Source organism: Vitis vinifera, chromosome 1, assembly GCF_030704535.1.
Source record: "Vitis vinifera cultivar Pinot Noir 40024 chromosome 1, ASM3070453v1".
Classification (NCBI taxonomy): Eukaryota; Viridiplantae; Streptophyta; class Magnoliopsida; order Vitales; family Vitaceae; genus Vitis; species Vitis vinifera.
In genome coordinates, this window is record NC_081805.1 from 5,598,760 (window position 1) to 5,669,168 (window position 70,409).

At 33.3% G+C, this 70,409-nt stretch overlaps 8 protein-coding genes and 1 pseudogene across 8 annotated transcripts; 3 read left to right on the top strand and 6 right to left on the bottom strand.

Moving 5' to 3' along the window:
• Nucleotides 1-3,116: 3,116 nt before the first annotated feature.
• LOC100262811 (probable RNA-dependent RNA polymerase 1) lies at nucleotides 3,117-11,696 on the top strand. The gene is made up of 5 exons (XM_002284878.4): nucleotides 3,117-3,360; nucleotides 4,871-5,405; nucleotides 7,158-9,022; nucleotides 9,628-9,778; nucleotides 10,556-11,696. Exons 2-5 carry the CDS (start codon nucleotides 4,890-4,892, stop codon nucleotides 11,387-11,389), a joined length of 3,366 nt encoding a protein of 1,121 aa, XP_002284914.1. The 5' UTR covers nucleotides 3,117-3,360; nucleotides 4,871-4,889; the 3' UTR covers nucleotides 11,390-11,696.
• Nucleotides 11,697-12,897: 1,201 nt separating this feature from the next.
• On the bottom strand, nucleotides 12,898-15,468 carry LOC100264640 (loganic acid O-methyltransferase). Its single transcript, XM_002281330.4, has 3 exons — nucleotides 14,652-15,468; nucleotides 13,739-14,392; nucleotides 12,898-13,368 (listed from the first exon to the last, which is right to left on the bottom strand). Exons 1-3 carry the CDS (start codon nucleotides 14,742-14,744, stop codon nucleotides 13,033-13,035), a joined length of 1,083 nt encoding a protein of 360 aa, XP_002281366.1. The 5' UTR covers nucleotides 14,745-15,468; the 3' UTR covers nucleotides 12,898-13,032.
• An 848-nt stretch (nucleotides 15,469-16,316) lies between these two features.
• On the bottom strand, nucleotides 16,317-18,234 carry LOC100259463 (loganic acid O-methyltransferase). The gene is made up of 3 exons (XM_002281342.5): nucleotides 18,105-18,234; nucleotides 17,272-17,925; nucleotides 16,317-16,829 (listed from the first exon to the last, which is right to left on the bottom strand). The coding sequence occupies exons 1-3, from the start codon at nucleotides 18,171-18,173 to the stop codon at nucleotides 16,491-16,493; spliced, it is 1,062 nt and encodes a 353-aa protein (XP_002281378.1). The 5' UTR covers nucleotides 18,174-18,234; the 3' UTR covers nucleotides 16,317-16,490.
• Nucleotides 18,235-23,737: 5,503 nt separating this feature from the next.
• LOC109123409 (uncharacterized mitochondrial protein AtMg00810-like) lies at nucleotides 23,738-24,730 on the top strand. Its single transcript, XM_019223022.1, has 2 exons — nucleotides 23,738-24,386; nucleotides 24,450-24,730. Exons 1-2 carry the CDS (start codon nucleotides 23,738-23,740, stop codon nucleotides 24,728-24,730), a joined length of 930 nt encoding a protein of 309 aa, XP_019078567.1.
• Nucleotides 24,731-25,195: 465 nt separating this feature from the next.
• LOC100265597 (loganic acid O-methyltransferase) lies at nucleotides 25,196-27,081 on the bottom strand. Its single transcript, XM_002276623.5, has 3 exons — nucleotides 26,947-27,081; nucleotides 26,114-26,767; nucleotides 25,196-25,672 (listed from the first exon to the last, which is right to left on the bottom strand). Exons 1-3 carry the CDS (start codon nucleotides 27,013-27,015, stop codon nucleotides 25,334-25,336), a joined length of 1,062 nt encoding a protein of 353 aa, XP_002276659.1. The 5' UTR covers nucleotides 27,016-27,081; the 3' UTR covers nucleotides 25,196-25,333.
• Nucleotides 27,082-33,957: 6,876 nt separating this feature from the next.
• Nucleotides 33,958-35,903, bottom strand: LOC100249254 (loganic acid O-methyltransferase). The gene is made up of 3 exons (XM_002281370.4): nucleotides 35,742-35,903; nucleotides 34,909-35,562; nucleotides 33,958-34,466 (listed from the first exon to the last, which is right to left on the bottom strand). Exons 1-3 carry the CDS (start codon nucleotides 35,808-35,810, stop codon nucleotides 34,128-34,130), a joined length of 1,062 nt encoding a protein of 353 aa, XP_002281406.1. The 5' UTR covers nucleotides 35,811-35,903; the 3' UTR covers nucleotides 33,958-34,127.
• Nucleotides 35,904-39,280: 3,377 nt separating this feature from the next.
• Nucleotides 39,281-41,214, top strand: LOC100257690 (loganic acid O-methyltransferase). Its single transcript, XM_002284862.4, has 3 exons — nucleotides 39,281-39,461; nucleotides 39,709-40,362; nucleotides 40,707-41,214. Exons 1-3 carry the CDS (start codon nucleotides 39,369-39,371, stop codon nucleotides 41,043-41,045), a joined length of 1,086 nt encoding a protein of 361 aa, XP_002284898.1. The 5' UTR covers nucleotides 39,281-39,368; the 3' UTR covers nucleotides 41,046-41,214.
• A 5,596-nt stretch (nucleotides 41,215-46,810) lies between these two features.
• Nucleotides 46,811-48,512, bottom strand: LOC100266424 (loganic acid O-methyltransferase-like; annotated as a pseudogene).
• A 5,332-nt stretch (nucleotides 48,513-53,844) lies between these two features.
• Nucleotides 53,845-58,828, bottom strand: LOC100261217 (MACPF domain-containing protein At1g14780). The gene is made up of 7 exons (XM_002281400.4): nucleotides 58,440-58,828; nucleotides 58,110-58,351; nucleotides 56,155-56,359; nucleotides 55,957-56,031; nucleotides 55,218-55,401; nucleotides 54,857-55,091; nucleotides 53,845-54,774 (listed from the first exon to the last, which is right to left on the bottom strand). The coding sequence occupies exons 1-7, from the start codon at nucleotides 58,674-58,676 to the stop codon at nucleotides 54,144-54,146; spliced, it is 1,809 nt and encodes a 602-aa protein (XP_002281436.1). The 5' UTR covers nucleotides 58,677-58,828; the 3' UTR covers nucleotides 53,845-54,143.
• Nucleotides 58,829-70,409: the final 11,581 nt, after the last annotated feature.

Below are 70,409 nucleotides of genomic sequence, written 5' to 3' on the forward strand. Positions count from 1 at the left end.
AATCTGAAAACAAATTATTTAAAAATAAAAAATAAAAAACAAAAAAAGGAACAACATAATTAGCAATTTGCTTCTTTTGCTTCAGTTGTAATGCATTTGAATGATCCATCATTGGAGGTAGGTGGAATCTTTGGTGCCCGTCCTTTCCTCTCTTTTACCTTACCACTTGCTATTAATTTATAGTTTTGAAGGTGCATCAACTAGCCTCTTGGCTTCTTTACACATGTTTAGCCCCTAACTTTATAAAGAATCCTATGATATTTAAAAAAAAAAAAAAAAAAATCTTCTAATACCTTAAGTTGGATCTATTCTTAAAAACAAAAAATTGTTTTTTAAAAAAGAAAAATATTTTCTAAATTGAAAATGTGTAACAAACTTTTAACAATTTTTTTTTCTTTGAATTTTTTTTTCATATTATTTTAAGAACCAAATTTTAGATATTTTTCGATTGTTTATTTATAAACTGTTTGCAGACATAATTGAAAATATGGATGATTGCATTACATATAATTGCAGTATATCTTTAGGTAAAATAAGCTAAAAAACTATAAAAACTTGTTTTGAAAAACTATTTTTTAACAACGTTTTGAAACAAATCCTAAAATGTTTTTATTCTTTATAATTTATTGAGTTGTTTGGTTGGTAGTTTGCTTTTGGTTCTTTTTAACCATGAAAGGTTTAACTTTTATGATCAATAGAGTTGAATCTTGTTGCTTGTTTTCTAAGCAAGGATAAAGATAAAAGAAAAAAAGCAATAATAAAGACGGTAAAATGATATTAATTATGAGGTTTTATTATTTTAAAATTTGTGGAAAATATTTAAAGAGTATTGACAATTATTTTTAAGATTTATTATTAAATTTTACAGTTAAAAATAAAAATAATTTATTAAACATTAAATGGTAACTAAATAATATTTTAATAATATATTTTTAAAAACTAAGACTTGAATTATTTTTTCACATAACTTATTTATTTAGAATGTCAAAAATATAAGCTTTGAAAAACATAAATGTTTTAATAACTAATGATGAAAATATTAGTGAACACAAATTTATGGTTACTTAGATTTTACAAATATATAAAAAATATAAATAAATATTTTGATAAAAAAAATGGCAAATTATTAAAAATTTATTAAAATATCTAAATTTAAAAAAAAAATGATAAAATAAACAAAAATATATATATTTTATAAGTGTAACTAATATATATATATATATATATATATATATATATATATATATATATATATATATATATATATAATCAATAATAATCTTTATCAATTTTTTTTAAAATAAAACATTTAAACCATCTGAATTACTAAAAAGGATTTCAAAATAATTCATTTGTTTTCTTCCTTTGGAAAGTTATTTGGAGATAATGATGAAATGGGTGTTGAATTCAACGAACTTTAAGGCATGTGCTGCTGTACGTACAATCCTAAAAAAAAGACCAATTTAAAATTGAAGACCAATCCGCTTCCAAAACTTGCGAGGGATGTTGTGCTTTTTAATTTTTATATTAGAAATTTTATTATTCTTGTTTACGAACTTAGCGAGCAAGTTTCCACACCTGGGGAGTGAGGTCCTCTCACAAAAATGTGTAGGACATTAGGACGAGGGCCCTTTAGCCTTTAGGAGGCCCCCACCGGGGCCTAAAAGTCGGATGAATGAACCATCCGCGTGGGTGCGAGTGGGGCCACTGCTATTTTGGAGTCTTCCTCCATTCTCTGTTTCCCAGGCTACTTTGATTGCCTTCAAATGCCATTACGCCCTTGGCCTCATTGGCTGGGCAAATGGACCGGGGTGGCTCACGGTTTATTTTTATTTTTCAATTTAATTTCGTCTCATTTTTTAATTTCTTTTTTTATATTTGATTAGATGTAGAATAACACTCACATTTGAGAAAATAATTTTACACGTGTCATCTCCTTTTTGATATTTGTACTTTTAGATTTTTTATTATCAAAAAAATATTCCATGTGAGATAAAAATTAAAAATATAATTTAAGGATATTTTTGTTGAGAAAAATATTATATTTCTTTCTTTCGGATTCGGGTTTTTAACGTCCGAACAGAGTAAATAATTCTTTGTTTTTAGTGCAAGGGTGGAATCACCGGCATGAATGGAATCGGAAGGCACGCGTTTGCGCGATCCCACCATTGAGGGAAAGGGGGAGAGACTTGCGGTTGACTAGATCAATGTACGAGTGCGAACGCTTCCACGCTTCCACGCCTACACACTCACTCACCAGTCACCACGTCAGAAATATCACCGATAAATTTAGCTGACGCGGCGACCAATTATTGGATGATGTGGCGTGGTCTTTCTGTTCCCCATGTGATCTCTTCCTGTGGATAGATGAAGCGGCAAACAAACTAGGAGGGACTAGGGAGGTGAACCTACAGGGTCATTGCCACATCACTTGCATACGTCAGCAAAAGTAATTTTAAAAAAGGGAGAATTATGTTTTGGGGTAGATGGACCCTCAAATTAACAAAAGGTCCATGTAACTCTTCAAATTGAGCCCAAGACCTAATGAAAGTATGGAAATTGAGTTGAAGGATATCATTCTTCAGTATTTCCAAAAATGCCCTTTGTTGATTTTGAGAAAAAAAAATAATATTTTTGAAAAATACTTTTATTTAATTTAATATTTTTAAAAAATACTTTTATGTAATTTAATATTTTTTAAAATACTTTTATTTAATTTAATATTTTTAAAAAATAAATTTATTTAATTTAATATAATATTTTTTTTAAAATAAATTTATTTAATTTAATATTTAAAAAAATTTTAATTTAATATTTTTTTTAAAATACTTTAATTTAATTTAATATTTTTGAAAAAAAATTATTTAATTTAATATTTTTGAAAACTACTTTTATTTAATTTAGTATTTTTTTTAAAAAAAATTATTGAAAAAAAATTATTTAACTTAATTTTATAAAATATTTTATATGTGTTCTTAAAGGATATATTTTTCCGTTACTATTTTATATCCTTCAACTCAATTTAAAGAGTTATATGCATCTTTTGTTAATTTGGGTCCATCTACCCAAAAGATGATTCTCCCTTTAAAAAAAGTGCCGCAATGCAAGGAATCTATTCCTCCGTCTTCTATACATAGCTTTGCAAGCTACAAACTGGTCTGACAAGTGAGAAGGAGTATGATCGGATGGCCCTTCGTGGTGGTTTGAGTTTAATTCTTTGAGTGAAAAAATCGCATCTCAAGTTTCTTCAATTTCTGGTTTCTTTTCTTCTGGGGTTTTTATTTGATTTCTACTCTCTAACTTTCTCTCTGCGACTCGCTGTTTCGGTTACTTGTCGGAGACAAAGAGGGAAAATTCCTGGTAATTTTTCTTTCTCGTTTCCGGCAGATTTTCGCTAGAACGTAAAGGAAGCTATGCTATAATATCATGTGGATGTTTCATACATATTCTTCTACCTTTTGTTATTTGTTGTGCTCGACTCGCCATTTTCTGTTTTGCAGATCGTTTTAAAGCTTTGATTTGGTTGAGAGGGTGAATTTTGATTATAATGTCCTGTTGTTTGCATTTTTAAGGGTGGAAATTCTTGTCAACTGTGGCCATGTATTTGTATTAGGTTCAGTCGTGTCTTCCAACGTCTGAAACAAGAAAAAAAATAAAAATAGAATCTGAGATTCGAAATTTTGATTATGGTTTATTTTTTTGCATTTTCTTTAGTGTTTTGATCTAGTAATGAGTATCTTTTATCCGGTGACTGACCTGTGCCACTTTCTTCTGGATGGGCATGGAGTTTCTTGTATTAATATGGCTATATAACACCATTTGACACTCTATGTATGGTTTTTAATCCTCTGCATAGTAATTTAAGAAGGGCATTATGAAGAGATGGATCTTTGAGGAGATTGTATTGCTAAAGGTGTTATGGTTCCTCCACAGTTTTGAGGAGCGTTTTATATATATAAATAGGCATAATTACATATTCGTATAGATTTTCAGATTTATATTTCTGTTCTCATCTGGTCATTATCTTCTACAATTTTTTGACTCTGAGCACTTCCATTTCTTTAACAGTGGCTAGTGTGGAGATTCATATTGACATTACTTTCTTGATACTGAAATGTGGTAATTACTAGAATTCTAGTAATAGATCAACCAACTATTTTTTGCGGTTGCTGGATTATAGGACTCTGCCTATAGGAATTGTATTTAGATGCTTGCCCTTCGTAGATTAAGGAAACATGGTTCTATACTTTCAAGAAATAATAGAAACTTAAATCTCACACGGAGCATGCTTTCACATACACATTTGGACAGTAATTTTTGTTTAAGTTCCATAAAATTGCTTAAATTAATTCCAAGGGTATTAATCACTAGGTACCTTAAAACGTTGTCAGGGTTCATATATGGCCACATGTCATCCTATTTAAATTGAACTGAAATGGAGGAGAGTGTCAAATGATTAAGATATGTATGGCAAGGTTGGGTTCTCTCTCTACATTTGTTCATGTTGTCTATTTTCTTTGCACATGTTCCATATTGTCTATTTTCTAGTGCTTGCTGTCCTAATTTCTGAAGTTTGAAACCATGTACAGGACAAGCATACGATAAAACATTTCATGAGTCTTGCAATTTAATCTATATTTTTCCTATAGTAGTATTATTTATTACCAAAACAGCTTAAAATATTTGATATCATAATTCAACAATGCTTAATCATTGAACTTCATGACATTGCCATGAAGATTTCTCTAGCAAGCAAAGTATTCAAATTATGAGTGTGATGTTTTTTCTTATTTATAGCATGCTATGTATTCAACATGAAATATTCATATTTTTACAATCTCTGATTTTGGGTTATACAATGAAATTGCAGTTAAACTCGGTCTTACTAGATGAGTAAGACAATTCAGGTGTATGGATTCCCTTCTATTGTGTCTGCAGATGAAATTAAGGAATTTCTGGAGAAATATACTGGTGAAGGAACTATTGAGGCCTTAGAGATTAAGCAGCCTAGAAGTGGAGCATCAATGACGCATGCTAAAGTCCAGTTTACATCCTTTGAACTTGCAGAGTTTATTATCACATTATGTAAAAAAAAAGTATGGTATGGGCGCAATTATTTGAAGGCTCGAGAAATGGATCTTGATATTATTCCAAAGCCAAGGGCCTTTTTGCATAGTATGGATCGGATAACATTACATTTTGGCTGTCAGATGTCAGATGAACGATTTTGTGTGCTCTGGAAAGCAATAAATGTTTCTGTCAAATTTGGGTCTGGATTGAGAAAATTTTACTTTTTTCTTTCTCATGGCTCTGAGGAGTACAAGCTTGAGCTTTCCTATGAGAACATTTGGCAAATTCAACTACAGCATCCACGTGGTCAAATTACAAAATTTCTCCTAATTCAGGTTTGCTTGACAAAATTTTGATTGTTAAATTTCTATTATTCGCTTTCACTTCGTACTTCTTTTTACCATGGCTGTGTCCATTACAAATATTGAATAATTTGCATGTCTAGGTTGTATTGTTACTTTTTCCTCTTTTGTGAACTCTTTATGGTTTGCCCATCTACAAGCAAATTAAATTGCATTACCAATTCAATGTCTCTTCAATTATTTTCTTAGAAAGGTTAGAGCTCAGAGATGAAATCTTGCCAAAGTGGTTAACTTAGATCAATGGATTAATTGTTATGTTTGTTGCTTGATTTATTACTTTTTGTGTTTTAAGAGACCTGAAAGGTGAAACAAGGTAATTTTTGTGGATGTTACATACTTGGGAGAAGGCAATGTAGCTTGGATATGGGAAATGGACACTATAACATGAGATGCATACACTGAAGTGATAAGTAATAAGTTAAAAGTAATTGATATCATTGAAAATCAAATCTGATAAATGTTTGTTTTGTTATCTCTGTTGCATGTACTCTCCAAATAAGGGTGGCTTTTTGAATAATCAATTACCTCATTTTGTACATGCTTAAATAACTGGCTTTTGAATCTCAAAATTTATAAGATGCCTGATTTATACGTTTCTCTAAATGGGCAACATGTTAAGGATTTTACAAGAACTTTAGCTTTTTTGAATATATTGTTTTGACTCCTGCTGTTTCCTAAATATACCAGGCTGCATTCTATCTACATCCTAAGTATGTCCAAGCTTTGAGAAAGTAATTTTTAATTAATGGTACATATGGTGAGCATCCATATGTATCTGATGAGCCTCCATTTTAGTGTATGTTGGCTACAAACATGTCTTCCTTACAGAAGTGTCTAGATTTAGAGGAGAGGTATAGTGCTATGGGAAAGAGCAATCTGTATTCCATCCTTTTACATTTGTATTGGCATCATTGTTATATCATTTTAAAGCAACCATAGATCCTGATTGTACATAATCCTTCTAAAATGGTTCTAATGGTAATCTATGGAAGATGAATAAATTAAAAAACAAATCAATATAGAAAGAATTGATAATTTATACAAGTAGAAATTTTATTTATGATATTCCGAAATTTAGAAGGATCATTTTCTAAACTAAAAGGTACTATACTCCTTCCATAATGTCAAAATAGTACAATACTTCAGTTTTACATCTTTATTCTTCAGTTATTTGAATGTGCCCAAACCTTGACTTTTATGTCAAAATTTGAAAATACTGAAGCATTGTCCAATCTTAATCCAGATGATCTTCCAATTGAGTATAATATTAGTCTTACTGTCAAATTGGGTATAGTATTCGTTGTTCAAACCTCTCCTGTTTTCCCTGCATCAAGAAGTATGTCAATTACCATATGGAGTAAAAATAATTTATCATATCACATCTTTATCTTCCGTATGAACTGGTAGTTTTTGGCTTTACATTGATATAAGGATTCCTTGGACTAAATATGCATATGGACTTTCACTGATATATGTTCTTGGAGAGTGGTAGGTCTTGTGTAATGCTGCGCGGCTTGACCTGTTTCTATTATAAGTTTGAAGTTTTGACATCTTTTATGAATATTTGTGTTAAATGTTTGGTGTTATATGTCAACAGTCACTTGTATTTTAGAGAATTTGTGTTAATGATGCATAATGAGAATTTGCGTTAATGGTTCAATTGCTTTATTCGTGTGTTTACATGTCCACCATGTTACTAACATGTTTTTCCTCTTTGGTTACTAGTTACTTGGTGCTCCACAGATTTATGAGAAAGATGTACCTGTCCTCAGCTATTATTTTAAGGAAGCTCCTGATGACCAGTGGGTCAGGGAAATTGATTTTACTCCATCATGCTTTATTGGGCAATCTTTTGCGTTATGTTTGGAGCTTCCATATGGCAGTCAACTACCAAATTTTCGTGAAAATTTTGCTTATTATAAAGAAAATGATGGCAAATTCATTTTGGAGAGTGGCTCAAGTTATTCTCACAATTTGCATCTAGTTCCCATCTTGGGTCCACCTCAAGGATCTAGCTTGCCATTTCAAATATTGTTTAAGATAAATACTTTGGTTCAGAATGGGTGTTTATCAGGGCCTACTCTTGATACCAGTTTTTTCCGGTTGGTTGATCCAGAGAGGTTTCCTATTTCTTTTATAGAGCATGCCCTTGAGAAACTGTATCATTTGAAAGAGTGCTGTTATGAGCCTGTAAGGTGGCTTAGTGAGCAGTACAGAACCTACGTGAAGAAGCCAGTTGCTGGATCTCCTGCTATTTCCTTGGATACTGGATTGGTGTATGTCCGGAGGGTTCAGATTACCCCATGTAAAGTATACTTTTGTGGCCCAGAGGTTAATGTCTCCAATCGGGTTTTACGCAATTATCCTGAAGATATTGATAACTTTCTCCGTGTTTCTTTTCTAGATGAGAACTTGGAGAAAATTCATTCAACAGTTATATCTCCTCGTATGTCAAAAGAAGGAAGGCGAACTGGAGTATACAGAAGGATACTATCAATTCTTCAAAATGGCATAGTTATTGGTGATAAGAAGTTCGATTTTCTTGCCTTTTCATCAAGTCAGTTGCGGGATAATTCTGCCTGGATGTTTGCTTCAAGACCTGGGCTTACTGCTGCGGAAATCAGAAGCTGGATGGGTGATTTTTCTCAGATAAGAAATGTAGCAAAATATGCTGCCAGACTGGGTCAGTCTTTCAGCTCGTCCAAGGAAACATTGAAAGTTGCTAAGGATGAAATTGAAAATATTCCTGACATTGAAATCCATAAGGGTCGAACAACATATGTCTTCTCCGATGGAATTGGGAAAATATCTCCTCAATTGGCTCACAGAGTGGCCATAAAATGTGGTTGTAAAAGTTCTACTCCATCCGCTTTCCAGATTCGATATGGTGGGTACAAGGGTGTAGTTGCTGTTGATCCAACATCATCTAGGAAATTATCATTGAGAAAGAGCATGTTCAAGTATGAATCAGATAACACAAACCTAGATGTTTTAGCATGGAGCAAATATCAGCCTTCTTTTCTCAATCGTCAATTGATCACCCTTTTATCTACTCTCGGAGTTAAGGATCATGTTTTTGAAAAGAAGCAAAGAGCAGCTGTGGATCAACTGGACACCATCTTAAAAGATCCAGTAGCGGCACAGGAGGCACTGGAGTTGATGTCTCCAGGAGAGAACACTAATGTTCTCAAAGAAATGCTCATGTGTGGTTATAAGCCAGATGCTGAACCATTTCTTTCAATGATGCTGCAAACTTTCCGGGCTGCAAAGTTGCTGGAACTGCGCACTAAAACAAGAATATTTGTTCCAAATGGAAGGTCTATGATGGGATGTCTAGATGAAACTAGAACCTTGGAATATGGTGAAGTGTTTGTACAAATTTCTGGCACTGGAGGAAGGCAATCCTTTGGTGATTCCCTCATGTTCCGTGGAAGTGGATCACACCATGATAATTTTATTCTTGAGGGAAAGATTGTTGTTGCTAAAAATCCTTGTCTACACCCTGGTGATGTGCGGGTCCTGTGGGCTGTTAATGTGCCTACTTTGCATCATATGGTGGATTGTGTTGTTTTTCCACAAAAAGGAAAGAGGTAAAGATGCTATAATATCTCCAAATTGATATTTTGAGGCAATAAATCCTATATTGATTTGGTAATAGGCTGTTGTTTTAGTGTCGAACTTTGACTTGCAAACAATCAATCTGAGATTATGCGCATAAAAACATGTTTGTCATATATACTAAATCTACTTGATGTGTTGTATATGTGCCATTTACTATGATTAAATATGCATGCACACAAATATGCACACACATTCTTCTTCAGTTTTAAACTTTTTTAAATGCTTTGGAGCTCCATGTGTACATGTATACACGCATAAATGAATACATAAGCATCCAGCATGCTCAGGCATATACTGGCTTTATATGTATGTAGATATTAGTTTATTTCTAGGCACATATTGGCTTTATATGTGCATATTAGTTTGTTTCTGACTAGTAAAATTAATTATGTGTCTTCTGATTTTTTTGACTGATAAGTTTCTATTTGTTGCTTGTAGAATTATCATATAATGATTTTATTTTTTCAAATAAAGTGCTGCTTTGTCTTAGTTAATCTTCTGCTGTTGATTATAGTTATTTGTACTTTTCTTTATGCCAAGTTGTTTACTGACAATTGCTGAATTATAAGATCAGACCTCACCCAAACGAATGTTCGGGGAGTGATTTGGATGGAGATATCTACTTTGTTTGTTGGGATCGTGATCTAATTCCACCTCAACAAATCAATCCCATGGATTATACCCCAGCTCCAACTAAGGTCTTGGATCATGATGTCATGATTGAGGTATTTACTCTTTCAGTTGTTCATTGTGTTCAAGTGATTTGGAATAGATTGCTTATTTATTTACTGATTTCCCCTGTGCACATTTCTCTCTCTCCTGGCCATTGTTTGTTAATTGATTTTTCTTTCTGAAACAACGTTGTGTAGTCACCAATGTTTACATTGTTGACTGGGTTTTTTTTTTTTTTTTTTTAACTTTTGGTCATTGGCCATGTAGCAATGCAATTTAACAGGATTATGGTCTCATAATTAAACATCCATTATATATCTCAGTAATTGTTTATGCAATTAAATAAGCAAATAAATCATCTTTCCCTTATCTAGTCATCATCACTCTGCATCTTATATTTGCTAAAAGCATTTGTGCATATTTTTCTTTGTATGTGACTGCATACATGTGCCTCATTCATCAGCATTCCATAAGAATATGAAAATAGATATTCACTTGTATTTAATTCTTTAGGTAATTGTTTTCACTTTTCACACACTCACACCTTAAAGTACACAGGGCAACAGTTTCAAGTGACAGTATGAATCATCATCACATATGTAAACTGTATATAAAGGCTAGAAAGCTAGTTAACTTTGGGCATTAGAACAACGAAATATTGGCCTAAGAAGTCTTCAAAGCATTTAATTGTTGGATTGCATTTATGGGCACATTAAGATGTATTTGTAACTTTGTGAAGCTTGATGTTCACTTAAAGCTCCTTTGTCCTTTCCATCCTTTTTCTTTCTTCTGTCTTTGCTTAAAATAATGTGATTGTATTTATGGAGCAGGAAGTTGAGGAGTATTTCACCAACTACATAGTGAATGACAGCTTAGGAATCATTGCAAATGCCCACACCGTCTTTGCAGATAAGGAGTACGACAAAGCATATTGTGATCCTTGCACAGAGCTCGCAAAGTTATTTTCAATTGCTGTTGACTTCCCAAAAACTGGCGTGCCTGCTGAAATACCACGTAATCTACGTGTGAAGGAATATCCAGATTTCATGGAAAAGGCTGACAAACCAACCTATGAATCACAATCTGTGATTGGAAAGCTTTTTCGAGAAGTGAAAGACATTGCACCACACAACTGTAATATAAGATCCTTCACCAGGGATGTGGCAAGGCAGTCTTATGACCCTGACATGGAAGTGGTTGGTTTTGAAGACTATGTCAGTGATGCTTTCTATTACAAAAGTGAGTATGATTATAAGTTGGGGAACCTGATGGATTATTATGGGATTAAAACAGAGAGTGAAATACTCAGTGGGAGTATCATGAGAATGTCAAAATCTTTTGATAGGAGGAAGGATGCAGAAGCCATTGGTTTGGCTGTAAAGTCCTTGAGAAAGGAAGCTAGGACATGGTTCAACAAAATGGGAAGTGAGACAGATTCTGAAGCTGACGATGTATATGCAAAAGCATCTGCTTGGTACCATGTTACTTATCATCCTGATTATTGGGGTTGTTACAATGAGGGAATGGATCGAGATCATTTCCTCAGTTTTCCATGGTGTGTTTATGACAAACTGATCCACACCAAGAGGAAGAAAATGAGTGGTAGGTCTCTACATCTGTCATCGCTGGAACGAAGACTCAGCCAAGGGTTGCGTTTGGGTTGAGGAATTTGCCATGGTATGTGTTCCTTATATCTTCTCCCCGCAACACGTACCCCTACACCCATCTCTGAAGTATTGGAGAAGATATTTAGTTCTTTCTTTCTAGTGAATTATGGCTATATGTTCATAGGAACATTCAGACATGACTTAACCCCTGCACCCTAGTACTTTACTGGTTTGTGTTTGTCTATATTATCTGATGTAAATTTGGTATATGTTTGCCTATGTACTGAATGCAAATGCTGTATTGTGATCATTGGAACTAGAATATTAATTCCTACTGATAAATTTATCTATGCTTTTCCTTTTATTGCTTATCTTGACTCTGGCTCAAGCAGTGTGTCTGAAGACGTCCCACACATTACATACATGGATGAAATTAGTTCTCTGACACACCGTGAACCTTCCCTGAGCTTGAGGAGAAAAATGGACTAACAATAAAGGTCTAACAGTCGAACATCATTTTTTAAGCAGAGGTTTTTACACGGGCATCTCAAAGCAATCCTGGGGTCCTGTCATCAGAATCCAATATGAAAGGTAAATTTTCTCCTTGTATGCATAATCCTAGGATTTGCATGGTTATACATTTTTATTATTAATCACTGGAATTGTGAGACTAGGATCACCTTCAAACCACATCATTTGTGCCTCGGAACAACAAGAAGTTGAGTTAGTTCCTTAGTGCTCAATTCTAGTCCGGCCAAGCTTCTGCAGTTTGTTAGAAAACTTTTCAACAATTAATTGATAATATCACTTAGGTTGGGAAATGGAGACAAAATCTGATCTGATTGACTTGGTATCATTGAAGATATTTGCCAAATTCATGGGTTTGAAAGATTGGTTGACAAAAACAGTGTTCCTTTGAAACAAATTTTATTTCCTCAATCGTGAAAAATGTTGCTTTCCTTTTGTTTTTTCCTTGATAGATACCTGAGATGGTAGACTCAATTTAGCATGACTTCCTGGTTACAGACAAGTCCAAACATGTAATTTTTCAACAAATAAAAAAACAAATAAAACTTCATTTTGTCTTTCATATAGCTTTTGAAGGTGGAAATCCATTCAATATCTTAATTGTGTTGTCCACTGGTCCAATTTTACTGCAAATTTCCTCCCACCATGGTATCCTCTGAATGAAACAGAATGAGCAGTTGCAACCAACTTTAAAAAAAAAAAAATCTCATGGGTCTCAAGCTCTCTGGTAAATTTCTTCTTGGAATTGTAAGCAACCAGAAAACTTGAACCACATAACATTTAACATTTCTGCTCCTTTTTGGTTGCTTTTATGTTCAAAGTCTTCTCTAATAGTTAGTATGAGGCTATCTCCTGGAAGTTGTGTTTTTGGATTTCATGAATATGTAAAGGCCATTCCCAAAGGCCAGAGGACAACTTATCATCTGTTTCTACAACCATCGGTTTTTCTTCTGATTATGCACAACCATATCCACAACAATTTACATGTGTTAACCAATACCATGTTGGTTTGCACTTGTCGTAGATATACAAAGAGGTGATGCCCAAATCTGGTCATTATTTATGATCTACTTACCTTCACCACAGTATACATTGATGTCCCGAAACTAGTCTCAAAGAATGGACCAAGAAAACTAGCGGGCAAAGTAGTTTTTGGTCATCTTTAAACAACATCATTTCCGCCTTAGAACAACAAACAATTGAGTTCCTTCTTTGTGGCTGGATTCCAGCTGGTGGGAGAACTCCACAGTTTTCTTGTAAAGCCTATCAAACACTTCGTCAATAATCCCACTTCCAAAATGTTCGCCAAAAATCCCCTCCATGCCAGCTCTAAAGTTCATTGTATAGTCCTTCCCACTGACCGCCACATGCTTTGATGTAGGGTCCATTAGCTCCATTCTCTCAATGATTAAATACCCATTTCTTTCAACCAGGCTTGTCATTTGCTCCAGGGAGGTTGCATAAATAGGCAAGTTGAAGGAGTCCACTTCAGCTTCACTGATTAATCCCTGTAATGAAGATTGATAACTTTGACATTATCTCTTGAATTTGATGCAGGGTTTGTTTGTAAAACAACATAAAACTACTAGATAAGCAAAAAATTCACCAATTATGAATTCTGCATAATATAAACAAGATTTTAGCATAATGTATACTTCCATCAGTTGAATACAACTTGAACTGCTTAATGTCAGCGGGCCCGGCTCCCTCAACCCCAGCCAAAAATTTCTCTCTTTTGTTTCTAAAATATACTATTAATTCTCAAGTTCCACATTAATTTTCTATGCGAAATTTTACTTGACTATGTTCAGAGTCCTCTCAACTATTAGATGTTAAAGTCACTTTTCTAATTCCAAAATGGAATATCATCCGCCTTACCTCCTTGGCCATGTCCATGAGGCTTGATCCCAGAAGATCGAACATAATACCAATTGGGATATGAGAAGTAGGGATCCCAGTTGGGAGAGCTGGAATGAGGAGCACTATCATCCCTCCAAACACAAGTTCCTTAGCTCTCGCACTCAAAAAGATCTCCATGTCATGCTCAAATTGAGCTGCATAAGCATGGCTTACTTCTTCTGGGCCACTTGTGTAGTGAATCCTTCCCCTGTTCCATGCAGGGGAGTTTTTGTCCAACAACTCTTCAGGCACCTTTGAGAGCCAGTGGAGTGCATGAGAGGAAAACATGAAATGGATAGATGACTCCGGGAATAACCGGCCATGGAAAGAACCCGGGACGCCACAGGCAAAGTACCGCCTTTCAGTTGGGAGGGATGCAAATAGGGTATTGAAATCATTGGCCACATGATCATTAAAGAAGACTTGAAATTCGGGCATTTCAGATTTGAGACCTTGCGCCAGGTACTTCCTTTCTACAGCTTCCACTATATGTTGCATTGCTATGAAGGTATTTGGCCCAACTGAACATCCCAAATCTGCAAGACGAAACGGGTTTGAAGAGAAGCACTTTACATCAAGCTTCTTAGCAATTGCCTCTTCAATCGTAATCCTCGACGCATTTGTAGCTTGTCTCTACAAAACGTATAGTCCACCATGTGTCTGTCATTACTTAATGTCAGGGGTGATATTCCCATAAAACAAGCAATTTTTAAGAGGCGTATGTTCAACCATAATTGAAGTGGAATAAGGGACAAAGAAGAAACCCAGGCATGTATGCACTGAAGGGGTAGTTGTGTTTGTTCCTCAAACTTGAATCAGGTCATCCATGAAATATGTGAGGTAGAGAAAATATATGAAGGGATAACAAGAAGTATAAAAACAGTCAAAATACCTGTAAATGGGAGTTGTTGAGGTAGCTGTGAGGTCCATCCCCTCCGTTCATCGGAAAAGATTGTTGCATAGTGGCTGTGTTGTTGTTGCTCATCTCTCACTGCCTAAGTGAGCCATTTACTTCTGATGGACTCTCCATAAAGACAATGGTGAGGGAGGGTCTCATGGACTTTTTTCCCTCATTGACAATGGCCTCTGACTAGGTCTAGCCGGCCATCTGTATTGGCTCATTATGCCATTGATGTTTTGTCCTTCATACCATTTTTTAATCTTCTTTAAAACTTTTAATTATTTTTTTATAAATCTTATTGACTAGCCAACAAATTTAGTTTTGCAAGCACTACTTTGACTGAGAATTGTGACGTGTGATCCACCCATCATTCATTCAGAGCACATGGAACATTATCCTTTTCACATTTTGATTAAATTATAGTTGTAGAGGCATGAGGTTACATCTTAACACCTCATCTAAGGGCATCCCAACAATATCAGTTAGGGTAGAAGAGTCCATTTGGAATCAAAGAAGGTAGAGTCATTCCTGACATATCAACTCATTATTCATTGAAGAAGGTAGAGTCATTCATGACGTATCACCTCATTATTTATTGAAGAAGTTTTGCTTCTTCAACTAAATATTTATAAATCTAGTAGGAACAAAAAGTCAAAAGAGGGGCAAAGTAATGACTTCACTCGGAGATAATATGCAACAATACAAAATCAAATCTAAAGTTACAAAAGCAACATATAAATGATCAATCTTGAACCATTTGTCTATCTCTTCTATTCCGGATTCCTTTAATTTATGAGCCTCGACATCCTTTTGGATTTGAATAGAAAACAAAAACAAAGACACAAAGTTAGAAGGGAAAAAAAATATATATTGTCAAGTTATTTATAAGTGAAATGAATTTAAAGTCGGATATAAAATAATTTATTGATTTAATTTTTTTTTCCTTAATTTTCTTCACTCATGCTTTTTTTTCTTTGTTTTTGTTCCTTCGCATTTTCCTTCAAATTTTCTCTCATCCTAACATAACCTAAAACATTTATGTATGCAGAACCGAATAATAAGAGATGACTGAACCCCTACACGACTCTTAAACCCTAAGACCCCAATTACCAGACTCAACAACCAACAACCATACTTCAATCTTGATCCTAGTTCATAAAAGCAGTATATAATGAAACAACCCATTCCCATGTGAGAGGAAAAATATCATTCATGTGGGATCCATCATCCATGCTGTGTTTATGGCAAACTGATCCACATCAACAAGGATAAAAAGTGTATTAGAAGGTCTCTACATCTGTCATCGCTGGATTAACACAAATTCAGTCATGGGTTGCATTTGGGTTAAGGAATTTGCCATCCTATGTGTTTTCTCCCTCCAACATGTCCCCCCATCCTTGCAAGCCTGACGCATTGGAAAAGGAGTTCAGTTCTTTCTTTTAAGTGAAGTATGGCTATATGTTCATAGGAACATACCCCTACACCTTAGCACTTTACGACTGTGTTTAGTATCACGCTATTTCCTGCAAGTTGTGTTTTTGGATTTCATGAATATGTGGAGGGCATTTCCAAAGCCCAGAGGACAACTTATCATCTATTTCCACAGCCACAAGTTTTTCTTCTGATTATCCGTGAGCATATCCATAACCATTCACATATGTTAACCAAGACAATTATTGTAAATATATAGAGTTGATACCCAAATCTGGGTCATTATTTATGATCCACTGGATCTTCACGACAATATATATTGATATCCTGAAACTAGTCTCAGAGAAGGGACTAAGAAAACTAGCAGGAAAAATAGTTTATGATCATATTCAAACAGTATCATTTACGCCTCAGAACAACAAACAATAGAGTTCCTTCTTTGTTGCCTGATTCCAGCTGGTGGGAGGACTCCATAATTTGCTTGGAAAGCCTATCAAACAGTTGATCAATAATCCCACTTCCAAAATGTTGGGTAAAAATTCCCTCCAGGCCAGCTCTAAGGCACATTGCACATTCCTTTCCATTGATCGGGCCAACAAGTTTTGATCTAGAGTCCACTAACTCCATTCTCTCAATGGTTAAACACTCATTTCTGTCCACCATCTCTGTCATTTGCTCGGGAGAGGCTACATGAATAGGCAAGTTGAAGGAATCCACTTGAGCTTCACTAATTAATCCCTGCATTCAACATTGGCAATGTTGGCATCATCTCTTGAATTTGATTCGGGCTTGTCTGTAAAACAACATAAAACTACCAGACAAGCAAAAATTCAACAATTATAATTATAGTTTGTTTTTTTTCCCCTCTCTGCCCTAATACTGGACTTCATGTATTAGGTTCCATGAGGGTATATTGGTCATTTTACATGATTAGCCTAGTGTTTCCTACGACCCAACCTGAATTGGGCCATGGGATGAGCATATGCCTAGGGTAAGTGTGCCAGGCTCCCTCAGCCCCAACAAAAAATTTTCCTGTTTTATTTCTAAAATATACTAATATTTCCCAAGTTCCACATTAATTTTCTATGCGGAATGTTACTTAGCTATGATCAGAGCCCTCTCAACTATTAGATATTAAAGTCACTTTTCTAATTCCAAAATAGAATTTCATCCGCCTTACCTCCTTGGCCATATCCATGAGGCTTGCTCCCAAAAGATCGAACATAACACAATATGGGTTTTGAGAAGCAGGGATCCCATTTGGGAGAGCTGGAATGAGAAACACTATCATCCCTCCAACCACAAGTTCCTTAGCTCTGGCACTCAGAAAGATCTCCATGTCACGCTCAAATTGAGCCGCATAAGCATGGCTTACTTCTTCTGGGCCACTTGTGTAGTGAATCCTTCCCCTGTTCCATGCAGGGGAGTTTTTGTCCAACAACTCTTCAGGGACCTTTGAGAGCCAGTGGAGTGCATGAGAGGAAAACATGAAATGGATAGATGACTCCGGGAATAACCGGCCATGGAAAGAACCCGGGACGCCACAGGCAAAGTACCGCCTCTCAGTTGGGAGGGATGCAAATAGGGTATTGAAATCATTACCCACATGATCATTAAAGAAGACTTGAAATTCGGGCATCTCAGATTTGAGACCTTGTGCCAGGTACTTCCTTTCTACAGCTTCCACTATATGTTGCATTGCTATGAAGGTATTTGGCCCAACTGAACATCCCAAATCTGCAAGACGAAACGGGTTTGAAGAGAAGCACATTACATCAAGCTTCTTAGCAATTGCCTCTTCAATCATAGTTCTCGACACATTAATATCTTGTCTCTACAAAACAATAGTCCACCATTCGCTTTGTTATTAATGTCAGGGATGATATTCCCTAAACCAAGCAATTTTTAATCACGTAATATAATCCAGGGTGAGCAAAACGGAGATCCATGAAATCTGTAAGATAGAGAAAATTTATGAAGAGGCTGCAACGGCTACAAAAGCAGTTAAAATACCTGAAAATGGGAGTTGTTGCGGTAGCTATGAGGTCCATCCCCTCCGTTCATCAGAAAAGATTGTTGCATTGTGGCTGCGTCGTCGTTGCTTATAACTCTCTCTGTCTGTGGAGAGCCTAGGTGAGCCGTGTGCTTTATTTGATGGACGCTCTATATAGACATCTCATAAACAATGGCCTTCTGACACGTGTACCAATTTCAGGCCTTTCCTTAGGGTCAAGTCGCCCTTCATTATTTACTTGTCCTAGCATGTGTTTTATCCTTATTGACTGGTATAAATTTAAAATGGCCTTCGGACACGTGTACCAATTTCATGCCTTTCCTTAGGGTCAAGCCGGCCTTCATTATTTACTTGTCCTAGCATATGTTTTATCCTTATTGACTGGTATAAATTTGGTCGGGCAAGTAGTAACTTGACTGGAAATTGTGATATGTGATAATATCCCAGCATTCAAAAGCACACGGAACAACTTATTTTATCTTTAATAAAAACCATCTCTTTATTTAAAATAACATCTTTAATAAAATTGATATTTATAAAATATTAGGACTGCTTGCCTATTTTTTTTTTTAATTGGGTCTACATCTTAATTATTATTATTTTTTCTTTTCTTTCTTTTTCTTCTTCCCCACTTTTTCCCATCCCACTCCTTCCCCTCCCCACCCCACCCCACCCCACCCCACCCCACCACCACTTACCTTCATTTCTAGCCCCCTTTTCCACTTCCTCTGTTTTTTTCCTCTCTCTCTCCCCATCCCATCCCACCACCACTTACTTTCATTTCCAACCCCCTTTTCCTCTCTCTCTCTTTCCCTCTCTCTCTTGGAATGAGCTTAAAGTCAGATATCTTAAAATAACATCTTTAATAAAATTGATATTTATAAAATATTAGGACTGCTTACCTATTTTTTTTTTTAATTGGGTCTACATCTTAATTATTATTATTTTTTCTTTTCTTTCTTTTTCTTCTTCCCCACTTTTTCCCATCCCACCCCACCCCACCCCACCCCACCACACCACCACTTACCTTCATTTCTAGCCCCCTTTTCCACTTCCTCTGTTTTTTTCCTCTCTCTCTCCCCATCCCATCCCACCACCACTTACTTTCATTTCCAACCCCCTTTTCCTCTCTCTCTCTTTCCCTCTCTCTCTTGGAATGAGCTTAAAGTCAGATATCTCAAGAGTGATGGAGCAAGGGTTTTCCAACTTGAGAAATCTTTGAGTTGCATCAATTAAGGTGCTTTGTCTATTATTGAATATTTCAGTTCCTTTAAGACCCTTTGGGATGAGTACATTAGCTATAGGCCATTTCCAACATGCGCTTGTGGCAAAATGGCAACATGCACTTGTGAACTTTTCAACTTTTCAACTTTCTACAAATCAGACAGCAATTTGATTATGTACTCAAATTCTTGGTGGGGCTAAATGATTCTTATGCCTCTATCAGAAGCCAATTGCTGCTAATGGTTCCATTACCAAACATGTCCAAGGTTTTCTCTCTACTACTTCAAGAAGAAAGTCAGAGGCAACTCACAAATTCTGCTACATATAATGAGACTCATGCTTTGATTGCAAGGCAATCCAATCAGGAGAATTACCAGCCACAATCTTTCAAGGACAAACCAAAGAAATTTGCCCTACACTATACTCATTGTGGCAATAATGGTCACACAATGGACAAATGTTTTCAACTTCATGGTTATCCCCCTAGCTGGAATGGACCAAAGGGAAAAAGAAATATGGCTTCTGCTTATGCTACCATTACTACTCCAGAGGTCCCCAATCAAAATAGCAATGAGCAACAAAAGTTTTGTTTCACTCCAGAGGAATTTCATAAACTAATGGCGCTTGCAAATTCAGTTCAACCCAATTCTTCCAATCAGAATAATGTCCAACCAGTTGTTAACCTTGTCACCACCTCTTACTTTTCTGGTAAAGTTCAACCTACACTTAAACCAATTTTTTTTTTCTTGTACTTCTGTTACTTCTAAGCCAAATTCCACTTCATATTGGCTTCTTGATACGGGTGCAACAGACCATATGATTTGTTCACCACTTTTATACCATTTATACCTAAACCAATTAATGCATCCATCAATCTTCCTAATGGTACTACAGTTCCAACCACATACATTGGTACTGTATGTCTCTCAGATTCCTTATTTTTACATAATGTCTTGTGTGTTCCTCATTTTTCATTCAATCTATTATCCGTTTCCAAACTCACTAAACAATCTAATCTTTTTCTTACCTTTACTGCTTCTCATTGCCTTTTACAGGACCAGTCAATGGAGAAGATGATTAGGATTGCTCTTGAAAAAGAAGGACTTTACCATCTGATTCCAGCTTCATCACAAGCTAAAATCTGTAATTCATTTCAGTTTAATTATGCTCATCTTGCTTTGTCCTCTATTCACAAACACTTAGATATATGGCATTGTAGATTAGAACATGTATCTAGTTCAAGATTCCATTCCCTCAAACAGATTGACTTTGCTATCACTATTGATCATACAAATGTTTGTGACATATGTCCTTTAGCAAAGCAAAGAAGGCTTCCTTTTTTTTGTATCACAAAATAATTCTAATAAAAGTTTTGTGATCGCTCAGATTTTGTCGTTTATTGGATCAAAACAAAATTTATAACCTAATTCATTATTCTATGGCAATTTGTACCCGATCAAAAATGTGGTTTTAGTACAAACTACTGTAGTATAGTGGTATTTAGGTATCGTCCACAAGAATGGATTATTCTCGGTAATTAAGGCTTGAACGAGATGATAAGAAATGATGGTGATCAAGTGAAATTTACTTGAAATTGCATGATAAAATCTCTAGATAGCAATGTATTCAAATTGAATTGAAAATGAAGTGTAAAAGAGAAGAAAATTAATAAGATGTGAGATTCTCGGAGTTAGGATTTTCTAGAGAGCAATTTCCATGGTGAATAGGTGTTAAGATCAAATTTTCATCAAGTTAGATTGAAAACCTAAATTTTCATCTAAACCGATTTTTGATTTAGCTTTAGATCTAGATCTAATTTCTCTTCAAATTAGGTAATCTAATCCAAGAGATCAATTTGAATCATATATTCAATTCATCTTAAATTATCTTCCAATGATTCATACTATGCAACTATTCAATTTCATCAAATCTAGCATTAAGAATTTGATGAATCTACCTAGCTTGCATTGTAGTAGTCATCCAAGACAATTTGAAGAGAAAAATCCCCAAATTTCAATTAATCAATCAATTGGATCAAATTACCTATGCAATTCAAGCTCAATTCTCTAATTCACCATAGATCTTGCTTCTAGATCCTCCGTCCTCCAAGAAAAAACGAGATTTAGCCACTCATGCTTGGAGATTTGATCTCACAAGACATGTTTGACTACCGAGAAAATAAGAGAAACTGAAGGAAAGTGGAGAATTATATAGAGAGAAGAAGTATGAAAAGTTCTACAATTAGAAAATGAATCAAAAAGTCCCTAAATGAGTCAATCCCGTTTCTATTTATAGGCCCAGGTTAAAAGGACACTTGGCAACATTTTAGAGGTCTTCCGGATGCTTCTTCATCAAGGAATCTGGAGAAAATGCATTTTCGCACGAGCCCCTAGAAATCTCGCATGATGGTGTGAAGTGGAGAATCCATCAGCTTCAATTTCGTTCTTCTGGAGCGTTTCGCATGACTGTGTGAAAATTTCGCATGGTCATGCGAAATCACTTTTTCACAATTTCCTTATGTGCTACAGCCACAACCTTTCTGTTTCATTTCGCATGGTCATGCAAAATCGAAAATCATGCTATTCCGGATCCTCTTTGCAATTTTTCTCATTTCTTCATGTTTAATCCATCTCCACCACCTTCAATTAAGCTCCAAAGCTTGGTCCAAGTGCATTTCCTCTTCCTCTTCATCTACATTATGTACCCTCCTCCATTCCATTTCCATTTGTCACTCCATGCTTCAAATATCACCTTAAAATATCTCCAAAACACAACAAAGAACCATTAGTATCTCTTGGAAGGGTAGCAATGTATTACTTGGGCATATTAGGCATAATTACTACTCAAAATGTGTGAAACTCATGAAAGTTAGTATCTAAAATGTGTGGTTTTTGAGTAGTAATCATTTTGATTTGATCCATTGTGATATATGGGGTCCTTTTGGCACTACTTCTTATTCTGGTTTTCGATATTTTTTTAACAATAGCCGATGACTACACAAGGTGTACTTGGGTATACATGATTAAAGCTAAATCAGAAGTGCCATCTTTAATCAAAACTTTCTGTAATGGTAGCAAACCAATTTTCTTCTTCTGTTAAAGCTATAAGGTCTGATAATGGACCAAAATTCTTACTCACAAAATTCTATCATAAATATGGTATTTTGCATTAGAGAAGTTGTGTCGAAACTCCTCAACAAAATGGTGTTGTGGAGAGAAAACTTCAACATCTACTAAGCACTGCTAGAGCCTTAATGTTTCAAGCAAATCTACCATTAATTTTTTGGAGTGACTGTGTGCTTACTGCTGCCCACATAATCAATAGAATTCCCACTCCTCTACTTCAAAATAAAACCCCTTTTGAAATGTTTTTTAACAAAACACCTAACCTTTCTCATTTAAGAGTTTTTGGCTGTCTTTGTTTTGCATCCACTTTAACTAGTCACAGACAAAAATTTGATTCACGAGCCACAAAGTGCATCTTCCTAGGATATCCTTATGATATTAAGGGTTATAAACTCATGGATCTAAACAACAATAAGATCCTTGTTTCTCGGAATGTCATATTCCATGAAACATTTTTTCCTTTCCAAGTGTTGCCCCAACATCTTGAAACTCATTCATTTATGTTTCCTCTTTCACAATCATTTTCAGATTCACCTTCTACCACCCCCTTCTTCAATTCCTATCATAATGTGTGACCTGCATCACCACCTAATAATTCTCCTTTTCTCTCTGAACCTTTTGCCCTTCTTGAATCCGACTCACCTACATGTCCCTCTCCATCCCATCTGGATTCAACTGACCCTGAAGTCCTACAGCTCAGAAAATCAACCAGAATTAAACAAAAACCTTCATATCTGCAGGACTATTATTATGGTAATGTCTCTTCTTCTCAAACTGCAACTCAGACATCTACTTCAACTAACTGGTCTCCCATTAAAGGTAATTTCTATTCTCTTCACCCTTTTCTTTCTACTAGTAGACTGTCTACGTCCCATAAAACTTTTCTCACCTTTATCACAAACTCTCCAGAACCCAAATCATACACCCAAGCTTCTCGCCTCCTTGAATGGCAAGCTGTCATGCAACATGAACTTACTGCTTTGGAGTTAAATAAAACTTAGGAACTTGTTACTCTTCCTAAAAATAAAAGGACTATTGGTTGTAAATGGGTATTCAAAGTGAAATATAAAGCTGATGGAACTATAGAAAGACATAAAGCTAGATTGGTGGCAAAAGGGTATACTAAGCAAGAATGCCTCGATTTATTTGATACTTTCTCTCATGTGGCCAAGATTACATCCATTCGCTTACTACTTGCTGTGGCTACCGTCAAACAGTGGCATCTTCATCAACTAAATGTCAATAATGCATTTTTGCATGGTGATTTACATGAAGAGGTATACATGGAATTGCCTCCTGGGTTGGCTGTCCAAGGTGAACAGAAAGTTTGTCGTCTTTTAAAGAGCCTTTATGGCTTGAAGCAAGCTTCCAGGCAATGGTATGCCAAACTATCCCAGGCCCTTCTTTCCTATGGATTTGTTCAAGGTAACTCTGATTGTTCTCTATTCATTAAGAAATCTGAAAGTTCTTTTATGGCCTTATTAGTCTATGTGGATGATGTGCTATTGGCAAGTGATAGCATTCTGGAAATTGAAAGGTTGAAGACCTTTTTAGATGCCAAGTTCACTATTAAAGACTTAGGCCCACTGAAATACTTTCTTGGCTTGGAAGTTGCAAGGTCCAAGACTAGTATCTTCTTATGCCAACGAAACTATATACTTGACATACTTGAAGACACTGGTTTAACTAGATCCAAACCTATTGCCTTCCCTATGGAATCTACCCTCAAGTTATCAGCAAATGATACCAATTTCTATGAAGATCCATCAGGTTACCGAAGACTCATTGGCAGATTATTTTACTTAACTCTCACTAAGCCCGACTTAGCCTATTCTGTAAAAGTACTCAGCCAATTTTTAGCAAAACCTGCTGTTAGTCACCATCAAGCAGGCATTCGAGTACTGAGGTATCTAAAGGCCATACTAGGGCAAGGTCTCTTTTTTCTTTCTTTCTCAGATTTTCAATTAAAGGGTTTTTCCTATAGTGATTGGGCAGGCTGTGTCGATACTAGAAGAAGTGTCACTGGTTTTGCAATTTTTCTTGGCAACTCATTGATTTCATGGAAATCAAAGAAACAAGTTACAGTTAGTCGATCCTCTACAGAGGTAGAGTACCAAGCCCTTGCAACTGCCACCTGTGAAATTCAATGGCTTTTTAATGCCTTGCAAGACCTGGATATCAAACATTCACAGTCAGCTTTGCTATATACTGACAGTAAATCAACAATGCCCATCACCACAAATCCAGTTCAACATGAGAGAACAAAACATATCTAGATTGATTGCCATCTTATTCGCGAAAAATTGCAGCAGCATGTTATAAAGCTCTTCCATATTCCATTGCGATTATAGCTTGCAGATATCTTTACAAAGCCTCTCGGTTCTCTACCTTTTCATCATACTCTTTGCAAGATGAACATCATTAACATCCATGTTCATCTTGAGGGGGGGTGTTGGAGTGTTACATCTCATATTGAAAGCATGGAATTAAAAAGGAAAGAAGACTTAAAATAGAAAGCAAGTTAGATGAGAAGAGTTAGTTAGAAGAGTTGTTATTTCAAATTATTCTTTACTTTGTTATTGTGTCATTGATGTATTATAAATAGGACTCAAGTCTGATGTAGTTTTTAAATTTTTTCAGTTTCTGCAATTCATTTTCCTTTGCGTCCTCTATTTCTTGGTGTTTTTCATCAGTTTCAAATTCTTCTGATTCTCAACAACAATTATTGTAAATATATAGAGTTGATACCCAAATCTGGGTCATTATTTATGATCCACTGGATCTTCACGACAATATATATTGATATCCTGAAACTAGTCTCAGAGAAGGGACTCAGAAAACTAGCAGGAAAAGTAGTTTATGATCATCTTCAAACAGTATCATTTACGCCTCAGAACAACAAACAATAGAATTCCTTCTTTGTTGCCTGATTCCAGCTGGTGGGAGGACTCCATAATTTTCTTGGAAAAACTATCAAACAGTTGATCAATAATCCCACTTCCAAAATGTTGGGCAAAAATTCCCTCCAAGCCAGCTCTAAGGTACATTGCATATTCCTTTCCATTGATCGGGCCAACAAGTTTTGATCTAGAGTTCACTAACTCCATTCTCTCAATGGTTAAACACTCATTTCTTTCCACCAGCTCTGTCATTTGCTCGGGAGAGGCCAGATGAATAGGCAAGTTGAAGGAATCCACTTGAGCTTCACTAATTAATCCCTGCATTCAACATTGGCAATTTTGGCATCATCTCTTGAATTTGATTCGGGCTTGTCTGTAAAACAACATAAAACTACCAGACAAGCAAAAATTCAACAATTATAATTATAGTTTGTTTTTTTCCCCTCTCTGCCCTAATACTGGGCTTCATGTATGAGGTTCCATGAGGGTATATTGGTCATTTTACATGATTAGCCTAGCGTTTCCTACGACCCAACCTGAATTGGGCCATGGGATGAGCATATGCCTAGGGTAAGTGTGCCAGGCTCCCTCAGCCCCAACAAAAAATTTCCCTGTTTTATTTCCAAAATATACTAATATTTCCCAAGTTCCACATTAATTTTCTATGCGGAATGTTACTTAGCTATGATCAGAGCCCTCTCAACTATTAGATGTTAAATTCACTTTTCTAATTCCAAAATAGAATATCATCCGCCTTACCTCCTTGGCCATGTCCATGAGGCATGATCCCAGAAGATCGAACATAATACCATATGGGTTTTGAGAAGCAGGGATCCCATTTGGGAGAGCTAGAATGAGAAACACTATCATCCCTCCAACCACAAGTTCCTTAGCTCTGGCACTCAGAAAGATCTCCATGTCATGCTCAAATTGAGCTGCATAAGCATGGCTTACTTCTTCTGGGCCACTTGTGTAGTGAATCCTTCCCCTGTTCCATGCAGGGGAGTTTTTGTCCAACAACTCTTCAGGCACCTTTGAGAGCCAGTGGAGTGCATGAGAGGAAAACATGAAATGGATAGATGACTCCGGGAATAACCGGCCATGGAAAGAACCCGGGACGCCACAGGCAAAGTACCGCCTCTCAGTTGGGAGGGATGCAAATAGGGTATTGAAATCATTACCCACATGATCATTAAAGAAGACTTGAAATTCGGGCATCTCAGATTTGAGACCTTGCACCAGGTACCTCCTTTCTACAGCTTCCACTATATGTTGCATTGCTATGAAGGTATTTGGCCCAACTGAACATCCCAAATTTGCAAGACGAAACGGGTTTGAAGAGAAGCACTTTACATCAAGCTTCTTAGCAATTGCCTCTTCAATCATAGTTCTCGACACATTCATATCTTGTCTCTACAACACAATAGTCCACCATTCGCTTTGTTATTAATGTCAGGGATGATATTCCCTAAACCAAGCAATTTTTAATCACGTAATATAATCCAGGGTGAGCAAAACGGAGATCCATGAAATCTGTAAGATAGAGAAAATTTATGAAGAGACTGCAACGGCTACAAAAGTAGTTAAAATACCTGAAAATGGGAGTTGTTGCGGTAGCTATGAGGTCCATCCCCTCCGTTCATCGGAAAAGATTGTTGCATTGTGGCTGCGTCGTTGTTGCTTATAACTCTCTGTGTCTGTGGAGAGCCTAGGTGAGCCGTGTGCTTTATGCCTTTATTTGATGGACGCTCTATATAGACATCTCATAAACAATGGCCTTCTGACACGTGTACCAATTTCATGCCTTTCCTTATCCTTGTTGACTGGTATAAATTTTGTCGGGCAAGTAGTGACTTGACTGGAAATTGAGACTTTTCTTAATACGGTAATTTAAAAAAGTTATGCTTAAATTATTATAGTAAAAGAAGTTATTATAAATATATAGTAATTTTTACCACCTAGAAGATAGGAGATAGGAGAGAGAGAGGGTGAACGGATAAATTTTTTTTTAAACCAAAATCATCTTTTCAAAAGACGATTTAAAAAAATTTGAAATCGTCTCTTCAAGAGACGAGTTCCATGAAAATATATATATATATATATATATATTTAAAAAAATTCCCAAAAAAAAAAAAAAAAAACAATTCCTCAAGGGATGAAGAGACGAGTTCCATGAAAATATATATATATATATATATATATATATATATATATATATATATATATATATTTAAAAATTCCTAAATTTAAAAAAAAAAAAAAAAAAAAAACAATTCCTCAAGGAACTCGTCTCTTGAAAAGACAAGTTCCCATGGAAAAAAAATAATTTTTAAAAAATATATATATATATATATATATTTTTAAAAAAAATTCCCAAATTAAAAAAAAAAATTCCTCAAGGAACTCTTCTTTTCAAGAGACGAGTTCCATGGAAAAAAAAAATTCCCAAATTATTAAAAAAAGAAAAAAAGAAAAACCAATTCCTCAAGAGACGAGTTCCCATTAAAAAAATATATTTTTTTTATTTAAATTCCTAAATTAAAAAAAAAATTCCTCAAGGGACCTCGTCTCTTCAATAGACGAGTTCCATGAAATATATATCTATATTAAAAAATTCCCAAATTATTAAAAAAAAAAAAAAAAACAATTCCTCAAGGAAACTCGTCTCTTTAAGAGACGAGTTCCCTTGAGGAATTGTTTTTTTTTTTTTTTTAAATATAATTTGGGAATTTTAAAAAAAAAAAATATATATATATATATATATATATATATATATATATATTTTTTTTTTTTTAAGAAACGAGTCCTCTTGAGGAATTTTTTTTTTTTTTTTTTAATAATTTGGGAATTTAAAAAAAAAAATTCATGGGAACTCGTCTCTTCAAGAGACGAGTTCCCTTGAGGAATTTTTTTTTAATTTTTAATTTTTTTATAATTTGGGAATTTTTTTAAAAAAATATATTTTTTTTCATGGGAACTCGTCTCTTGAGGAATTGTTTTTTTTTTTTTTTTTTTAAATTTGGGAATTATTTAAAAAAAATGTTTTTTTTTTCATGAGAACTCGTCTCTTGAAGAGACGAGTTCCCTTGAGGATTTTTTTTTTTTTTTTATATAATTTGGGAATTTTGTTAAAAAAAAAATATATTTTTTTAATGGGAACTCGTCTTTTCAAGAGACGAGTTCCCTTGAGGAATTTTTTATTTTTTTATTTTTTTAATAATTTGAGGATTTTTTTTTTTTAATTTGAAAATTTTTTTTCATGGGAACTCGTCTCTTAAAGAGACAATTTCCCTTTTGAATTTTTTTTTAAAATCGTCTTTTGAAAAGACGATTTCGTCTTTTGAAATTTGAAAAGATGATTTTGGTTTAAAAAAAAAATTATTCGTTCACCCTCTCTCCTCTCTCATTTCTCCTAAGTGGCAAAAACTACCATATATTTATAATAACTTCTTCTACTACAATAATTTAAGCATAACTTTTTTAAATTACCGCACTATTGAGAAAAGTCCCTAAAAATTGTGATATGTGATAATATCCCAGCATTCAAAAGCACATGGAACAACTTATTTTATCTTTAATAAAAACCATCTCTTTATTTAAAATAACATCTTTAATAAAATTGATATTTATAAAATATTAGGACTGCTTGCTTTTTTTTTTTTTAATTGGGTCTACATCTTAATTATTATTATTATTTTTTCTTTTCTTTCTTTTTCTTTTTCCCCTCTTTTTCCCTTCCTACTCCACCCACTCCCCCATCCCACCCCACCCCACCACCACCCACCTTCATTTCCAGCCCCTTTTTCCACTTCCTCGGTTTTTTTTCCTCTCTCTTTCCCCATCCCATTCCACCACCACTTACTTTCATTTCCAGCCTCCTTTTCCACTTCCTCGGTTTTTTTTCCTTTCTCTCTCTCTCAACCATGGAAAATCATCATCTCCATCCTAGGGTTACAGAATAGATAAGTTTTTTTTTCTCTTTTTTTCTTTAATTTCTATCGTAATTGTTTTTTGGATTTGGACTTGATTGCATGCATATTAAATTGAGCTCGATTTTTGTTGTGGAATTGGTTTGAGCATTAAATTGGATTTGGATTATGAGATATTAAATTGAGGTTTAATTGAATTTATCTTAATTTGTTACATTTGATCTTGATTAAATGTGCTTGAATATTAGTTATTAATTTGTATATGGAATATTTATGTTGGACTGTATTTACTAATTTGAATTTATTCTTATTCATAAAATTTATTGGACTCGTTTAAAATGATTGCTAAAATAAGTGATGATTCAACTTTTTTAAAAAAAATTAATTTTTCATCAATAAAAGCGAGTTTCTCTATTCAAATAAGGACATATGTGAAAAATACGGGTACACATATTAATAGCATTTTACTTAAAATGAATATTGAATAAAAATCGTTAAATCCATTAATAAATTCAATACAAAGTGTTGTTTGATTTGAGATTCATTTATTAAGTAAGAAATTTTATTAAAATATAATTATGCGTAGAAAAGAATATTAGACTCATTGCAAACCAATTGTTATTCATAGATTTTCTAGTATTAATGATTTCACTATTTAAGTTTTAAATTATTTTTAAAAATCATTAAACTCATTAATGAATTTAATGCACTAAGTCTTAATTAATTTGGAATTCATTTATTAGTGAAAAAAAACATGGTTCTATGTAGAAGAGAAATAATAGTAGTTATAGTATTTATTATATTAATATTTGACTTTTAAGTTATTTTTAAAATTTACTAAACTCGGTCCAATGCATTAAATTTTGCTTGATTTGAAGTTTATTAGTCTAGTGAAAATTTTTGTAAAAGTATGATATATGTTATGAAGAAACTAGTCAAGTCATTCAAAATAAATTTTGGTCTATGAACTTTCTAATGTTATAAAGTTTTATAATTTTCTAGTACTAATTAGATCAGTTTTTTATTTTCAAATTATTTTTAAAAATTAATAAATTGTATATATCAAATTAATGAATTTTATATATCAAATATAGTTTGATTTGAAATTTATTTGTTAAATGAAAGGTTTTATATAAGTTAAAAGAAATTCGAAAAACATGAATAATTTAAAAGAAATTATATTTCATGGAGAGAGAAAAAGAATGATATCATTATTCAATTTTATTTGTTTTCTATATTTTTTTTTATTATTTCTCTGTATTTTCCTTTTGGTTTTAATAATGATTACTTATTTTCTTAAAAATGTTCTTTATTTCATTTTTTTTAAAGATCTAAAGCAAAAAACAAAAACAAATAGTGTTATAAATTTTAAAAATAATATTCTATTTTTAAAAATAGAAAATTATTTTTAATCATATGGTAAAATAGGCTCTTAAGTTTTTAAAGTTATCTTTTGAAAAACCAATTTTCATATAAATTATTTATGTTTCAATACTATTAATTTTTTTGTTTCAAAAATCAGTTTATCTTTGGTAAATCATATCTTGATAAAAATAAATTAATTAAATAATTTAGAAATCTACAACTCAAAAAATAAAGGTTAATATTTAAGAAAGTTGGTTTTTGAGATAACACTTTCAATGAAAATCAAGTATTCATAAAAAATAAAAAATTAAAACTTTAAAAAGCTTATTTTTTTTACTACAAACCTTTTTTTTGTATCACAGAATAATTCTAATAAAAGTTTTGATTTGATCCATTGTGATATATGGGGTCCTTTTGGCACTACTTCTTATTCTGGTTTTCGATATTTTTTTAACTATAGTCGATGACTTCACAAGGTGTACTTGGGTATACATGATTAAAGCTAAATCAGAAGTGTCATCTTTAATCAAAACTTTCTGTAAAATGGTAGCAAACCAATTTTCTTCTTCTGTTAAAGCTATAAGGTATGATAATGGACCAAAATTCTTACTCACAAAATTCTATCATAAATATGGTATTTTGCATCAGAGAAGTTGTGTCGAAACTCCTAAAAAAAATGGTGTTGTGGAGAGAAAACATCAACATCTACTAAGCACTCCTAGAGCCTTAATGTTTCAAGAAAATCTACCATTAATTTTTTGGAGTGACTGTGTGCTTACTGCTGCCCACATAATCAATAGAATTCCCACTCCTCTACTTCAAAATAAAACTCTTTTTGAAATGCTTTTTAACAAAACACCTAACCTTTCTCATTTAAGAGTTTTTGGCTGTCTTTGTTTTGCATCCACTTTAACTAGTCACAGACAAAAATTTGATTCACGAGCCACAAAGTGCATCTTCCTAGGATATCCTTCTGATATTAAGGGTTATAAACTCATGGATCTAAACAACAATAAGATCCTTGTTTCTCGGAATGTCATATTCCATGAAACAATTTTTCCTTTCCAAGTGTTGCCCCAACATCTTGAAACTCATTCCTTTATGTTTCCTCTTTCACAATCATTTTCAAATTCACCTTCTACCACCTCCTTCTTCAATTCCTATCACAATGTGTGACCTGCATCACCACCTAATAATTCTCCTTCTCTCTCTGAACCTCCTGCCCTTCTTGAATCCGACTCACCTACATGTCCCTCTCCATCCCATCTGGATTCAACTGACCCTGAAGTCCTATAGCTCATAAAATCAACCAGAATTAAACAAAAACCTTCATATCTGCAGGACTATTATTGTGGTAATGTCTCTTCTTCTCAAAATGCAACTCAGGCATCTACTTCAACTAACTGTTCTCCCATTAAAGGTAATTTCTATTCTCTTCACCCTTTTCTTTCTGCTAATAGACTGTCTACATCCCATAAAGCTTTTCTCACCTTTGTCACAAACTCTCTAGAACCCAAATCATACACCCAAGCTTCTCGCCTCCTTGAATGGCAAGCTGCCATGCAACATGAACTTACTGCTTTGGAGTTAAATAAAACTTAGGAACTTGTTACTCTTCCTAAAAATAAAAGGACTATTGGTTGTAAATGGGTATTCAAAGTGAAATATAAAGCTAATGGAACTATAGAAAGACATAAAGCTAGATTGGTGGCAAAAGGGTATACTCAGCAAGAATGCCTCGATTTATTTGATACTTTCTCTCATGTGGCCAAGATTACATCCATTCGCTTACTACTTGCTGTGGCTACCGTCAAACAGTGGCATCTTCATCAACTAAATGTCAATAATGCATTTTTGCATGGTGATTTACATGAAGAGGTATACATGGAATTGCCTCCTGGGTTGGCTGTCCAAGGTGAACAGAAAGTTTGTCGTCTTTTAAAGAGCCTCTATGGCTTGAAGCAAGCTTCCAGGCAATGGTATGCCAAACTATCTCAGGCCCTTCTTTCCTATGGATTTGTTCAAGGTAATTCTGATTGTTCTCTATTCATTAAGAAATCTGAAAGTTCTTTTATGGCCTTATTAGTCTATGTGGATGATGTGCTATTGGCAAGTGATAGCATTCTGGAAATTGAAAGGTGAAGACCTTTTTAGATGCCAAGTTCACTATTAAAGACTTAGGCCCACTGAAATACTTTCTTGGCTTGGAAGTTGCAAGGTCCAAGACTAGTATCTTCTTATGCCAACGAAACTATATACTTGACATACTTGAAGACACTGGTTTAACTAGATCCAAACCTATTGCCTTCCCTATGGAATCTACCCTCAAGTTATCAGCAAATGATACCAATTTCTATGAAGATCCATCAGGTTACCGAAGACTCATTGGCAGATTATTTTACTTAACTCTCACTAAGCCCGACTTAGCCTATTCTGTAAAAGTACTCAGCCAATTTTTAGCAAAACCTGCTGTTAGTCACCATCAAGCAGGCATTCGAGTACTGAGGTATCTAAAGGCCATACTAGGGCAAGGTCTCTTTTTTCTTTCTTTCTCAGATTTTCAATTAAAGGGTTTTTCCTATAGTGATTGGGCAGGCTATGTCAATACTAGAAGGAGTGTCACTGGTTTTGCAATTTTTCTTGGCAACTCATTGATTTCATGGAAATCAAAGAAACAAGTTACAGTTAGTTGATCCTCTGCAGAGGTAGAGTACCAAGCCCTTGCAACTGCCACCTGTGAAATTCAATGGCTTTTCAATGCCTTGCAAGACCTGGATATCAAACATTCACAGTCAGTTTTGCTATATACTGACAGTAAATCAGTAATGCCCATCGCCACAAATCCAGTTCAGCATGAGAGAACAAAACATATCTAGATTGATTGCCATCTTATTCGCGAAAAATTGCAGCAGCATGTTATAAAGCTCTTCCATATTCCATTGCGATTATAGCTCGCAAATATCTTTACAAAGCCTCTCGATTCTCTACCTTTTCATCATACTCTTCGCAAGATGAACATCATTAACATCCATGTTCATCTTGAGGGGGGGTGTTGGAGTGTTACATCTCATATTGAAAGCATGGAATTAAAAAGGAAAGAAGACTTAAAATAGAAAGCAAGTTAGATGAGAAGAGTTAGTTAGAAGAGTTGTTATTTCAGTTTATTCTTTACTTTGTTATTGTGTCATTGATGTATTATAAATAGGACTCAAGTCTGATGTAGTTTTTAAATTTTTTCAGTTTTTGCAATTCATTTTCCTTTGCGTCCTCTGTTTCTTAGTGTTTTTCATCAGTTTCAAATTCTTCTGATTCTCAACAACAATTATTGTAAATATATAGAGTTGATACCCAAATCTGGGTCATTATTTATGATCCACTGGATCTTCACGACAATATATATTGATATCCTGAAACTAGTCTTAGAGAAGGGACTCAGAAAACTAGCAGGAAAAGTAGTTTATGATCATCTTCAAACAGTATCATTTACGCCTCAGAACAACAAACAATAGATTTCCTTCTTTGTTGCCTGATTCCAGCTTGTGGGAGGACTCCATAATTTTCTTGGAAAGCCTATCAAACAGTTGATCAATAATCCCACTTCCAAAATGTTGGGCAAAAATTCCCTCCAAGCCAGCTCTAAGGTACATTGCACATTCCTTTCCATTGATCGGGCCAACAAGTTTTGATCTAGAGTTCACTAACTCCATTCTCTCAATGGTTAAACACTCATTTCTTTCCACCAGCTCTGTCATTTGCTCGGGAGAGGCTAGATGAATAGGCAAGTTGAAGGAATCCACTTGAGCTTCACTAATTAATCCCTGCATTCAACATTGGCAATTTTGGCATTATCTCTTGAATTCGATTCGGGTTTGTCTGTAAAACAACATAAAACTACCAGACAAGCAAAAATTCAACAACTATAATTATTTTTTGCTTTTTTTCCCCTCTCTACCCTAATACTGGGCTTCATGTATGAGGTTCCATGAGGGTATATTGGTCATTTTACATGATTAGCCTAGCGTTTCCTACAACCCAACCTGAATTGGGCCATGGGATGAGCATATGCCTAGGGTAAGTGTGCCAGGCTCCCTCAGCCCCAACAAAAAATTTCCCTGTTTTATTTCTAAAATATGCTAATATTTCCCAAGTTCCACATTAATTTTCTATGCGGAATGTCACTTAGCTATGATCAGAGCCCTCTCAACTATTAGATATTAAAGTCACTTTTCTAATTCCAAAATAGAATTTCATCCGCCTTACCTCCTTGGCCATATCCATGAGGCTTGATCCCAAAAGATCGAACATAACACCATATGGGTTTTGAGAAGCAGGGATCCCATTTGGGAGAGCTGGAATGAGAACCACTATCATCCCTCCAACCACAAGTTCCTTAGCTCTGGCACTCAGAAAGATCTCCATGTCATGCTCAAATTGAGCTGCATAAGCATGGCTTACTTCTTCTGGGCCACTTGTGTAGTGAATCCTTCCCCTGTTCCATGCAGGGGAGTTTTTGTCCAACAACTCTTCAGGCACCTTTGAGAGCCAGTGGAGTGCATGAGAGGAAAACATGAAATGGATAGATGACTCCGGGAATAACCGGCCATGGAAAGAACCCGGGACGCCACAGGCAAAGTACCGCCTCTCAGTTGGGAGGGATGCAAATAGGGTATTGAAATCATTACCCACATGATCATTAAAGAAGACTTGAAATTCAGGCATCTCAGATTTGAGACCTTGCGCCAGGTACCTCCTTTCTACAGCTTCCACTATATGTTGCATTGCTATGAAGGTATTTGGCCCAACTGAACATCCCAAATCTGCAAGACGAAACGGGTTTGAAGAGAAGCACTTTACATCAAGCTTCTTAGCAATTGCCTCTTCAATCATAGTTCTCGACACATTCATATCTTGTCTCTACAACACAATAGTCCACCATTCGCTTTGTTATTAATGTCAGGGATGATATTCCCTAAACCAAGCAATTTTTAATCACGTAATATAATCCAGGGTGAGCAAAACGGAGATCCATGAAATCTGTAAGATAGAGAAAATTTATGAAGAGACTGCAACGGCTACAAAAGCAGTTAAAATACCTGAAAATGGGAGTTGTTGCGGTAGCTATGAGGTCCATCCCCTCCGTTCATCGGAAAAGATTGTTGCATTGTGGCTGCGTTGTCGTTGCTTATAACTCTCTGTGTCTGTGGAGAGCCTAGGTGAGCCGTGTGCTTTATGCCTTTATTTGATGGACGCTCTATATAGACATCTCATAAACAATGGCCTTCCGACACGTGTACCAATTTCATGCCTTTCCTTAGGGTCAAGCAGCCCTTCATTATTTACTTGTCCTAGCATGTGTTTTATCCTTATTGACTGGTATAAATTTAAAATGGCCTTTGGACACGTGTACCAATTTCATGCCTTTCCTTAGGGTCAAACCGCCCTTCATTATTTACTTGTCCTAGCATATGTTTTATCCTTATTGACTGGTATAAATTTTGTCGGGCAATAGTAACTTGACTGGAAATTGTGATATGTGATAATATCCCAGCATTCAAAAGCACATCGAACAACTTATTTTATCTTTAATAAAAACCATCTCTTTATTTAAAATAACATCTTTAATAAAATTGATATTTATAAAATATTAGGACTGTTGGCCTATTTTTCTTTTTTTAATTGGGCCTACATCTTAATTATTATTATTTTTTCTTTTCTTTCTTTTTCTTTTTCCCCTTTTTTTCCCTTCCTACTCCACCCACTCTCCCATCCCACCCCACCACCACCTACCTTCATTTCCAGCCCCCTTTTCCACTCTCTCTCTCTCTCTCTCTCTCTCAACCATGGAAAATCATCATCTCCATCCTAGGGTTACAGAATAGATAAGTTTTTTTTCCTCTCTTTTTCTTTAATTTCTATCGTAATTGTTTTTTGGATTTGGACTTGATTGCATGCATATTAAATTGAGCTCGATTTTTGTTGTGGAATTGGTTTGAGCATTAAATTGGATTTGGATTATGAGATATTAAATTGAGGTTTAATTGAATTTATCTTAATTTGTTACATTTGATCTTGATTAAATGTGCTTGAATATTAGTTATTAATTTGTATATGGAATATTTATGTTGGACTGTATTTACTAATTTGAATTTATTCTTATTCATAAAATTTATTGGACTCGTTTAAAATGATTGCTAAAATAAGTGATGATTCAACTTTTTTTTAAAAAATTAATTTTTCATCAATAAAAGCGAGTTTCTCTATTCAAATAAGGACATATGTGAAAAAAACGGGTACACATATTACTAGCATTTTACTTAAAATGAATATTGAATAAAAATCGTTAAATCCATTAATAAATTCAATACAAAGTGTTGTTTGATTTGAGATTCATTTATTAAGTAAGAAATTTTATTAAAATATAATTATGCGTAGAAAAGAATATTAGACTCATTGCGAACCAATTGTTATTCATAGATTTTCTAGTATTAATGATTTCACTATTTAAGTTTTAAATTATTTTTAAAAATCATTAAACTCATTAATGAATTTAATGCACTAAGTCTTAATTAATTTGGAATTCATTTATTAGTGAAAAAAAACATGGTTCTATGTAGAAGAGAAGTAATAGTAGTTATAGTATTTATTATATTAATATTTGACTTTTAAGTTATTTTTAAAATTTACTAAACTCGATCCAATGCATTAAATTTTGCTTGATTTGAAGTTTATTAGTCTAGTGAAATTTTTTGTAAAAGTATGATATATGTTATGAAGAAACTAGTCAAGTCATTCAAAATAAATTTTGGTCTATGAACTTTCTAATGTTATAAAGTTTTATAATTTTCTAGTACTAATTAGATCAATTTTTTATTTTCAAATTGTTTTTAAAAATTAATAAATTGTATATATCAAATTAATGAATTTTATATATCAAATATAGTTTGATTTGAAATTTATTTGTTAAATGAAAGGTTTTAGAGAAGTTAAAAGAAATTCCAAAAATATGAATAATTTAAAAGAAAATTATATTTCATGGAGAGAGAAAAAGAATGATATTATTATTCAATTTTATTTGTTTTCTAAAGTTTTTTATTATTATTTCTCTGTATTTTCCTTTTGGTTTTAATAATGACTACTTATTTTCTTAAAAATGTTCTTTATTTCATTTTTTTTTTAAAGAACTAAAGCAAAAAACAAAAACAAATAGTGTTATAAATTTTAAAAATAGAAAATTGTTTTTAATCATATGGTAAAATAGGCTCTTAAGTTTTTAAAGTTATCTTTTGAAAAACCAATTTTCATATAAATTATTTATGTTTCAATACTATTAATTTTTTTGTTTCAAAAATCAATTTATCTTTGGTAAATCATATCTTGATAAAAATAAATAAATTAAATAATTTAGAAATCTACAACTCAAAAAATAAAGGTTAATATTTAAGAAAGTTGGTTTTTGAGATAACACTTTCAATGAAAATCAAGTATTCATAAAAAATAAAAAATTAAAAAATTAAAACTTTAAAAAACTTATTTTTTTTTACTACAAACCTTTTTTAAGGATTTTTATCTAGAAAAAATATGTTTAAATATAAAATAAAAATCCTTTAAAAATAATTCAAATTTTATACATTTATCTCGATTAAAGATAGTATTTATAATGACTAAAGATATCTATATTAAAAGGTAGCTGCCCAAATGATGTATCTTTAATTAAAAAGTATATAAAATTTTAATTATATTTAAATATATGTATAATATTTTGAATTTTATAAATTTGAGGTACTATTTTGTGATTTTTTTTACAACGAACATGTTAAAGCACACTTCGCCCTTTATTCAAAGGAAAATTCTACGGTACCGAGGGCATTATTCAAAATGTGAAAAGGATAATGTTCCAGAATCTAGACTTCCAGTCAAACTAGTGCTTGCCCAGCCAATTTTATACGCCAGTTAATAAGATCTACTTTATTAGAAAAAACATAAAAATGGTTTGAAGGAAAAATAAAAACACTAATGTCATAACAAGTTGTTTTAAAAATCGAACCTCACCGTCGACCTTTCCGATTCAGTGGGCTGGTGCTGAACCGCTTGAGCCAATGGTTGAACCGATTGGGCTGGACGGTATTTGGAAACCAAACGGTCCACTCCCTCATTGTTTGCCTACCCCTTTTTTTTTTTAAGGACCCAACATCAACTGGCTACACCCATATTTCGAAAATGGGCCCTTAATAAGGGCTGTGCCATAATGCCCTACAGCCACTTGGCTTGACTGCCCAATTTAAAGCACTTTATTTTTCATCTTGCTTCCGATGCGGGATAAGGTAAAAGGATTTAAAAGTAAAAATCATCTTTGTTCCTAGGGGTTGCAAATTTGAACCATGAACAAGCTGATAATAAGCATTACTACTCCACTATGCTACATCTTGTTTGGATTAATAAAATAAAATAATATATTTATGATATCATCTATTCGATCAGTCAACTGTGAACAACTTTTTTTTTTTATTCGATACGTGGTTCTGTTGTGAACACATTCATAACAAGTCAGTATAGACGGCAGTATCATGAACTTTGCAAAGGCATGAAATTGGTACACGTGTTAGAAGTCAAGTGAAAGTGTCAGACGTATTTATCCATGGACCTTCCCTCATCCCTGTCTGCAAAGAGAATATCAAATAAAGTCAACGACTCATCCGGCCTCTACACAGGCAGGGAGAGTTATGAGCAACAACCGCGCAGCCACAACGCAACAATCTTTTCCGATGAAGGGAGGAGATGGACCTCACAGCTACGTCAACAACTCCCACTTACAGGTGTTTTAACCTTAACTATAGTTGCTGCTATCTCTTTATAAGTTTTCTCTATCTTACAGATTTCACGGAGCTCCATTTTGCTCACCCTGACCATAGGCGTACATGTTATTTTTCTCCTGGGTTTCTTTATCCCTTATTTCACTTTTATTATGGTTGAACATCACCCAATTAAAAATTGCTTAGCTTATGGAATATCGTCCCTGACATTAGTTAATGACAAACCCATGGTGGACTATATGTTTTGTAGAGAGAAGCTACAGATGCGTGTAGGACTATGATTGAAGAGGCAATCGCTCAGAAGCTTGATGTAAAGTGCTTCTCTTCAAACCCGTTTCGTCTTGCGGATTTGGGATGTTCGGTTGGGCCAAATACCTTCATATCGATGCAACATATAGTGGAAGCTGTAGAAAGGAAGTACCTGGAGCAAGGCCTCAAATCTCAAATACCCGAATTTCAAGTCTTCTTCAATGATCATGTAGCTAATGATTTCAATACCCTCTTTGCATCCCTCCCAACTGAAAGGCGGTACTTTGCCTGTGGCGTCCCGGGTTCTTTCCATGGACGGTTATTCCCGGAGTCATCTATCCATTTCATGTTTTCCTCTCATGCAATCCACTGGCTCTCAAAGGTGCCCGAAGAGTTGTTGGACAAAAACTCCCCTGCATGGAACAGGGGAAGAATTCACTACACCAGTGCCCCAGATGAAGTAAGCCATGCTTATGCAGCTCAATTTGACCATGACATGGAGATCTTTTTGAGTGCCAGAGCTAAGGAACTTGTGGTTGGAGGGATCATAGTGCTTACCATGGCAGCTCTCCCAAATGGGATCCCTGCTTCTCGAATCCCATCTGGTGTTATGTTCGATCTTTTGGGAGCAAGCCTCATGGATATGACCAAAGCGGTAAGGCGGATAAATTATTATTTTTGAATTAGAAAAGAGACTTTGGTGTCTGATAGTTGAGATGCATCTGATCATTGCTAAGTAACAGTCATCATAGAAAATTAATCTTCAACTTGGGAAATATTACTATATTTTAGAAATAAAACAGGGAAATTCTTGGTTGGGGGTTGAAAATCTTTTGGGAGCAGTTTATAAAATATTTTGAACGTAAAGGAAAATGTTGAATTAGAGTAATAAGTTCGCTTAAGATTTTATTAGTCATGTTGTAAGTTCTATGTTGTTTTACAAGCAAGCCCTGCATCAAATTCAAGAGAGAGTGCTAAACTTTCCAATCTTGATTACAGGGATTAATCAATGAAGCTCAAGTGGACTCCTTCAATTTGCCTGTCTATGCACCCTCCCAGGAGCAGATGACCGACCTGGTTAAAAGAAATGGGTGTTTCACCATTGAGAGAATGGAGTTAGTGTACCGTGCATCAAAGCTTGTTGCCCCGATCACTGGAAAGGAATGTGGAATGCACCTTAGAGCAGGCATGGAGGGAATGATTGCCAAACATTTTGGAAGTGGGATTATTGATGAACTGTTTGATACGTTTTCCAAGAAATCTGTGGAGTTTTCCCACCAGCTGGAATCAAGCACAAGAGAAGGAGCTCAATTATTTGCTGCTCTGAGGCGTAAATGATGTTGTTTGAAGATGATCATAAACTACTTTTCCTGCTAGTTTGAAGACGTTTAGTTTAGCAATAGGATATGCTTTATGGATACTCCTATTTAAAAATAAGTGGACCCTATTTTCCTTTCATAAATCATATGGATCATGACCCAAGGATGTCCTTTCATCTTGTTTGAAATTTGGATCACATCACATCATCACGCCTCTGGTTCCTATTGGTTCTTTGAGTATATATCTATGCTATATGATTAAAGCTGAAATCGACTTTTATTGTGACTGGTTTTGTACTTAATTTTCTTCAGATATTTACTAAGCTATCATTGGTGGCACAAATCGGAATTATTGTTCACTCAGTTCAAAAAGAGGGGTTGGTATACACGTGTCATTATTGTTCACTCAATTCTTGATGTTGGATATCCCAACCTTCATTCCTTATGTCACCTACTGCCCCAACCTGCCACCCCTCATTTAAATTTAAAAACCGTGTCTTTATTTGGTGTCTTATCATCTTCATCTTCATTGTGGCCTTCATTCCTCATGTCACCACCTGTCCCAACCTTCATTTAAATTTAAAAACCGTGTCTTTATTTGGTGCCTTATCATCTTCATCCTCATTGTGGCCTTCATTCCTCACCACCTGTCCCAACCTTGATTACTCACATCACCACTTGTCTACCCCTCGTTTAAATTTAATGTGTCTTTATTTGCTCTTTTACCTCCTTCATCTTCGTTGTCTCATGTTTTTCTTCTCCGTTCAATCAAGTGAGGTTGCTTTTTTTTTCTTCTTCTTTGCATAGTTTGTTCATTTCCCTATGTAAAGTACATGTTAAAATATTATTCTATATAATTAAAGTAAGAAAAAAAAAATATAAGCAAAAGTGGTGAAGTGCTTATAAGGTTAGGATTTCAGAGAAAAAATGAAGAAATGAAAGTGAGAGAGTTCTATTTGGGGCTTTTGGATGATTGAATTTATAAATCTATCATTACTTATTTAGTTATATGCATGATATATGACATTTCTATATTTGAGGCTTTTGGATGATTGAATTTATAAATCTAACCTTACTTATTCAGTCATATGCATGATATATGATATTTCTATCCATTGAAACTAACACCCTTGAACAAAAAGGGCACATGGTATTTAAGAAACTTGAAAGACAATGTGTTATATTTTAAACCTAAGAGGGCAATGTGCAAAACATATTATAGGTTATAGAAGTAAAATGTATTAAACCCTTAAAAATATAGATATCAATAAAGAAAAATACAACGGGAGTCAATATTTTATTTTAAATTTTTTTTATTATATTTAATTTTTAAATATTTTAGTTTTAATTATATTTTTTATTTTAAAATTTTCTTGTTTTATTATTTTTCAATAATCCCGAGGATGTTTGTTTTTAGAATGGACAAAAAAAAATCCTAAATTAGGTCTCACGGCTAAAAAAAGAATAACAACTAATTATGTGACATATAGTATAATAAGTAAAATAGTTATTTTAGGAAATAATTATCTAATTTATGAAAAAGTGCATGTATTTTAAAATATTTTTACATAAATAAAGATAAAACTTATTTATAAATTTAAAGTTCTTTTTTCTATATTTTTCAAATTAGTCAAGTGATAACCCTTACCTTCAAATAATTCTTAGACTATTTAAGATGGAAAAGATAGAATATTCATACATGGAGGTGAGATCTTAAAAAATCTCTAGACTCTTTATTTGGATAGAATTAAGATTAGATGGAAACATGTTGATCATCTAATACTAATCTCTCAAGTTTTGCCCGACATAACTTTTAATTTAATAGACAATCAAGATTTTTGGTCAGGGTGTTTTTGTCCTCTAATTGCATATAATTTCTTATTCTTTATATTCACACCCTTAACCATAAACAATTGGGCTTTGTGGAGCCTAGTTTTGTTTGATCTAGTTTGACAACCCGACCCAAATAATATTGCATGGTTTTTTTTAATATGTAATATTCGTGCAATATTTTTGGGCTTGTTTAGCCCATTGCAGAACCGCCTTTCATAATTAGGGTTTTTTAGTATGGTGTTGTTGTCGTGTTTTAGACAGAGAGAAAATATTGTAGCTGAAGGTTGTACTCTGTATTCTTCCCTAATAATAGTGATATCCCTGCAACTCCGTGGATGTAGGCAAATTACCGAACCACATAAATATTGTCTTATACATGTGATTGTTTTTCTTTGGCATGTGTTTTTCTCTATTTTTGTTTCTCACAGGTTGGGAATTCAACTTAATTCCCTTCAACTGGTATCAGAGCCTAGGGTTAGGTTTGAGTAGGAGTAATGACAAAGAAGCAGGAAAGACATCTGGAATAGAAAAGTTTGATGGCACAGACTTTGCATATTGGAGGATGTAGATTGAAGATTATCTCTATGAGAGGAAATTGCATTTGCCTCTTTTGGGGACAAAACCTGAGAGTATGAAGGCTGAGGAATGGGTACTTCTTAACAGACAGGTTCTAGGAGTTATTAGGTTAATTTTGTCTAGGTCTGTTGCACACAATGTTGTAAAGAACAAGACCACAGTAGATCTGATGAAGGCTTTGATCGGTATGTATGAAAAGTCGTTCGCAAACAATAAGGTGCATCTGATGAAAAAATTGTTCAATTTGAAGATGGCAGAGAATGCATCAGTAGCACGACATCTGAATGAATTTAATACAATCACAAATCAATTGTCATCTGTAGAAATTGATTTTGATGATGAGATTTGTGCTCTGATCATCTTAGCTTCTTTGTCAAACAGTTGGGAGGCAATGAAGATGACAATGAGCAATTTTACGGGAAAGGAAAAGCTCAAGTACAATGATAAGCTCAATGAGCGTGCTAGAAGTATGATGTTGCATGTTGGACTACCAAAAACTTTTTGGGCTGATGCTATTAGCACTGCAGCTTACCTGATAAACCGAGGACCATCAGTTCCCATGGAGTTCAGACTTCTTGAGAAGGTTTGGAGCGGTAAAGAGGTAAAGTTTTCACATTTAAAAGTTTTTTGTTGTGTTTCTTATTTTCATATTGATTCTGATGCTTGTAGCAAACTTGATGTAAAGTCTAAAATATGTTTTTTCATTGGCTATGGTGATGAGAAATTTGGCTATAGGTTTTGGGATGAACAAAATAGGAAAATCATCAGAAGTAGAAATGTGATATTTAATGAACATGTTATGTACAAGGATAGGTCAATTGTAGTGTCAGATGTTACAGAGATAGATCAAAAGAAATCTGAGTTTGTCAATTTAGATGAATTGACTGAAAGTACTGTCCAAAAAAGGGGTGAAGAAGATAAGAAGAATGTAAATTCACAGGTAGATCTTAGTACACCTGTAGCTGAAGTTCACAGATCTTCCAGGAACATTAGACCTCCACAACGTTATTCACCTGTTTTAAATTATCTCCTGTTGACTGATGGTGGTGAGCCAAAGTGTTATGATGAAGCCTTGCAAGATGAGAATTCAAGCAAGTGGGAGTTAGCCATGAAGGATGAGATAGATTCCTTGTTGGGGAATCAGACATGGGAACTAATTGAATTGCCAGTAGGAAAGAAGGCTTTACACAACAAGTGGGTATACAGAATAAAGAATGAGCATGATGGTAGCAAACGTTACAAGGCCAGATTAGTTGTTAAAGGGTTCTAGCAGAAAGAGGGCATTGACTACACAGAGATATTTTCTCCAATTGTGAAGATGTCAACAATCAGACTTGTATTGGGAATGGTGGCTGTAAAAAACTTACATCTTGAACAGTTAGATGTGAAGACAACATTCTTTCATGGTGACTTAGAGGAAAACCTTTACATGATTCAGCCAGAAGAGTTCATTGTTCAAGGACAAGAGAATCTAGTCTACAAATTGAGAAAGAGCTTGTATGACCTTAAACAAGCTCCTAAACAGTGGTATAAGAAGTTTGACAGTTTTATGCATAGAATTGGGTTCAAGAGATGTGAAGCTGATCACTGTTGCTATGTTAAGTCTTTTGACAATTCTTACATCATATTACTGTTGTATGTGGATGATATGCTTATTGCAGGGTCTAGCATTGAAAAGATTAATAATCTGAAGAAGCAATTGTCCAAACAGTTTGCAATGAAGGATTTAGGTGCTGCAAAGCCAATCCTTGGTATGAGAATCATTAGAGACAAGGCTAATGGTACATTGAAGCTTTCACAGTTAAAGTATGTGAAGAAAGTTCTCAATAGGTTCAACATGAATGAAGCTAAACCAGTGAGCACACCCTTGGGTAGTCATTTCAAACTAAGCAAAGAGTAGTCATCAAAGACAGAGGAAGAAAGTGACCATATGAGCAAGGTGCCCTATGCCTCAGCTATTGGCAACTTGATGTATGCTATGGTGTGTACAAGGCCAAACATTGCACATGCAGTGGGAGTTGTGAGCAGATTCATGAGTAAGCCTAGAAAGCAGCATTGGGAGGCAGTCAAGTGGATTCTAAGATATCTGAAGGGTTCATGGGATACATGTCTTTGCTTTACAGGTGCAAGTTTGAAACTGCAAGGTTATGTAGATGCTGATTTTGCTAGTGATATTGATAGTAGAAAGAGTACTACTGAGTTTGTTTTTACTCTAGGTGGTACAGCTATATCATGGGCTTCAAATCTACAGAAGATTGTTACTTTGTCTACTATAGAAACTGAGTATGTTGCAGCAACTGAAGTTGGAAAGAAGATGATTTGGCTACATGGTTTCTTAGATGAATTGGTAAGAAGCAGGAGATGGACATTCTACACAGTGATAGTCATAGTGCAATTTTTCTTGCCAAAAATTCGGCTTTTCATTCAAAGTCGAAGCATATACAAACAAAATACCACTTTATCTGTTACCTTGTTGAAGATAAACTAATAATACTTAAGAAGATTTGTGGATCTAAGAACTCAACAAACATGTTGACTAAGGGTGTCACTATTGACAAGTTGAAGTTGTACGCAGCTTCAATTGGTCTTCTAGCTTGAGGACAGGAGGATAAGTTGCAAGGATGGGGGATTGTTTCTTGGAGGATAGTGGTTTGATGTTGGTGATTGAACTAGTTTCCAAGTGGGAGATTTGTTGGGCTTTGTGGAGCCTAATTTTGTTTGATCTGGTTTGACGACCTGATCCAAATAATATTGCGTGGTTTTTTTTAATGTGTAATATTCATGCAATATTTTTGGGCCCGTTTAGCCCATTGTGGAACCGTCTTTCATAATTAGGGTTTTTTAGTGTGGTGTTATTGCTCTGTTTTATACAGAGAGAAAATATTGTAGTCGAATGTTGTACTTTGTATTCTTCCATGATAATAGTGATATCCTTGCAACTCTGTGGATGTAGGCAAATTGTTGAACCACATAAATATTGTCTTGTGCGTGTGATTGTTTTTCTTTGGCGTGTGTTTTTCTCTATTTTTGTTTCTCAAGGGTTAGGAATATTTCGGCTTAATTCCCTTCATAAACCCCCATACTCCACCTACTATCTCCCTTCTTCCTCACATCTTTATCCACTTCATATGGTCTTTATAAATCCGTCTTTATCTTATAATTACTTTTTCTCCAACCTAGAATATTTATAAAGATATTTCAAATAATTTTCTTTATTTTATAATAAAATATAATATTTTACAATAAAATATTTTATATAATATTCTTTAAAAATATATATATACCAATTAGACATTTAGGACACTTTCGATAAAAAAATACTGATAGAGTTCAAACCCAAAATTTACAGGTAATTAATTATTCATAAAGCATCATTTATTTACGCTTGAGAACAACAAATCGTTGAATTTCTTCTTTGGGGTCCAATTCCAACTGCCGTGACATATTTTCAATTTTCTTGAAGAAGAGATGGAAGAGTTGATCAACAGAATCACTTCGAAAATGTTTTGCAACCAGTCCTTCAATGGTAGCTCTAACGTGCATTGTGTATGCATGTCCACTCATGGGGCCGTCAAGCTTGGACGCAGGGTTCGTTAACTCCATTCTCTCAATGCTGAAACACCCATTTCTTTCGACCAGCGCTGTCAGCTGCTCTAGAGAGGGCCTATACAGTGGATGGTTGAAGGAGTCCGCTTGAGCTTCACTGATTATTCCCTGTAATTAATTAACTAAGATCGTTGGCTTTACCCCCATCAATCTTATATGAGTTTAATCTCTAAAACAACAAAAAAATTCAACTATTCTGAAAGTAATCCTCTTTTAACTCTCCAGAGTGTATAAACAAGATTTCAGCAAGAACTATGAAGAAAAGGAACAATTTATGATAAAATTAGTGTATGGTCTGTCTCTCCGCCTTCACCGTTTCCATGAGGCATGATTCCAGAATATCATACGAAGCACGAGGTGGGTATCGATAGGGAGAGGTCCCATCTGGGAGAGTTGACATGATAAGTACCATAATTCCTCCAACCACAAGCTCTTTTGCTCTAGCATTCAGAAAATTCCTCATGTCCTTATCAAATTGAGCTGCATAAGCATGGGCTACTTCATATGGGGCACCAGTATGGTGAACCCTTCCCTTGTTCCATGCAGGGGAGAGTTTTTGTCCAGTATCTCGTCAGGCATCCTGGAGAGCCAGTGGAGCGCGTTAGAGGAATACATAAAATGGATAGATGACTCTGGGAATAACCGGCCATGGAAAGAACCCGGGACGCCACAGGCAAAGTACCGCCTTTCAGTTGGGAGGGATGCGAAGAGGGTATTGAAATCATTGGCTGCATGGTCATTGAAGAACACTTGAAATTCAGTTATGTGAGATTTGAGGCCCAGTGCCAGGTACCTCCTTTCTACAGCCCCCACTATATGTTGCATAGCAACGAAGGTATTTGGTCCAACAGAACATCCCAAATCCGCAAGGCAAAATGTTTTTGTAGACAATGCCTGTACGTCAAGCTTCTCAGCAATTGCCTCTTCAATCATAGACTTGGAGGCATTTGCACATTGTCTCTGTAAAATATACAGGGTCAACATTTGTTATGAATGTTTTGGATGGTATACCATAAATCCCAGTATTCAATAGTAGTCGAAGTGAAACAAGTTCGGTCTAATAAGGGGAAAAAGACCAGTAGGAAGAGGGGAAAAAAAAGGCTATATCTATTCATGTAGTTAGCAGTGTCCATATCCCATCTTCTTCCATCAGCTGATAAGCCAATTTCGGGGAAGTGGACACTAATACGATGGACAACATTTTGTGATCTCTTTAACCAAATAAAAAATCAAGAATAGATGAATCATTTAAAAATATCCAAGCACATAGAATAGAAACCTGAAAGTAGGAGTTGTTGGCGTAGCTGTAAGACCCATCTCCCCCGGTCATCGGGAACGATTCTTGCATGGTGGCTGTATTGTTGCTCATCTCTGATCTCTCTCTGTACTGTTCATATGTGCGCCAGTCTAAAAAAAGTCACAGACGTCCGTAGATATCAATTCCATCCATTTCCTTTACATTCGGTGGATCGCAACCATGCCTCTTTTGGCCGTCCATATTGTCTTACTTACGGATTCTCAAACATAAAAATTATTTCTTAATATAAATATAATTATATAATTAATAAATTTATATTAAAATCATTTTCTAGAAAGAAGAATCTAACTTGAATATGAAGTACTATATCATCCATAGCTCACGCAAGTATATGAAAGCTTTTCTGCTCAAACCTTCTCATCTGCATCCCTCACAGGCTCCTCCGTTAGAGACAGTATAAATAAAATATCTGACAGACTGTTGTTGAATCACTGCATGCGAGGATTAGTCAACATTGTCCTTTTCCAATCATGTTCGTACTCGGTCACTTTCTTTGCTTTTCAAATCTTTCATTATTATGTTCAAAATGCCCTTTTAGACATGTTATTTGTCCTTCTCGCTTACCATTATACCCAGCTTTCACATTTACCGAAAATTTGAGGAGATGACTTTATTAGAACGAGTCGTGATAAGTACAAATGGCCTTTGGCGCCCCTATTCTCTTATATATAATCAAATTATTTGCATAAAAAATAATAAAAATTTATAATATTTGTTTAAAAATGCTAAAAAAATAAAATCTATTAAACAAGATGGAAAGTGACCTGATTTGAACTTCGTCCGTTAGAATCTCTAGACTTGTTATGTCTAAATTTGTGAAGTGTCTTGCAATCAACTTACCCAAAAGCTCCAATTGTTAATCAGTCATTCCACCTACCTTCCCCTTCTCTTCAAGTTAGAAGTCGTAAATTGAAATTAAAACCCTTTCATCATTTTGTGCAATTGACTCACCCAAATTAGGTTACCTAAATCTGTCATCTTCATATGCTCAATGAGCTCATCTAAAATCCTTTCATGATATCGTGCAATCTGCTTGCGCAAATGCTCTTACTATGCACGTAGTCGATGTTATAACTTATAAGTGAAACGAATGTCATCGATGGTGTTTCTAGAGGCTATAGGCCATCGGGGTTACCAATTTCACCTATTGGTGTGTGATAATTGAAAAGGGCTAGCTGCAGGCAAGACCTCATGTTGGTCGTGATGGCAGCTTAGTCATAGGTGTTGTTGAAGACGGGGTCATGCATGAGCTGGAAAGAAGATTTCAATTTTGTAAGTTGTTTCCTTCTTAAAACACCTTAGACCCAAGACAAAACTTCAACATCCCATGTGAAGTTTCCCATTTCATTGCAGAGAAATTTTTTTCCTTTCTCTTTATTTATTGTGTGTTTCTTTTCTTTTCTTTTTATTTTTTTTTTATTAATTTTTATTTTTTTATCTTTTTATCATATGATTTGAAATGGAGGAACTAGGATTCATGGATGACTAAGGGGTGAAGGGAACATGCTAACAATGGTCAAATTTCTAGTTACCAATGATCATATGACAGTGAAAAATCAGGTTAAGAGAGAAAAAGGCAGTTTGATGGGGTGAAGCAAATTGAAGAAAATTTTATGTTCGTGATATATGAAACCACCTAAAGGAAATAGGTAAGTAGTTCCTAGATTAGTCCCAAATTAATACTATATTATCAATTTTAGGTTTGTCCTTTTACATTTATTTTATTGAAAGCAAACATTCTTTTGCACAAATAAATAAAATTAAATGCATGAATGAACATAAGATACAATATAAAAAAATCACTTAGCAATTAACCTATTAGGAGTAAAAATTCATGGGTGGCTTATTAACCAATTAAACTAACTATGAAAAAATAGAATATAGTTTTACTTTATCAGATGCACTTACTTCCAAGGTCCTATATCATCAACACCCACATTTTTTAACATAGTGATTAAATGATGTTGGTTTAGTACAACCTTGTAACATGTACATTATCATCATATAAAATAATAAACTATTGGGGAAAACATGTAGAGACTCTAGTGCTACCATGGATTGAAAAATCGGAAAATGTCGCCGATATTTCGTCGAAATATCGGTTATCGGGCGGCATGGAAAGGATAAACGGCACCGATTATCGATCGACGGAAAAATCGGCCAAAAATCGACAAAATCGCCTATATATCGGCGAAATATCGGTGAAGCACCGAAAAATCGGAGAAAAATCGCGATATTTCCTACCAGTCCAGCCCGCGCAGTTGTGTTTTTCAGCCTGGCTCAAAAATCGTGGATTTAGGGTTCGTGAAATTTAAATTCAATGGCACAACAGCAAAGAGACCCCTAAAACAGATCCAGAAAACACAGGGAGCAAAAGAAAAGCAATTTTTTTGGTTTTCTTTGGGAGTTTTGAATGGATTTTCTCGGAAATCAAACGAGGATGAATTTTCCCGGAAATCGAATGGGGATGGATTTTCTTGGGAATCAAACGGGGGTTGCAAAAAAAAAATAATAATAACATGATTAGATTAGTACCTGCGAGGATTGAGATTTGAGAGTAGCAGAGGAAAATAGGGCTTTTTAGGGATTCTCTCGCTGGAAGACACCTTCAGAAAAGGGTTCTTGATGCCCGAGTGGGTGCCTTTTTTATTTTTTTTTATTTTTAGATTTAGGGGAGATAAAAAAATAAAAAATAAAAAATAAAAAAAACATGAGAACAATTTTCTATAAATAATCATTAATTTTCAACTTTTATTTGGATTATTAAATAAATTTATATTAATAAAAAAAGTTGTTATCACATTTTTTAATAAATTTTAAAAATTAAATCTCAAATAAGATATTTTATATAAATTAATTTAATTTATCATTTAAAATATAATAAAATATGTAAAAAAATCATGAGAACAATTTTCCACTCTCTATATAAATAATTATTAATTATCAACCTTTATTTTTATTATTAAATAAATTAATATTAATAGAAAAAGTTATTATCACATATTTTTAATAAAATTTTAAAAATTAAATCTCAAATAAGATATTTTATATAAATTAATTTAATTTTTCATTTAAAATATAATAAAATATGTTTTAATAAAAATATTTTAAAAATTTTAAAATAAATACGGTCTTCAACAAGATGAACTCCCTTCATCTAATAATATATTGAAACTACATCGATATCTTTCTTAGTATAAGGACTATTGCAATCTCATATTTCTTAACTCAATTTTAACTTTATACACTTTCAAAATTCATATATATTATTTTTAAAATTCAAATATCGAATCTACCAATATATCTCTATTTACGATATTTTTCTTCTTAATTATATATATATCAATTACACTTACAATATAACTTTAAAATGTGTATTCTTACTTATGTTATCATTTTTTGAAGTTTTTTCAAGCATTCCTATTAATTTTAAATAATTTTCGCTCCACCGATATTTATGAAAAAATATCCACCGATATTTCTCCGATATTTCCGATATATCCGTAAAATTGAAGTATCGATATATCCGTAAAAACCGATATTTCAATCCTTGAGTGCTACTAGTATTATAGGTTAAAACTTAAGCTTTTAGAACCGCAAGCCATGTTTCTCTCAAGGGACAAAGCTAAAGGCTTGATATATAACATAGGTTGCATCATCAAGCTAAAGAGTACCAATTACCATGTTAAACTTGTTGAGAAAGTACCCATACATAATTTTAGGTTGAGAATGGGCTTTGTTTTGGCACTAAAAAAAAGGTGAAAACATAATGTGGCTATCTAGAAAAAACCAATATTTAGACAAATTTATTATTTTGGCACTAAAAAAATGGTGAAAACATAATGCGACTATCTAGAAAAACCAATATTTGGACAATTTTTTTTTTTTTTTCACATTTAAGGTATATTTTAAATGGGTATTGTTATGTTGTTGAGGTTTACAAAATTGTTATGCCATGATGTTGAGCAAGAAGCATAAAAAATAATGGCTAAGCATTAAATGTTATTAGTAACACTGTCTTAAACTATGTCCTATTCAATAGATAAATGGAAGGTAGCAATGAATAATATTACCTTCATGAAAAATGTGAGATTGTAATTGGTAAGGGTGGCACAATGTAGTACAAGGGTGGGCATTACTCGTATTTCGATGAACTTGTTGGTATGGATATAACATGACGAAGATTAGTTGCAAAGAAATTTCTTTCCTCTCGACCCTAAAGTTTGACCTAATTGTCATTATCAATTGAATGATGATAAGGACATGAATGAAATATTGGCACATAGCCATGATTATGCTCGCATATACCTAATGCATTGTGTTAAACAGAAAGAGAAAGATAGATTAAGGTGGTATTTATCTTTTTAATTTTTTGCTTAAAGTAATTTGTTTTCAAAATTTAAGTTGTTTGTTTTTCTATTTTTTCATAAGTTATTATAAACTTTTTATTGAATAAAAAAAGTCAAAATATTTAACTTTTTGTAAATAAAAAAAATAATATATTAGTTTTTCTTTACTTTTTAATACTTAATAAAAATAAAATATTACAAAAACAAATAACCTAATATTTAACACTATTAAACATTAAGTTTCTATTTAAAATTAAGCAAAAAAATAAACACCACCTAAAAGTGATCAAAGAAAATCCAATTTGGTAAGGCTTTTGGAGACGCATTATCATTTTATATGGCATTATATAGGCATGTTGTTTTATTAACTATATGATTCGATAAATATTGTACATTCAATATGCAGTACTGTGAACCTATGATAAATGGAAGTACAATTCAAGCATAATTTTGCTACTAGGTGCCCTTGAGGCTGAAGTTATGCTTAGATGGTAGCCGTGAGTTTTTTCAAATACTTGTCCTACTTTTGTGCAATTCAATCAAGTTTGAGACAAAAATGAATAGATTAAGAATGAATTTGAGATTTTTTATTTTAAAAAAAAAAAAAGAAAAAACCTAAAATAAGTCTAAGACAGGTTGGGATATTAACTTATCCCACCCTATCTTAATTATATAAATAATTAAAATAATTTTTTTTTTCATTTTCTCATTTTAAACACAAAATAATAAAAAAATTACCTCTAAAAAGTAAATTATAAAATTTATAATATACATTTATATAAAAATTGGGTGGGAGGGTGAGGTGGCACTGGTATTAAAAATTCTCGTACCCATTTGTATGACATGCTATTTAAATTTTTAATTGGGATATGGGTGGAAATATGTATTTATCAATAAGGATAAAAATGGGATTGGGGCAACTTATCTCAAATCAATCTCATTCTCATCCCTAATTATTCTATTAAAGTCTCATAAATATTATGATGTGATGATAGGTTCTTGATGTATTTTTAGTAACAAGAAGGAGTTTTGTAATAAATTCTACTTTATGTCATATGGAGGGGGAATTTCTGCACAAGTTCAAGAACAATCATGGATGTGAAACCCCTGGACTCAAAAATTTGGAAAAGTGAAAATACTGAAGAGAATTCTAGCCCTCCATTACAAGACCGTACCATAATATATAATTTCTTTTATGTTTTTTTCTTCAGTCCTTCTATAAGCACAAACCTTTTAATTTAAAAAATCAAAAAAGTATGATACAATTGCTCTGTAAAACAATTTCTGTAGGAAAAAGAAGTATTCAAGTTCTCTGGAACTTTCTTACATTAGCTTTGATGTTGATCCGCTGCTTTATATGAACATGATGTAGTAACTACTCTTGCATTGTGTGTATTTGAAGTAGTTCTTGCAACTACGGCAGTCTCTCTATACATTAATCTTGACTTGGTCTCTCTGGTGAGGAGAGATTGAGGAGAGAGAACTTAACATGTAGACGTATCTTCCCCTTCTCCATCTGGAGCATTGCTCCTGTGACTAGCCAATGTCCAGGACTATCCTGTGGCCCTTTACTTACCTGTGACATTTCTACGAATTTCAAAAGCTTTGGTGTCTGCACAAGCACTGGAGGACCATCAGGATACACACTAGAATCCACCACCACTTGTTTCTCTTTCTCTGAGCTGCCTGTTATCGACGTGCTTATGGCCGAGAAAAAGCTCGACTTCTGAGAACCTTCTGATGCCCCTTGCATCCAATTTTTCTGGGCTATGAAAGAATTCCGAACTTTGGAGAAGCGAAGTCGGAGATGGAGAACAGTCTTGGAGTCGTGCTTCTTCACGTGAAGCTGAACTCCTGTGACGATGAAGGACACATCTTCTCGGGTTGACCAGCTGGGGTCGTATTTAACTGATGCCGTGCATATGTGGGAGAACTTTTTCCAGTGGATAGGCTCCAAGAATCGGTCATCCGTCACCTCTTCTGATCCTCGCCACATCGGTGTATCGTCTATGAGGTTTTGAAGCATCACCGGGGTGTTTGATAAATGTTGGAGGTGGATGGCTAACCTGAGATATATGGCATTCCTGTTTAGTACTACACATATTAAGCATAAAGGATGAAACGGAGCTAGAAAAATGGCCAGGTTACCTGTTGCACTTCATGCCCTCAAGATACAACCTCATGCCTGTAACAGGTCTCCTCCCTACTGTAACCTGACTAGTGTTTATGTATAGTTTAGGACCCATCAAATTGAAACGGAGGGCAGGCGATGCAACAGCCATATTCGTGGTAGGACCTAGTGGGAGATCACTGTGAACAGGAGCCCATAGTTTGTGCACTTGGAATTCCAGAAAGTACTGTAAATCAGATATTGGAGGCTTGTCTGCAAGTTACAGAAACCAAAAGAAACATGAATATATTACCATCACAAAAAGTAGGTGATCCCATCAATTATATGGTATGCAGCTTATTTTGCCTGGATGAAGGGAAAGTGAAAGAACGCACTCACATCGAAGATAGAGATTGATGGCGTGGGATAAGAAGCCTCTGCCGGGTACACCTTTGAGGAGAGAGGTGATAGGAATAAAGCTGAACTGGACTGCATCCGGCATTGACGGTACTGTTAGAAGCCACTCGCAGTGGCTCTCTGCGAATGCTTCCCCGCCTCTCTTGGAGCTTATCACTGTTATACCCTGCCATATTCAAAATATTTTATTTAATTAAGATATCAAGCTTTTTCCTAAAGCTTAAAACAAAAAAGCACTTAATTATAAGCCTCTTTGGAATTGTTTTTAGAACTAGGTTTTTTATATAGACAACAAAAATTGTTTTCTAAAGTCAAAATATATTCCAATGAATTTTTGATAGAAAACAGTTTTTTCTAGGGTTTGCCAAAAATAAAGTATTTTCTAAAAGCATATTTTAATTGTTATTTATTTTCACTTATTTTTTGAATTATTTTAAAAAATAATTGTACAAAATATAAAGAACAACCAAAAATAAAATGTATTATTTTAAAAAAAAATATTTTAAAATATAAAAAATTGATTAACAACATTCTAATTTCCTAAATAAATTTTTGTTAAGTGAATATTAAAGAACTGTTTTTAAAAACATGTTGATGAGAACGTTTGAAACAAATCCTATATTTCTAAAGTATATGGTTCAAACAATAGGAGACACTTAGATATTGGCATTTTCAAAATTGGAAAAAGAGTTGTATTATAACGTGGCGTTATTAAACCTACATCTTTGGCGGAGACGGAGGAGAAGCTGTTGAAGGGGAGAGGCTGCGGGTCAAAAAGATTGAATGCTTGTGGTGCCTGTAATGAAAGTCAAAATCATTAGAATAAACCTTAAACAAATGTAGTAAATAGAAAACTATATACCAAGAAAAGTAATTTTGACAACAATTAATGTACGTAGGCAGTAGGAAATAAGAAAACCTTGTTTTTGTTGTGTTCTTTGGATTTGGCATGGATTGGAGAGAAGGTGCAGGAGCCTGTAAAAAGCTGATCTCCAAGTTCCTCTATATGTTGTTTAAGCTCGGATGGCCCCATTGAGGAAGATTTGTCTTGCCTCACCAGCAACACATCCTGGCCGCCCACGCTCAACCCCACCACAATGTGGGTTCCGTATTTCTCTATGAACCTGTCAATCACCACAAAATTCCAGGAAATCAACTGGGGCCATCTTGGCCAAGTTCATACTCAATCTCATTTCCTTTGAAAGCTTCAAAATGTTGATTTTTTTTTTTTTTGGCCCTTTCTAAATTCAAAGCTTGCTGACATTTGTGAAGATGGGAGTGGTGATACCAATCATGAGTCGCACGATTTAAGTGATCCATGATTTAAGCAAGATAACCACGTCAACATCACCTCCACTGGTCAAATTAGAGAACGTGTTTCCATTTCCACCGAGAGCTAGACTACATTTGCATGTCAAGGTGCAATGCATGTTTAGAAGGAAAACCCACAAAAAATAAAAAAGTAATATTCTAATATTTTATGCTCCAAATAAGCCCTATCGTTCTCCAAACAGCTGATGATTAATGGAGGTAGTTGATATTGTTGACTTTCTAGGACCCAGCTAGAAGTGGACAAATTATAATCAAAACTAATTGTTTAAACAGGAAATTAGGTGGACCAGTGATCCCGACAAAAATTAATTTCTATACCAAAAAGTCACGTTCGATAAGACAAAATAAGGACACTGTATTTTTCCCACGGCCTTCCCTTTCTTTAACATTAACAACTTCTAAGCAAATTCTGATTCCTTTTATTGTGTAGGACCCAAAGAAGAGGCCCAAATCTTTCTATTTTTGGACTTAGGCTTGGCTGGACTTGGATGTGGGTATAGGGGAGAGGCCGCCGGCTGTGTCTGTCTACGGGCCTTGTAGGACCTCCCCAATGGTTGATGACCGGCTAGCTATTAAAATTGTTGTTGAGGACGCGTGTGATTTACCCCCATGTTTGATATTTTGGATGCTGACGAAAAAATTTATTTTCACAATTGAGGGATAAGAAAAGGAAAAGTTTAAAGAAAAAATTGTTAGGGTAGAAAATTGTAAATTGTTTTGAAATTCCAATTTTTTTCTTGACTTATTCTCTAACCAATCAAAACATAAAGGATCCATGATTTTGATCTATGATGAGACCTTCCACTTTGCTCCATTTTATTGGAAGAAGAAATTCTGTAATAAAGGTAAGTTACGTGGTATCTAAGATATGATAGTCAAGTAACCAGATACCTCGGCAACCCCTTGTGTGCACAGGATGCAGAATGCAATATCTTTCCTTATCCTATTCAATTAATTTGTAAATTGAAGTAATTTAAGCTGACCAAATTCCCAAATTTATAAATTAATCTATTTAAACAATGAAATTCTATGTGCTAAAAAATATTCAACGCCAGATCTAAAATCTGTCTACAGCTAAGAGTTCCATCTCATTCATAACTTACAAGTTACAACATGAATGCTCTGCCTACAAGAAACCCATAATTATTTTCTCCTCTGCATTTTAATTAGTGAAAAAGCCAGTGCCATTTTTCTTCCATCCAAGTGCATTCCTCCTTTTCTTTTCTCAGAAACCAAACACCTCGTGATCATCGGGGATTGAGTTGGTTTTTAGTGGAGGAAAATGTTCCTGGGTGCCATTTGGTGAACTCCAAGTAAAGTCCTTGGTGGATGTTCTAAATTGGAATTCCAAGTTTGTAAGGTAGGTGGCCTAATTACATATACCTACCGGACTAAGTTTCAACTCTACTAAAAAACATAAAATGGAAACGGAAACAATTTTCCCTTTTTTTTTTTTCCAATAAATTTCAAGCAATCCTTCTATTAAGACTGCAATCTGGAATCCAAACAAACAAAATTGAAAGAAAATTCAGGAAAAATTACCTGGCGAGAGCGCAGGGATCCCAAGTAGAGGGAACAGCATTTCGAACATCCTCAGAGAGGAGAAGCGGATAGCGATGGATGTGAAGACTGAAGAGGACGATGAAGTAACCATCAAGGGCCAAGTACTTTGTCTTGGCCGCATCTCTAGCCCACGAACCACTTTGAAATCCAAACATAGCATTAAACATCCCAGATGGAATTTTCCCAGGGACTGATGCTTTCTGGTTGAACAATTCAGACATCTGCACCAATTCTCTACTTGTAAATCAAACTCAAGTGAATATCTCTGCTCTCCGCTTTTCCAATTCAAGAAGAAGATGATGGGTTTACCTGATGGAAGTCGAGAATATCAGATTGATATCGAACTCGATCGCCTTTATCGCATTTGATATCGACGGAAACGTCTCTGAGAAGCCCAAAACCAGGCAGCAGCAGGTCTCGTTTCTCAGCCTCGTTCAGCAAAACCAGCGGGCGTTTTCCTTTGCAGTACTTGAGGCGGAAATCAGATGTTAAATCGAATCCTTTCCCAAGGCTGGCTAGAGCCATCTCTGCAATTCCATCCTTCATTTCCTTTTACCCGAGTCTTAAACAAGTTGATGATGCGCTAACAATGAAGATATAGTCTATATATATATATTTAATAAAAACATGGAAATTTTGTAATTTTGGAGAATGTCAAAGCCGAGTATTTTTGGTTTCTCATTGGGAATGAAACGGCTTTCCTTGGAGAATGGGAAGCTTCGTTCCTTATTCTGTCCTCTTCCATATGTAAACTTTGACTGCTCTCTCCCATGCTTTCACACGACGTGACCGGATATTAGGAAAAGAAAAGGACAGATTTGCCCACTTGGTCTGTTGGTCAACAGAGAAAAAGACTATATGGTATAAGGTTAGAAATATAATGATGCAAAGATAAACCAATTCCATGTAGTCTGAGGAAATGGTAGCCTTCTGAGCTTCTCCTTTGCAAATCCATTCTCACTAGGTCGCCCCAGACTTGACTTCAAGTCACTAGGCCTATGTGTAAATTACTAAATTCTTTCGATGACCATTTTTTTTTCCCTTCCTGTACCGGTTTCACATGTTTTTTTTAGATTTACAAATTATTATTTTTTTTAATGGCATTTGTGTTCAAATCCAAGTTTATTTGAGAAAGTATTAACAAAGGTATGACTTTTTAAAATCACCCATGATTTCAATTTCTTCATTTTACATATTTTCAAAGTATTTCATTGTTAAATCTTTGAATGATATTAATGGAAACGGATTGAGAATGGCATATATTTTGTTGACCCGCGAGGATTCTCATTTTTCAGTTGGACTTTCAAAACAATAATTTGAAAATTATTTCTTTTTATTTTAATTATGTATACTTTTGTCAAGACTAATAGTTCGTCAAATTGCTTTTTAGTTACTTACAATTAATTGTAAGATGTAAAATTGTTGACTTTTATTCGCATATTAATTATTTTATTTAAGGATGACAATGAAACAAATTTTTTTGAGTACATAATCTATCTTGTCATAGTGGTTCAACTATTGCCTTGTTCCATTCAATTATATATATATATTATTAAATGCTTCTATATATATTTAACTCTGGGTTTAATAAGCCCAAACTTGAGATTTTTTTTTAAAATCCTAAGCTGATTCAACTATTGCCTTGTTCCACTCAATTATATATATTATTAAATGTTTCTATATATGTTTAAGTCTAGGCTTAATAAGTCCTTACGGTTTTAAAATGCTTCTATATAATTAATTAGAGTTTATATATATATATAGAAATTCTTCATCTAATCAATGTCACTATAACAAATATGAGATTTAGTAACAATTTTTTTTTGTCTACTACTAAAATTTCATTGCTAATTATGAATCTTACATTATAAAAGAGAAATTTTGTTATAGAATATTTTACTATTATGTTTTTCTTTACAAACCTACTTGTTGTCGCTAAAATTTGTCACTAGAGAATCGAAGTAAAAAATTGTCGCTCTCACCAAATGGTGGGAAACTTTTTTATGATGAAATACATATATTTGTAATTAAATTATTTATCATTGATGTTTACATTTCAATAGTAAATAATTTTTGTCACTAACAACAAAGTACACATATTTGTGATGAAATTTTTTTGTCACTAATTTTTTATTTTCTATGATAAATATTTTTTTATTATCGAATCCTCAACCTCATTGTTTGGACTAAGTTAATTAATTAATTGGATCTCTATTGGGTTAATTAATCAATTAACAACCTTTCGAACTAGATTAATTGACTCAAACTCATGGTGGGCTCAAGCCAGTTAAGCCTAATAGAAAACATATAAATACTTCTCTTAAGGGTTTAAGGTTTCTTTCAATCTAAAAAAAGAACTTTAACCTCTAACCTAGAGATCTCCAGCATCTTTTCCAACATCTTGGTGTTTAAACCCAATGAGGAGTCATTTGGTGGAAGCCTATCGCATTCATATGCAGTTTTGGAGCATTTTGCATTGACAAAAATTGACCTTCGAACATCAAAATCATAGGTATGATACTATTCTATGGATTTATGGTATTTTATTGATTTTGAATGCCTAGTTTCTATTGTGTGGTAGATCTAAAGAGCCTAGGATAGGATTACATGCACCCTACTAATCCAAGGCCTTAGGAATGGAACAATCTAAGTTCCCTATAACTAGTATAAGAGCCCCAAGTTAGGTTTTTGCATATTAGACCTATTCTAGAGTGTACTCATTAGGTTTTGCAAAGTATGTTTATTCATCTTATGACCCAAATGAATGAATGAATGTTAATATGATGTTTATTATTGTAATTAGATGATTGAATCTCTTCTTTCTCTATATTGAGTTGTAATCTTCGTGGTTAGGAGTATAGGATTTTTTTTTTCATATGTAAAAGTTGTTTCTTGTTCATAAATGGATTGTAAGCTCTGTTGGAATAGAGCATAGAATTTTCTTCTTTGTAAAAATAGGATTTTTGTGGTGGATCGAGCTTCAACTCCTCGAATTCTACATATTTGTTCTCATATGGGTTCTCGCTATCTTCAGAGCTACTAGAGGGCATGGAAGTATGTTTTGATGAATCCTTTATTAATTCATGTTCAAGTTCTTCAAGTTTCTCTTCTTCATTTGGTTGTTTAACCACAACAAGCCATTTCCTAACATAGGGTCTCTACCTTATAGTAGTCTTTCTCCTTGGATTTGGTCTTTAAGCTCTCTTTATAATTCTCGCTGGGAATTTGTTTTTACCAGGAAAGCCTTTCCTATTGCAAATTTTGCATTTGTAGTCTAGTATTTCTTTAGAGCTTAACACTTCAAGATGATTCATCAGTTTGATCTTAATGGTCTTAAGTTTTCTCATCTTTATTATTTACAATTTGGTTTGAGCTTGCTCTTCAGTTGCATTTTTATTTTCTTCTTTTACTTCTATTTTGTTTAATATTACTAACATCAGCATACAAATCTCACATTGATTTCTCACCTATATAGGCACTAAGGAAATATTAGAAGGAGGTAGAAGTCTTCTTTATTGTTAGAATGGACTCCCTTTTAGAATTTGAACTTATAAACACTTCTTTAATTAGTCTCTTTTGTAACAAGGTCTTTGATCCCTTTCTACTTATTTTTATGCTTTCCAATTCCATAACCTATTGTTTCTAGGCTTAATCCTCAGAATTAGTTATCTTAATGACTTCAAGTCATTTTCCTTCTATATTATGAGAATTTCCCAATTCTTGGTTTGTCGGTTCCTTTTGTTGTTTAAATTTAAAGACTTGTAATTTAGAAGTTTTTTTCCTTATCTTGTCTACTGGCTTGCCCTTTTTTTGCATTATCCTTTTTCAAAATCAACACATTTTCCCTTTTCTTCATTCTCTCGAAAAAGTTCACAACCACTTTATGCATAACCCTTTTGAATCACACTATAAGGTTGTAAAAAGAATAATTAGGTATTTGTGATGCACAAATCATTTTGACTTGCATTTGAGGAAGTCATATACACTTGATCTTGTTGGATTCTATCATGTTGATATTGGCGATCAAATCTCGATGATAGACAGTAAACCCCATGTCATTTTGTCCATTTCGCCTTAAATTTAATTTTCTAGCTTTTAGAATGTAACATAAAATGAGGGCATTTGGTAAAACTTAATACTTATTATTTAATAATTTAAGTTAATTTTAAGTTAAATTATTACCTAATTTTTACTTTAAATATTAAAGTTGTTTGGTGAAATTAATTTAAATTTTATTTTAAAACAATAAATTGGCATAATTACCCTCATTAATTTTAACTAATATTTATCTTCATTGATTTTAACTAGAATTTCTTTTTATTAATCTTAAGTCATAAATTGTTTGTTAAACATCCATATTTAAAATATTGTAAATATATAAAATAACCACAAATATTATTATAAAAAATGAGTCATGGATGTGGAATCATGATTATAAAATATGCTCTCACTAGAAGAAGACAAATTGGGTAAAAATGAGTTATGGATGTGGAATCATGATTATAAAACATGTTTTCACTAGATATAGACAAATGAGATAAAAATATTTGAAATTAAAAATAAGTTAAGTATTTGGACTTAATACTTAAAGTTATGTTTAACTTTAAGTTGTGATATTAAATTATTTTACCAGACATAATTAATCTATTTAATAATTTAAATTTGGTTACTAAATCATTAACTTGATTTACCAAACATGCTCTATGTCTAAATCCAATATAAAGGTAAAAATATAGAAGTTTGACAACTCTAGTTTAAGAAATTAGTTGGATACAATCTCTTCTTTAAAACTTAGAATTCTCAATCTTGTGGGATGTTCTCAGTCGTCCAACAGAACTCATGTTGTAATAGTCCGCTCAACACTATCTGTCTACCCCAAGGTACAGATGGATACAAACCAACCAAGCACTATGCAATCCCACCTGTCAAGCATTAACTATAATAGATATTAAGTGCATTAATTGACGCAACCTTTATAAAACTAAAACGTTAAACTTCAAGGCTCATTATAGTACAATAGTCTTATAAGCTAGTAATTATTGGCATTAAAGATGGTAAAAGCGCAATCAAATGCACAATTAAGGCACTAAGAAGACGGTATTTTTAGGCGAAAATAAATGGTCATTATTCACCAAAAGAAAGGTATGCTGCTACTTTTTTCAATAAAATCTCTTGCTCAAGCCTTCCACTTCTAACTTAAGCTTTGAATAGGTGTGCTCAGAAAACCCATCCGAACATTCCTTTGTGCAAATGCAGTTGTCATCTACATCGCGCGAGAAGGCTAACCAGATACTTCATTGTTGGTTGTGCACCAACAAATCTTATACCTCCAATAGTTAGGTGTGATAATCTTAGCATTGTTACGCTTGTTGCCAATCTAGCGTAATTACATGGTTGAGCTAAGCACCCTTAACTAGATTTATACTTTGTTCATGAAAAAATTCTAAATAAGCTAATTGAACTTCGTCACGTACCATCAATTAATCAAACAGCTAATGCACTTATAGAAGTTGTTTCAAGTAGTATATTTTCAACTTTGAAAAACAAACTCAAAATAAAAAATCTTTCATCCTTGAGTTTGAGAGAGAATTTCAAGAATAGGGATGACAACGGGTTTTTTTGGGTACCCGCCCCACCTCGCCTCTAATGAAACAAGTTTAAAATTTAAATAAACGGGTTTAGGACGAGTTTGAAATTTTTTTTAAAACCTAAGACGAGTTTGAGATAGGTTTAAGTATTACATTGTCTCGCTCTGCCTCGTTCAACCCAACCCCAATTATATATAAATTAATTTTAAAAATTAATTTAATTTTTATTTTCCTATGTTTATATATAAATAATAATAAAAATAATAAAATATTTTTCAATAAAATAAGTTTTAAAAATTACAATTATTTAATTATTTATAATATATATATTATAAATAATTAAAAATTTTCAAAAAAAAAAAATTAAACAAGGCGGGGTAGGACGAGCATGGGAATTTCTCATACAACCCCCACCCCTCCTTGTCTAATTTTTTTAATGTGATGGGAATGAGATTTATTTTGAATAAACGAGACATGGTAAGGATAGGAATGACCCATCCTGAAGTTGTCCCATTATCATTCCCGTTTAAGAATATTAGTGAGTTAAGGTATTGTATTGATAGTTATGTTTAACTGTAAAATTTACGATTGTTAACTTTTCATTGGCTCATTAAGTGTTTTGTACGATGATTTGTCCGCAATCTCGAGACATGTAATTTTTCTCGTGCAAAACAAGCAAATTCTTCTCTCATCTCTCTTTGCATTTTCAAGAAACTTATTAACAATGTTGAAAATTTATTTAGCTTGAAATTTTGAATTTCAAAATTAATGTTGAAGTTTTTTTTCCTTGATCTTAACGCAAGGGTAAGAGGAATTTTATTGTGCATCATGAGAGATTAACTTAAAATTTATTTGAAACCATTAAATTGACATATTTACCTTCATTATTTTTAACTAATATTTATCTACATTAATTTTAACTAATATTTCTTTTTATTAAACAATAAACTATTTGTTAAACATCCATATTTAAAGTATTGTAAATATATAAGATAACCACATATATTATTGTAAAAAATGAGGTCATGGATGTGGGATCATGATTATAAATCATGCTCTTACTAGAAGTAGACAGATGGGGTAAAAAGATTTGAAATTAAGAATAAGTTAAATATTTTGACTTAATATTTAATGTTATATTTAACTTTAAATTGTGATATTAATTTATTTTACTAAATATAATTAAATCTATTTAATAACTTACATTAAGTTATCAAATCATTAAATTGATTTACCAAACATACTTTATGTCTAGATCTAATATAAAAATAAAATATAGAAGCTTGGCAGCTCTAGTTTAAGAAATTAGTTTAATACAATCTCTTCTTTAAAACTTAGAATTCTCATTTCTAAACCTCCAATAATTTGGTGTGATAATTTTAGTATTGCTATGATTGTTGCCAATCTAGCTTAATTACATGTTTGAGCTAAGCAGCCTCTGTCACGCCCCAAAACCCACTCCAATGGCATGACGGTCATTTCATATCTCAAGCCCAAAGGCTCAAAGTGGAAACGACACAAACATTCGTATTGTAACTGGAAAGAAATTTACCAATTGCCAAATTCCTGTTCAAAGTAGTATGACAAAATTCTAAAGTCATCAACTTTTTAAAAAAAAACTAACACATCAACTAAAGTGTTATTGTCCAAATAACTCCAAATTCAAATAATTTAAACGAAAAATAAATTTTAACATCTAAACAATGTCCAAAATAAAGTTTGAACCAAAATCCTAACAAAGAAAAATTTCCCTAGCCTAGCCATCACTCCTCGCCCGAACTGAGAGTACCTGAAAAATTATCAACGAAGGGGCATGAGCTTAAAGCTCAATGAGGAACATTAATGCAGTTTCATGGATAAAACATTTTCAATCATATTTGCAAATAGGAGATATAACATATACTTATTTTCATAAAAAAACTTTTGAGTTCGAAATACTAATATATTCAAACTTTTCAACAAACTTTCTCATATCCATTTCAAAACAATTTCTTATCAAAACCAAATCAAATGCATTCAAAATATCTTACTCTAGTTATCAAATAACAAATGGTGCCCAATTAGGTGGGACTTCACCAATGAGTGACTAGTTTCAAATTTGTTCCATTTAAGGTAAACAAAACCAAAAGTCAACAATTATAACCCGTTGACTAGGGGCCATAAGGTCAACTATTATAACCCGTTGACTAGGGTCATATAATATCAACTATTATAACTCATTAATTAGGGTCATAGAAATGTCAATAATTATAACACATTAACTAGGGTCATAGGAACCAGAGACAAACACTTTATTTCATTAATTCAAACTTGCAAAACAAAATATCATATCTCCAAAAAATTTCACTTTTTATAAATAAACAAAGAAGATTCTCAAATATGTTTTCCACACAAAACACATATTTAATCCATGCAAAAAGATAAAAATAATATTTTTACACTTTTCAAAATACAATATAAAAATGAAATTATTTTCTTCTGTAAAACTCTTCATTAATTTCTCTTACCTTGAAAAAACACTCAAAATCTTGTAGTATTTAACTCTGAAGAATTTCATCTTCACCTAACATAATATCATACACAATATTGATTATTGATTATTTATCCAAACATATAAATTTGAAAATCCTAAAAATTTTTTATTTAGTATTAGGGATCCTAATTAATTTCTCATATTAATATTATTACCATCAAATATTATTTTCAACTTCCTAAACAATAATTTATTTCTTTTTTCTAACTTATCTAAAATAAATCTTTCAAGAATATTTCTTTGCATTAAACTATTATTACTATTATTTAAATCTCCTACCGAAACTTAACAAATACCCCATGCAATTCTTTTTTTTTTTTTTTCAACATTTCAAATCTTTCCTACGCTTCTTTCATCATTTTTTTTCCTCTCTAAAGTCAAAACTTTTAACCTCCATACTCACAATTTTATGTAATTTTCACATCCAAAACTATATAAATTTTTTTTTAATTTTTTTTTTATCTAGATCTATCATTTAAGTAATCAAAATTTATTGGTCTTCATTAATAAATCAAACTATTTTCATAAATTTTTAATCTTTTTGACCTATAAATTAATTAAACGAACTCTAATCAAAATTGAGATATTCCAAAGAATATCTAAAGTGTTTAAAACTAATTAACAAATATAAAATATTAATTTAAAGATTAAAAATCTTATCTAAAAAATTGATCTTCAAACCCTAAACCTTCAACCATATATTCTCTGATATTTATGATCTCTGTGTAAAAGGGTTTTTTGAATAGAGAATATAAAGGAAAGATATAATTTATATATAAGGGTTTTAAATATGAAAAGACCTTTTTACCCTTATTAAATTACTTTACTTAATTAATAATTTCTAAATTACGATTTTACTCCTAAATTGGGTTTGGGGCATTACAGCCTCACCTAGGTTTGTACTTTGTTCATGAAAGAGTTCTAAAGAAACCAATTGCATTTTGTCATGTACCATCAATTAATCAAATAGCTAGTGCTCTTACAAAAGTCGTTTCAAGTAGTATATTTCTAGCTTTGAGAAATAAACTCAAAATGGAAGATCTTTACCCTTGAATTTGAGAGGGAATTTCAAGAGTATTAGTGAGTTAAGCATTGTATTGATAGTTATGCTTAACTTTAAAATTTATGATCGTTAACTTTTCATTCGCTTATTAAGTGATTTGTAAGAGAATTTGTCTAAAGACTTGATATATATATTTTTCTTTTGTGTAAAACAATCAAATTCTTCTCTATCTTTTTCTTTACGTTTTCAAGAAATTTATTTAGCTTGAAATTTTTAATTTGAAATTAATGTTGAAGGTCTTTTTCCTTGACCTTAAGGCAAGACCAAGAGAAATGTTATAGTCCATAATGAGGAATTGTGGCCACATGACCATGTATCCACCTTTTGCCTACTTCATCACAATAAGTATGTTGACTATGGAACTGGCCGACATACCCTTAAATGCACAGTGTGTAGGGCTTCATCTAACTAAGAGTGCATTTGGCAGTGATTTTAAAAAGTGTTTTTAATTTTTTTAACACTTAAAAAATTTTATCTTTCAAGTATCAAAAATGTTATAAACACTTCCTAAAATCATTATCAAACACAATCTAAAACTGATTTTGTGGAAATAAGTAACGAGACTCATTGTCAAAGGTGTGTAAAAGTCGAATTCAACCATTACATTTCACCTTTGTAATTTAGTTGTTGCTACATATATACCATGGGGCATGTTCATTTATTAACATGATATTAATATTGGCAAACTTCGATTTATATTAGGAGGTTGGGAGTTGATCTAACAACAATGGCCAACCTAATATAAGTTATGGTCAATTAATTCCCCACTTATTAGGCTACAATGATATTAGGTCCATTGATATAGTATTAAATTATTGACAATCCACTATATAATAAGACTAAAAGATAAAAATGATGTCAAAATAGCAAAATTTTGGTGAGGCATTATTGTTTCCTAAATACTATTTATTGTCCTTTTCATAGATAAGAACACATTATGTATATATGCATGTATCCTTGACTTTGAGTGATTCAAGTACGGCTTGATATTCCTAATTGGAAAAATAAAAATAGAGTATTGGAGTTTGACTTGCATGGGTAATACCTTTTGAAGTGAAAGAAGGAAATCATCCCCTTACTTTTGTACTTCAAAATCATTGCCAAAATTATTATAATTTTTTATCAAAATGGTCGATTTGATCATTAAAAATATACCTTTTCCCCTTTAAAACTTATATTCACTATGATATATTTCCCGAAATATAAATATTATATTATCCTAACACAAAAATAAAGTCTTAATTGATAAATAAGGCGTCAGTTTATAAATAACGTCATAATTATCGATTAAAATTTCAATTTAAAAATAAAACATTAATGGGTAATTGAGATTTTATTTTTTTTTAGCTAAAATTGCCATTGACAAGTAAAATTTCAAGTTAAAAAAAATGAAATCATAATTAGCAATTGAAGTTTGAACTTAAATTTAAAAAGAAAAATATACATTCTTTTAATGATACGGCTTTTATGTGGTGATAAAAATATCATTTTAAATATAAATTTGATCAAATAGTTAAATTCTTTTTTTTTCCATTAAAGGGATATTTTGGTTCAAAACTCAAATTATCACCCGGTGTATGTTCCAGGTGCAGCTAATTATCACATTAAAACATATTTCCAAAGCAATTAATTATAAGACCCACAAAGTACAAAATTTTGGTGAGGCATTATTGTTTCCTAAAGACTATTCATTGTCCTTATCATAGATAGGAACACATTATGTACATATGCATGTATCCTTGACTTTGAGTGATTCAAGTACGGCTTGATATTCCTAATTGGAAAAATAAAAATAGAGTATTGGAGTTTGATTTGCATGGATAATACCTTTTTAAGTGAAAGAAGGAAATCATCCTTTTGTACTTCAAAATCATGGCTAAAATTATCATAATTTTGGATCAAAATGGTCAATTTGATCATAAAAATATACCTTTTAACCTCCTTTAAAACTTATATTCACTATGATACATTTCCCATTATATAAATATTATATCATCCTAACATAAAAATAAAGTCTTAATAAATGAGGCTTCAGTTCATAAATAATGTCATAATTATCGATTAAAATTTTAATTTAAAAATAAAATCTTAATGAGTAATTGAGATTTCATTTTTTAACTAAAATTGCAATTGACAAGTAAAATTTCAAAATAAAAAAAAATGAAATCATAATTAACAATTGAAGTTTGAACTTAAATTTAAAAAGAAAAATATATATTCTTTTAATGACACGGGTTTTATGTGGTGATAAAAATATCATTTTAGATATAAATTTGATCAAATAGTTAAATTTTTTTTTTTCTATTAAAGGGATATTTTGGTTCAAAACTCAAGTTATCACCCGGTGCTATTTCCAAAGCAATTATAAGACCCACAAAGTACAAAAGTTTTGGAGCAACGTCAAATCAATTAAGATGACAAAAATGAAAACTGAAATTAACCAACACTTGCTCAATTTAAGGAACAGTGAACATTGCTGAACCCCACATGGAATTATTTAATACATTTTTTATCATACTTCAAGGGGAAAAGCTATTTCAACACGGTAAGTTGAACACTTGAACAAAAGTTGAAGTATCAATTATTCCACGCGAATTCAAGTTCTGGTCAAAGGGAATTCAGAGGAAAGAACACTTGTGACATGACACAGGTGTGTGTTTTCTAATAATTGCTACCATTTATCTCCTGTTTGAAAGAAAAAGTTTGTGATGAAGATTAGTGGATTAATGGCGGGATTAAATTAAAAACAAAAAAAAAAACCCGATATGGATTTGAGCATTACTTTATTCCATTGAAAACTTTCTTTTAATAGAAGTTCGAATATATGAGATAGAATAAATGTGGTCCGTCATAATTAACATAATACTCATTCCTATGTCTAGTAACAATCATTCTTATTACGAATTTCAATTGAAAAAATCAAATCCGATTCAAATGTCTTTTTTAATTAACAAAAAATAAGGGGCAAAAGGAAAAATTAAATGGAAAAATATTATAATAGTGTATTGATGTTTATGGACGTTCAAATTTGAGTGATTGGATACAAAGGATAAGATTAAGGTCACTCAACGCGGATATAAACAAAAAAAAATCAT

Excerpts from the sequence above, each read along its gene's own strand:
- LOC100262811 (XM_002284878.4), top strand. The coding sequence starts at position 4,890 with ATGAGTAAGACAATTCAGGTGTATGGATTCCCTTCTATTGTGTCTGCA. Across the intron at positions 5,406-7,157 it reads CAAAATTTCTCCTAATTCAG|TTACTTGGTGCTCCACAGAT; the intron begins GTTTGCTTGACA and ends TTTGGTTACTAG. Across the intron at positions 9,023-9,627 it reads TTTCCACAAAAAGGAAAGAG|ACCTCACCCAAACGAATGTT; the intron begins GTAAAGATGCTA and ends TTATAAGATCAG.
- LOC100264640 (XM_002281330.4), bottom strand. The coding sequence starts at position 14,744 with ATGAGCAACAACAACACAGCCACTATGCAACAATCTTTTCCGATGAAC. Across the intron at positions 14,393-14,651 it reads TCAACAACTCCCATTTACAG|AGACAAGCTACAAATGCGTC; the intron begins GTATTTTGACTG and ends TACGTTTTGTAG. Across the intron at positions 13,369-13,738 it reads TCATGGACATGGCCAAGGAG|GGATTAATCAGTGAAGCTGA; the intron begins GTAAGGCGGATG and ends TCTTCATTACAG.
- LOC100259463 (XM_002281342.5), bottom strand. The coding sequence starts at position 18,173 with ATGCAACAATCTTTTCTGATGAACGGAGGGGATGGACCTCATAGCTAC. Across the intron at positions 17,926-18,104 it reads GCAACAACTCCCATTTTCAG|AGACAAGATATTAATGTGTC; the intron begins GTATTTTAACTG and ends ATTGTTTTGTAG. Across the intron at positions 16,830-17,271 it reads TCATGGATATGGCCAAGGAG|GGATTAATTAGTGAAGCTCA; the intron begins GTAAGGCGGATG and ends TGTTGAATGCAG.
- LOC109123409 (XM_019223022.1), top strand. The coding sequence starts at position 23,738 with ATGGAATTGCCTCCTGGGTTGGCTGTCCAAGGTGAACAGAAAGTTTGT. Across the intron at positions 24,387-24,449 it reads AAAGGCCATACTAGGGCAAG|GCTGTGTCGATACTAGAAGA; the intron begins GTCTCTTTTTTC and ends GTGATTGGGCAG.
- LOC100265597 (XM_002276623.5), bottom strand. The coding sequence starts at position 27,015 with ATGCAACAATCTTTTCCGATGAACGGAGGGGATGGACCTCATAGCTAC. Across the intron at positions 26,768-26,946 it reads GCAACAACTCCCATTTTCAG|AGACAAGATATGAATGTGTC; the intron begins GTATTTTAACTA and ends ATTGTGTTGTAG. Across the intron at positions 25,673-26,113 it reads TCATGGACATGGCCAAGGAG|GGATTAATTAGTGAAGCTCA; the intron begins GTAAGGCGGATG and ends TGTTGAATGCAG.
- LOC100249254 (XM_002281370.4), bottom strand. The coding sequence starts at position 35,810 with ATGCAACAATCTTTTCCGATGAACGGAGGGGATGGACCTCATAGCTAC. Across the intron at positions 35,563-35,741 it reads GCAACAACTCCCATTTTCAG|AGACAAGATATGAATGTGTC; the intron begins GTATTTTAACTG and ends ATTGTGTTGTAG. Across the intron at positions 34,467-34,908 it reads TCATGGATATGGCCAAGGAG|GGATTAATTAGTGAAGCTCA; the intron begins GTAAGGCGGATG and ends TGTTGAATGCAG.
- LOC100257690 (XM_002284862.4), top strand. The coding sequence starts at position 39,369 with ATGAGCAACAACCGCGCAGCCACAACGCAACAATCTTTTCCGATGAAG. Across the intron at positions 39,462-39,708 it reads TCAACAACTCCCACTTACAG|AGAGAAGCTACAGATGCGTG; the intron begins GTGTTTTAACCT and ends TATGTTTTGTAG. Across the intron at positions 40,363-40,706 it reads TCATGGATATGACCAAAGCG|GGATTAATCAATGAAGCTCA; the intron begins GTAAGGCGGATA and ends TCTTGATTACAG.
- LOC100261217 (XM_002281400.4), bottom strand. The coding sequence starts at position 58,676 with ATGAAGGATGGAATTGCAGAGATGGCTCTAGCCAGCCTTGGGAAAGGA. Across the intron at positions 56,360-58,109 it reads GATCCCTGCGCTCTCGCCAG|GTTCATAGAGAAATACGGAA; the intron begins GTAATTTTTCCT and ends GGTGATTGACAG. Across the intron at positions 55,402-55,956 it reads CCTCCGTCTCCGCCAAAGAT|GGTATAACAGTGATAAGCTC; the intron begins GTAGGTTTAATA and ends TGAATATGGCAG.